At 44.7% G+C, this 71,730-nt stretch overlaps 3 protein-coding genes across 13 annotated transcripts; all 3 read right to left on the minus strand.

The window, feature by feature from the left end:
• Nucleotides 1-14,587: 14,587 nt before the first annotated feature.
• Nucleotides 14,588-22,271, minus strand: LOC103650693 (BTB/POZ domain-containing protein FBL11). Of its 11 annotated transcripts, none has more exons than XR_004857210.1 (20): nucleotides 22,035-22,271; nucleotides 21,904-21,954; nucleotides 21,692-21,818; nucleotides 21,255-21,390; nucleotides 21,095-21,144; nucleotides 20,873-20,961; nucleotides 20,682-20,790; nucleotides 20,502-20,541; nucleotides 20,223-20,368; nucleotides 18,578-19,121; nucleotides 18,218-18,478; nucleotides 17,914-18,059; nucleotides 17,209-17,547; nucleotides 17,069-17,122; nucleotides 16,882-16,935; nucleotides 16,745-16,800; nucleotides 15,510-15,590; nucleotides 15,212-15,256; nucleotides 15,069-15,137; nucleotides 14,588-14,992 (listed from the first exon to the last, which is right to left on the minus strand). XR_004857210.1 is itself a non-coding variant. In XM_008676260.4 (19 exons), the coding sequence occupies exons 1-19, from the start codon at nucleotides 22,208-22,210 to the stop codon at nucleotides 14,813-14,815; spliced, it is 2,883 nt and encodes a 960-aa protein (XP_008674482.1). In that variant the 5' UTR covers nucleotides 22,211-22,271; the 3' UTR covers nucleotides 14,588-14,812. The 11 variants fall into 11 exon arrangements, 3 of the variants coding, with proteins under 3 accessions (XP_008674482.1, XP_008674481.1, XP_008674484.1); XR_002268102.3 differs by having other exon boundaries at nucleotides 15,212-15,279; XR_004857209.1 differs by having other exon boundaries at nucleotides 14,659-14,992; nucleotides 15,212-15,372.
• A 354-nt stretch (nucleotides 22,272-22,625) lies between these two features.
• Nucleotides 22,626-23,932, minus strand: LOC541623 (root cap protein 1). The gene is made up of 2 exons (NM_001111378.2): nucleotides 23,633-23,932; nucleotides 22,626-23,540 (listed from the first exon to the last, which is right to left on the minus strand). The coding sequence occupies exons 1-2, from the start codon at nucleotides 23,892-23,894 to the stop codon at nucleotides 22,774-22,776; spliced, it is 1,029 nt and encodes a 342-aa protein (NP_001104848.2). The 5' UTR covers nucleotides 23,895-23,932; the 3' UTR covers nucleotides 22,626-22,773.
• Nucleotides 23,933-29,865: 5,933 nt separating this feature from the next.
• LOC103650694 (late embryogenesis abundant protein-related / LEA protein-related) lies at nucleotides 29,866-31,337 on the minus strand. The gene is made up of 2 exons (XM_008676265.2): nucleotides 30,951-31,337; nucleotides 29,866-30,853 (listed from the first exon to the last, which is right to left on the minus strand). Exons 1-2 carry the CDS (start codon nucleotides 31,246-31,248, stop codon nucleotides 30,105-30,107), a joined length of 1,047 nt encoding a protein of 348 aa, XP_008674487.1. The 5' UTR covers nucleotides 31,249-31,337; the 3' UTR covers nucleotides 29,866-30,104.
• Between the last annotated feature and the right edge of the window lie 40,393 nt (nucleotides 31,338-71,730).

Here is a 71,730-nt window from a genome sequence, read left to right on the forward strand (position 1 = left end):
TAAAAGAGATTGCATTAGAAACACAAACAATTGTTTCCCATTTAGAAACCTCTAGTATATGAATGACAAGAAGGTTACTAAAATAAGGAAACCTCATGATATGAACTAAATTGCCCTTACAAGCATCATGCATAACACCAAAAATAAACAAGGTGAACAAAGCATGATTATTTAATTAAGTTTACATGGCAAGTTTAATTCATAGCATGATGAGTGATTAATGTAGAAGACTCAAAACCAATTTAAACAAGAATGAATACATCACATAGTATTGGTTCGATCTTCTTTGAATGTTGAATGGCACACTCCATTTGAGAAACACATTCTCATGTTGTGAAACTACATAAATCACTAAGTTAAAAACATTAGTCTCACAATTCTAGTCATATAGAGAATTTCCCTTTTGGTAAGTGCTTTAAGAATTTGAATTTCTTACTTAGCACTCTATTTATTTAAGAACATGGGATAATCCTCTTTATGTCTAGATCATGGCAATAATACGATAATCAATTTGAAATATGCCACAAGACACATACAACCAATTTAAAGCATGTAGATTGTCACAATATAAACATATAAGCTTGCAATCTACCATATAATTGGATCTTTTCCATGCTAAGGTAAAATATTTTAAGTTCATTCTCAAGTGCTTCATTTTTCCTATGTGGCTACAAAAGACACAAAGGAATATACTAATTAAAAATAATGTGCACTTAAGATTTAATTGTTACCATCCTTTGGATATCACTTGGTTGTAGGTCTTTTGCTTGATTCCCATAAAGGTTTATCCTTATTCCCTACAACACAAGTTCTTGCTAGAGATGAATATGAAGTTAGTGATATAACAACTCAATTCATCTTTGGGTCAATCTTAAAGGATAGACAATGTAAGATTGATAGCTTGAGATAAGAATCGAGTTAAACTTCTCAAGCACCCCAAAGCTTCATATCATCTCTGGGTACCTGCAAAACTTATTAAGTACATTTTGGTGCCCATTTTTGGATGGGTCCACCAAGGTTAGCTAATAAGTACTTAGGCACCCAAATGGCCTTTGTGCTAGTTTTAGGTGAACTAATTACCTTTCTAGCACAAGTGTCATTTTTGGGTCTCCTAAGCGAATATGAATGAATTGACATGGTAGACTTAGGAAACTTACTCATGGGACAATCCTTGCATAGGTGTCCCTTTCTTCGGCAAGTGTAGCAAATCTGATTTTTAATTTTGCAAGGCTCCTTCTTACCTTGCTTCTTGTTTGCTACATGGTTAGTGAGCCTCTTTCTTTCTAAAGTTAAGCCACTATCTTTTATGTAGGGACATGACTTAATCTCATGTCCCTTCTCATGACATTGATAACACTTTCTAGTGCATCTTCTCTTATTTGGAAGAGTGGCTTGTTTGTTACCTTGTGTGGAGCATGTGGAGGCGTGGTTGGGGCACTTGTCATGAGCTTTGGCTTTCTTCTTTTGATGTTTGCTCATGTCCTTCTTGGAAAGCTTGGTATTCCTTTGAAGGGGTTTTGTGCATGCTACTATTGTCCCCTTATCAAGCTTTTTCACCATATTATCATGATTATCTTGAGAAGGTTGAGCATGACACTTTCCCTTCAATTGAATCAAGCTCCTTTTTAGCCTCTCATTTTCTTCCTTGAGCTCTTTATTTTCTTGTGTGATAGAAATATCACAAATTCCTGAAATTTCTAGCTCAATGGAAGATTGGCTTTCTTGAGAGCAACATTTGTTAGCACATGATAATATAGTTTCTACTTGAGTACATGTGCATATGTGAGGTTGGTATGATTTTAAATTAGTTAACACAACCTCATGAGCCATTTCTAACATGATATGTGAATCCATAAATTTATTATGAGAGAACACAAGCATATCATGTTTTTCTTGCAAAGCTAGATTTTCAAAATTTAGCCTTTCTATCGTGTTCTTGAACATAGCATTTTTATTTTCTAATTGAGCAAATGATGAATGATTAACAACTTTAATTTGCTCAATTGAAATGTCTTCATACCTTTGGACCAAATCATCATGAGAGCACTTTAGCTTCTCATGCTCTTTGGTCAACTTCTCTAAGTCTTTGATTTTTCTGATAAGGAAGTCTTCTTGCTTATGAAGCATTTCTTTTTGTTCTTCCGCTCTTTTCATGAGTTTGAGCAAGCTCATCCGATGTTTCTTGCTTAGCTGAGCGAAGAATTGTTGAAGATCATCCTCATCTTCACTATCACTTTCTTGCTCCTCCTCATCCTCACTTTCGCTTTCACTGTCACTCCCATTAGCAATAAAGCACATATGAGAAGTGGACTTGAAAGACGAACCTTGTGAAGTGGTGGATTCGTCGTTTGGTCTCCATCGATCATTTTCTTCTTCAATTTTGTTCTTCGCCTCATCTTCCTTCATTTTGAGGAACATCCTTTCGGCGATTCTCATGGCAAGATCTATTGCCCTAGGATCAACATCTGCACCAAAAGATAAAGTCGAGGCAACCTCAACTTTTTCAAGCTTAGAACCACTTTCGTTTCTTAGTCCCCCCCGACATGATCTTTTCCTCACGCGGTTAAGCGTTAGAACGAGGATTAGGCTCTGATACCAATTGAAAGTTGCCTAGAGGGGGGGTGAATAGGCAAGTTAAAACTTTTTCAACAAAAACTAGAAGCAAACTGGGTAAAACTGAATTGATCTCGAAATTCACCCAGTTAACTTTGGAAATGAGATGTTCTAAATGATCCACAGGGTTCAAAGTAGTAGATCAGAGAAGGGCACTTCTCAAAATCCACACACCAAAAAGATATAAACAATCTTCCACGGAATGGTGAGAGAACGAAGAACACTAACAAACACAATGAGCAAGAACACAAGATACACAAGATTTATCCCGAGGTTCGGTCACACCACAAAAGGTGCCCTACTTCCTCGTTGAGGCGCCCACAAAGAGCCGGGTCTCTTTCAACCCTAATCCTCCCTTTGCCGACCACAAAGGTCAAGCCCACACAATAATATTTGCTCAAACGAGCGGGTAATACAAACTTTCTTGTGGTCTTCCACAAGATTTGGAGACTCACAAGAGACACCTAGTCGTCTAGGAGCTAGAAGCTCCAAGAGTAATGAATCCACAAAGAACTCGATGTAGTACCAAAGCTCGAATGAAGAAGAGCAAGAGAGATTTGGAGATGAAGCACAAAACCGCAGCTCTCAAGCTCACTCAAAGATTTCTCTCCAAAGATTTGAAATGAGAGAGGCAAGAGATGTGTGTGAGAGAGAGGGAGGTGTTTCTTGGGTTAGAAATGGAGTTCAAATCGTGCTCACTGCTGTGGGGTGAGAGGTAGGAGTGAGTATATATAGGTGGAGCTCAAAACTAGCCGTTTGGGCAGATTTTTCTGCCTGAGACCGGTTGAACCGCCCCCTAGGGCGATTGAACCGCCCCTGGCAGGCCTGGCAGCCTGTCTGCCAGTCTGACTGGCAGACTGACGCGCAGACTGACCTGCAGACTGGTCAAGTTGACCAAGACCGGTTGAACCGCCCCTGACAGCTCCTGGCGACCTGTTTGCTAGTCTGACTGGCAGACTGCAGATCAGAGATCAGAGGGGTCAGAGACCAGCTGAACTGCCCCTCAGGACCAGTTCGACCGGTCTTGACCAGTGAGTTTAGGAGAGAAAACCCCAGCTCAACTGCCCGGAGGCAAGTTCAGCTGGTGTATGGTCAAAGAGGTTCACAGCTGAAGTTGAGTTCAGCTGAAGTTGAGAAAGCTCAACTCAGCTGAAGTTCAGCTCAGCTGAAAAGCTCAGCTGCAGCTGAAGAAGCTCAACTCAACTGAAGTCAAGTTCAGCTGGAAAGCTCAGCTGCAGTTGAAGAAGTTCAGCTGCTTTTCAGCAAGAACACTCTAGGTTTCTCAACCCTAACCACGGTCTGAGAGCACCTAGAGGGGGGTGAATAGGTGATCCTGTAAAACTTAAACTTATAGCCACAAAGACTTGTTAAGTGTTAGCACAATTATTGCCAAGTGGCTAGAGAGAAGTCTCAACAAAACACAATACCACAAAAGATCAATCACAGAGATGACACAGTGGTTTATCCCGTGGTTCGACCAAGACCAACGCTTGCCTACTCCACGTTGTGGCGTCCCTACGGACGAGGGTTGCAATCAACCCCTCTCAAGCGGTCCAAAGACCCACTTGAATACCACGGTGTTTTGCTTGCTTTTTCTCAATCCCGTTTGCGAGGAATCTCCACAACTTGGAGCCTCTCGCCCTTACAATTGATGTTCACAAAGAAACACAGAGCAAGGGTGGGAATTAGCAACGCACACAAGACTTCAAAAGATCAGAGCAACAACACGCACACAAGCAGCAACAAGAGCTCGCAACACAACTCAAAGAGTTCACAACTCTACAAGAGCTCTATATGCTATCACAATGAAACGAATGTGTGAGATCGATGTCTTGGTGCTTAAGAATGTTGTAGGAATGCTTGGTGTTCTCCTCCATGCGCCTAGGGGTCCCTTTTATAGCCCCAAGGCAGCTAGGAGCCGTTGAGAACAAATCTGGAAGGCCATCCTTGCCTTCTGTCGTCGGGCGCACCGGACAGTCCGGTGCACACCGGACACTGTCCGGTGCACACCGGACACTGTCCGGTGCCCGATTTCTTTCCTTAACAGGCGCAGCCGACCGTTGCCGACCGTTGCAGATTTGGCGCACCGGACAGTCCGGTGCACACCGGACAGTCCGGTGCCTCCTTCCGACCGTTGGCCAGACCACGTGTCGCGCGCAGATTCCGCGGCCGACCGTTGGCTCGGCCGACCGTTGGCTCACCGGACAGTCCGGTGCACACCGGACAGTCCGGTGAATTTTAGCCGTACGCCATCGGCAATTTCCCGAGAGCGGCCTCTTCGCCCGAGGCAGCCTGGCGCACCGGACACTGTCCGGTGCACCACCGGACAGTCCGGTGCCCCAGACCGAAACAGCCTTTTGGCTGTACATAGCCAACATTCTCCTTTTCTTCTTCTCTCTGTTTCTAACACTTAGACAAATATATTAGTATACAAAACCAATGTACTAAGGCTTAGAAACATAACTTTACTTGTGATTTGCACTTTATTCATCTATGGGCATAGATTCACATTTAAGCACTTGTGTTGGCACTTAATCACCAAAATACTTAGAAATGGCCCAAAGGCACATTTCCCTTTCACGGTCAACCATAGAATGTTAAAGAGATTTTTGCTTTTCAAAAATAGCTTTTGAATAGAGAGGTTTGAGCTTTGGCAAACACCAACCTTCTTTTTGGATCCCCCTTTATAGTACGACGATTCCTATACTCAAATTAAATAAAATTAATTAAGTAAACTCCTTGAGTCATTGGTGTCTCATGTGTGATTTCTCCATGGAATTGCTTCATAAGGATCACAAACATCTTTGTCTCAGCTTTTGAAGCAAACTCAAATCAAACCCAGTGACTTGTACCATATCACCTTATATGAGTTCAAATCATGGCTTCAAGTCACCTTACTGATGCATCAACATGTTATAACTCTTCATAGCTGATTAGTTCATCGACTTAGTGCAAGTACTCTCTTCTTCACCTTAGCCATGGTACCTCGGTCTACAAGCCGTCGCTTGACCTTCACCTTCGCTTAGTTCCTCGAAGCCCTTTCCTTGCTATCTTCACCCTATCAAGCCATTCTTGAGTCACATCAAATTGAGCATCCATTGAGAGAATCATTTCTTCAATATTGTGAACCTTGCTTGAATGTCTTCTAGATATAATTGTCAAGATCAATCAAGCTCTAGTTTGATTCTTATAGAAGCATATATGGACTGACAGTAATATGGTCAAGCCAATTCACGATTCCTCATATCTTATTCTCTTTGGCTTGACCAATCCTCTAAATCACTTTGTCCTCTATTCTGGTCATATGTATGTAGTGATTTCCCAGGTCTTGTCCATATATTCAAACTAATATAGAGATCATATTATATCCATTTGCATTGTCTCATTGGTTATTTAACCTCGTGTTGAACCTTTGTTCACTGATCATTATATACTATTCAAGTATGTTCATCATACTGAATTTCCTGTTCAACACTTAGCAAACTCGTTAGACCTTTAAATGTGTTGTTATCCAAATCACCAAAACTCACAAAAGGGATGAATGCACTTTCATGTAGACCGAGGCTTCCCGTATGAATCGGGAAGTCGCGGCATGAGGTTCCGAGGGGTACCCCTGCCTTCGGGAGGCAGAGCTCTCGGCCCGTCGGACCGCAGCGCCTTCCAGGAGATTCTTGAGCTCCCCCGAGATTCGCCGACCCTCGGTGGTTGATGGCTCCGGCATCGCGTGGAGAAGCATCGCTGCTGCAGCCAGGTTCTGGCCGACCCCACTAGATGCGGGTGGTGGCCTGACCCTGACGTCGTCGGCGACGCGGTGCTGGAAACCCTGGGGCAGATGATGTATTTCTCCGGCCGGGGGTTGGCCCGCCCATGCCTGCCCGACGTCCCGGCGGATCGGCTCAAGCGCTCCTGTTCCCTCATCGAGCCTGGCCTGCACCCCGCGGATTTGCTCGAGCTGTGGGTCATGGCCCCCCGCCTGAACGGGGACCACAGCTAGCTCCCGTGGGATGTCAACGCGGGGCACCGGCCTAGGGAGATCACCATCTTCCGGCATGCCGAGATGATTGCCTTCGGAGGGACCCCCTAGATCGACGTGGAAACATTCGCGGCTTGGGCCACAGTCCTCGTCGTCGAGGCTGCGGCTACCGTCGGAACGGTCGGAGAGGCAGTAGTCACATGCGGTCATGAAGTCCCGCATGGCACTGGGGTTGCCAAGTCCAGAGAAATCCCAACAGATGCTGGGCTCATCGTCTTCCTCGGACCCAGAGGGCCCGTAGGTCGAGACGTCCGTCAGCCGGTCCCAAGGCGACCGCATGCGAAACCCCAGAGGGTTTGGACTCGCCTCTACGAGAGTGCCCGCCAAAGCAAGGTCGCTAGGCGGGTTGAGGCTGAATCCAAATGACGTGGGATGGGAATCGGTCGGTACCTCTTGGTCGACGAGCGGCGATAAAGTCACGTCGGGGACTGACTGCACCGTCGTCTCAGGTACGAGGGTGACGTCCAGCAAGTTCTCCGCGAGCGCGCTGGCGTCGTCCGCTTGCTCGGGATTGGCATGTCACGGGGAGACGGCGCTCGTCTTCGTCTCAGGCGCGAAGTCGATACCCGGTGCGCCCCTCATTGGGGTGCCGGCGCTGTCGACTCGCTCGACAGCCAACGAGGCGCTGCCTCCTGCTTGGCCTTGGTTGCCCTGCCTTCCCCTCCGTCGGCGGGGAAGAAGGCGGGACGAGCTCGAAGGTTGTTCTTCCACCACGCGGGGAAGACGTCGTCAATTCCGCCGCCGGTGGGCGGGCTGTCGGCCGCCATTGTCGTTGTCGCGCGGCGGTGGAAGGAGTATCATGTCGTAGCTGCCATCGAGGGACATGAACTCAAGACTCCCGAAACGGAGCACCATCCCGGGTTGGAGAGGTTGCTAGAGACTGCCCATCTGGAGCTTGACGGGAAGCCGTTCGTCAACACGCAGCAGGCCCCTACCTGGCGCGCCAACTGTCGGCGTTTCGAGACCGGGGGGTCCCTTGGGCCGACGAGTGAGTGTCGCCGCGTGCCCCAGCCCAGATGGGTCGAGCGCGAGGGCGAGCGCGAAGGGGGGAGAAGCGAGGCGGCCGGAGACCGGCGCGAGAGAGGTGGGAATCCCGCGGCCTTCGTGTTCGTCCCGCGCCCAGGTCGGGTGCGCTTGCAGTAGGGGGTTACAAGCGTCCACGCGGGTGAGGGAGCGAGCGGCTTCCAAGCGAGCGCCTGTCTCGTCCTCGTCCCCGCGCGGCCAACCCTCTCTAAGAGGGCCCTGGTCCTTCCTTTTATAGGCGTAAGGAGAGGATCCAGGTGTACAATGGGGGGGTGTAGTAGAGTGCTACGTGTCTAGCGGAGGAGAGCTAGCGCCCTAAGTACATGCCGTTGTGGCAGCCGAAGAGATTTTGGCACCCAGCTGGTGTGATGTCGTGGCCGTCGGAGGAGCGATGGAGCCTGGCGGAGGGACAGCTGTCGGAGCAGTTGGGTCCTTGCTGACATCCTCTTGCTTCCGTAAGGGGGCTGAGAGCCGTCGTCGTCATAGAGTATGCGGGGCGCCATCATTGCCTATCTGGCGGAGCTAGCCTGATGGGACGCCGGTCTTGTTCCCTGCAGCCCGAGTCAGCTCGGGGTAGGGTGATGATGGCGCCTCCTGTTGACGTGGCTGGCCTGCGCCCTAGGTTGGGCGATGTGGAGGCTCCTTCGAAGCCGAGGTCGAGTCTGTCTTCCGTGGCCGAGGCCGAGTCCGAGCCCCTGGGTCGGGTGAGGCGGAGGTCGTCGGCTGAGGCCAGGGCGGAGTCCGAGCCCTGGGGTTGGGCGAAGCGGAGTTCGTCGTCTTCTGGGGCTGAGCCCAAGTCCGAGCCCTGGGTCGGGCGGAGCGGAGTTCGTCGTCTTCTGGGGCTGAGCCCGAGTCCGAGCCCTGGGTCGGGCGGAGCGGAGTTCGCCGTCTTCCGGGACTTAGCCCGAGTCCGAGCCCTGGGTCGGGTGGAGCGGAGTTCGCCGTCTTCCGGGACTTAGCCCGAGTCCGAGCCCTGGGTCGGGCGGAGCGGAGTTTCCTATGGTGCCTTCGGCAGGGCCTGACTGCCTGTCAGTCCCACTCTGTCAAGTGGCACTTCAGTCGGTGTGGCGCAGGCGGCGCTGTCCTTCTGTCAGGCCGGTCAGTGGAGCGGCGAAGTGACGGCGGTCACTTCGGCTCTGCCGGGGGGCGCGCGTCAGGATAAAGGTGTCAGGCCACCTTTGCATTAAATGCTCCTGCGATTTGGTCGGTCGGTACGGCGATTTAGTTAGGGTTGCTTCTTAGCGAAGGCAGGGCCTCGGGCGAGCCGAAAATATGTTCGCCGTCGGAGGGGGGCCTCGGGCGAGACGGAAATCCTCCGGGTCGGCTGCCCTTATCCGAGGCTAGGCTCGGGCGAGGCGTGATCGAGTCGCTCGAATGGACCGATCCCTGACTTAATCGCACCCATCAGGCCTTAGCAGTTTATGCTGATGGGGGTTACCAGCTGAGAATTAGGAGTCTTGAGGGTACCCCTAATTATGGTCCTCGACAATATATATGACATGGACTAAGTTTGATTAAATTATTAATTAAGCCTATATACCAGTTGTGAACAAATTGAAATATAAATCTTATTAACTAGATTATGAGAAAGACTAATTAATTAATTATCTTTTATTGTCATTGAGAACCGTATGTTCTACATTTTCACATAAATTTCTATTTAAGAAAGCTAAACTTAAACATCTATAATGAAGATTATTAAATTATAACAAAATCATGATATCTATTTAAAAAGTCATTTTAATATTTCTTTTGTAACAACCATAATTTTAATGAAAATACGTGAACTATCGGAAACAATAATTAAAAATACTTATCACATAAGTGTGAAACTAACAAAACCATTTCTATTTTATTTGGATCTCAAATATACATTTTAAAATAGGAAAATTATCGCAGAGACATACGCTATTATTCGTAGAAGCTAGGGAGTAGCAAAATTTGGCATCATCTTCTACCTTGTTCGCAACAGTAGAGAAGGCAGAGGGCGGCTTCGACGAACGACAACGGTTCAGCGCACCATAGCTAGCGATCGTCGCCGAGCTAGGCGAGCTCCAATGGGATTGTCGAGGGCGAACTTGCTACACGAGTCCAGACATGGCGAGACGAACATCGACAGTTTGATGCTTCGGCACCGGCGAGCTGTAGGACTTTGACGGCGCGGGGCGAACTCCGGCGAGCATAGGCAACGGCGCAAGATGTGGCAGCAGGAGGAGTTGTGCGACGGCGGGGGAACAACAGCAGGGGCCGGCGTCGTTGTGCGAGCAGCAGAAGCTCGACGACGATAGTGTGCAGCAGCGGCGCGACAGCAGAGCATGTGCGCAGAGAAGTTCGGGCGGGAGAGCGCAGAGTCGAGCACGGAAGGAGAGAAGAGCTCGGCTATGGGAGAGAATGGTGGGAGTCCGAGCGGCTTTATAGAGAGAGGAGGGAAGAGGGAGGGACGCCGAGGGGAGAGGGATAGGCGCCGGCGGCTCCATTACTCGGATTAATGACGACCGTTTCTTCTCATGGCATCAATGGAGAGGAATGGGGGAAGGGAGAGAAATCCGGCGGGTTCCGTCGCGGGCGGGGTCGCGGATGGCCCAGCGCGGGCGGCCGAGTCGGCCGGGCTTAGGGCGACGCGTCCTAGGCGCGGAGCAGCTAGCACGGCTGGCGGCAGGGTAGGACGGTTGCGCGGGATCGCGCAGGGTCGGGGCAGTCCTGGCGGCGCGGGCTGGAGGGCGGCTGGGCATGGCGCGGGTCGCTCGGCTCCGCAGCACGTCGCGGCTTGAGGCGGGGTCTTCGGGCGTGGTGACAGCTCCCTGGCGGCGTCGGCGTCGAGGCTGCGTGGTGCTCTTGCACGGGTCGCAGGGTGCGGCGGCTGCAACTGGCAAGCGAGCGATGTTTCAGTGTTCTTCCATGAGGAAAACGAACAGGATAGAACTAGAAGAACCAAAGAAAAATGACAGGTGGACCCTAACTTGTAGTGGCTGTGAGAGAAGGGTCGTTGGCGTGAGGGAGAATGGGCTGCTGGCCTGGTTGGCCGAATGGCCTGTTGGCCGAGTGTGTGTGCGTGCGTTTTTTTGTTTTTGTTTTTTTCTATTTGATTTCAAAATTCTTTTATTTTTTTCGAATAGGTTATTCATTAATAAATATATTTTAAGTATTACAAAAATTATAATAAATCTAATAATATCAAATAAAATTTATAATAAAGAATATTTAGACAAATTCTATTATTTAGTAAATTGGCCGTTATAAAAGAGAATAAATTTAAATAAATTTGTTACAATTCATTAACAAACAAAGAAATCATGCACCAATAATAAATGCATCAATCACTTGGTAGATTTTAATCATTCACAAAATTTGTTAAACTCAATTATTCCACTACTTTAATTATTTGTAAACATAAATATTTCTTTTTTTCTATTGAAAATTAATACATCAAACTGGGTTGTTTTCATTTGATGGATTTAGGGCGTTACACAATCTCCTTCAATACACCTCAATCCACTTCAATCCCTCTTTACCCAAACAAAGCCTAAGGGTCCGTTTGTTTCGTTGGAGTTGAATTCCATTTTAATAATTATAATTTAGACAAAACTAATTAAGTTTATATATTTAAATATGTAATATATTTGTATATTATCCTAAATCATATGAGAGAGATAGTTATATACTATATTTATGTTATAGAGAAGCAAGTAGAAGAGTGTGTTATAAGTTGTGCATTGGAAAAATAGCATGTAAATCTATAGAATCAATTTCCATCTCTCACCCCATGAATTTGAGATAGGCTTATATGATAACTTTGGAAAGTGGTGGAATGCCACATTCTAAAAAAATAGCTTATTTCATTAGTAAGATTCCAATTCCTCAAAATGAAAGAAAACAAACGGGACCTAAGGGATTTCTATTTTCCTAACGGGATGTTTGGATCCCTTCATTTTAAAGGAATTGGAATTCACTCACTAAAGTAACTTATTTAGTTTGGAATTTGACATTCCACCACTTTCCAAAGTTCAGATATAAGCCTATCTCAAATTCATGGGGTGGGGGATGGGAAATGATTTTATACAGTAGTAGAATTTGTTTCTACTCTGTAACTTACATAACACTTTTCGTCTCACTCATCTATAGTAAAAATATAGTACATAAATATCTCTGACATCTTGCTAATAATAGTATACAAATATATTTTGTATAAAACCGAATTAGCTTAATTGAGAAAATAAAATAATTTTCTTGGGAAAATGAAAATCCTCAGAAAAAATGGGGTTTCTAAACTAGTCCTAAGAGATCCTAAAAATAAATCTTCCAATACAAAAGAATTGAGATCTCTCTAAATCACTTAATTTCAATCCCTGGGTACCGTCTCCAACAACTCCCAAGATTTTCTCAAAATCTAAATATATAGACCGCACATTATGAGTTAAAATCCTTCAGATCTGGTGTTGAAAAAATTGAACGGTTCATTTTGTCGCTTTCACAATCTAGAACACAGATACATTGCTTGTCTCCCCTCTTATGTACGGGACATTTCAGTTTTGTTTAATCACAAGGTGCATGTGGCAGGGTGCTGGCGAAGACGTGAGAGTTAGGTGCTCAACGTGTGAAATGAAACGAACACTACAAACAGGCTGCGCAAATCGGTGAAAAGAAGACACGAACGGAGGCGCGAATAGGTGAAAAGAAGGCAAGAACGGAGTATGAGCCTCGATTGGGAGCTCGGGAGGCTGCGAAGGTTTATGCTGCGGAGGACATTTTTTCCGTCTGTGGTAGTTTACGGATGGTGCATAGGCAACTGTTGGAGATGATTTCTCCTTTTTTCCCCTAGTATAAGGATTAGGATCAGGGCTTTAAGGATCTCTTGGAGCTGTTCTTAGCTAGCTAATAAATAACTAGCTAACTATTAGCTAGTTTGCTAAAAGTAGATAATAGCTAAATTATTAGTTAGACTGTTTGGATGTCTTCAACTAATTTTAGCAGCTAATTATTGGTTCTAGTGTATTCAAACATCCCCTAATGTTACACTATAACAATGTCTTAAATATATGCCCTATCTTGAAATGTAGGGCTTAATATAGAAAAAACAGCTCAATGGCATCCTATTTCAAAAAAAAAAACAAAAATATAGAATACACTATAAAATGACTCAAATATACTACACATCATACTTCCTATTTTTGTTTTCTACATATTCTCATCATTTTCTTTTCTAACAACGTAATTCTCTGCTACTATAAAACACCAGTTTCAACAGTTGTCTTGTATCAGTAGCGAAATAGGTAGATCCATATATAGATAGTGAAAACCACCTGGACCTCTATTAGTGGGTACTTCTATACTATACTTAAAGCACCAGTTTTAACGGTCGTCGTGCGTCATCTTTTTACAAATAACCCCTCACAGCTATTTCAAATTAATCCGTTGCACGCCTATAGATGGCCAAACGGCGGCCCGACATGGGCCAGACGCCCGCGGGCCACAACTCTGGCCTAGGCACGTCATGCCGACCTGACTGTGTCGGGCTAGCCCGTTAGACCGTCGGCCCATTTGATTAAATCAGCGTAAAATATTAAAAAAACAGTGCAGGAGGTGCGGTTCAAACCCATGCCCTGATGGAAGAAGGGCGGGAGACACTGTGTGAAGCTGTCTAACCAATAGAACATCTTGCTCATATATTTTTAATATTAAATATAAATTGTATATATGTATATACGTTTTTTTGTAAAATAAAAAAATATAATCTTGTCGGGCCGGGCCAGCACTACGGGCCGAGGCTACAACCCAAGCACGACACGATGTTCTTGGTTCTTGCAAGCATTATGTCGTTTCAGAGACCATATTGACACAATGGACTCCATGGTGTTTGAGGTTGCTAAATTGGATGGAGCAACAATGATTATCACACTAACAATAAAATGAAAGGTTATTTGTTGGTTTTAAACGTTAGTAATTGCTACGAAGTAGCATAATTTATATGTAGCGCATCCAGTTTTTATTGATGCCTGACTTTAGCAATCACTCCATATTTTGACCTATCTTTTTTATAAGTTTGACTTCATGTGACTTATTTTACAAACTTGAGCTCACAAACTTTCTCTTATTTGGTCTCTATATGGTGGAATTATGTCATTTTATAATCTCTATTCGTTCAGTCAGTCGTTGTTAACTCTCATCTAATCGCTCACTTCATTGGCCGTGTTGTACCAAGACACATTGCATGGAGTAAACAATAACATCAGTTAGCCAAATCAAAAAAAATTATACAGAGAGCGGAGACAATCAATAAAAAATCTTGAAATTTTTTTATGGATAGTTTACGTGGGTATTGTTGTAAGCCGTCGCAATGCACGGGTAACCGACTAGTATCCCATAAATGAGCGGTGAGAACAGCTAAGCTAATCCCAACAGGAAGCCGAACGTAAGATAATGCTCCCTCATAATACTATCCTATAAAAATGAACGAGCTATAAAAACGAGTGTTGGACTCTCTTTGAACTCATCTTTTTATACCTTTTGACTATAATAAAGTGTAATATTTGTTATTATGTGCCGTCGCAACACAGACATTATACTGGTTACTTTCTAAAATACATGATTTAGGATTTAATGCTCTAAATACTTTAAATAATATAATATTTTAATTTTGGGGCACTACTTTGAGTTACATCGTTGGAGCTCTAAGGAGTTTGAGAGGTTAAAATCTCATTCTCAATTTTAAAGAATAGTAAGATATTTTAACCTTCAACTCTCTCCAATCTCTTTGCTACCAAAGAAGCCATATAAGTTTGTACGGTCAGCAGCAACAGATCTGCCCCACTTGTATACCAATAATTAAGTTTTTTGTCTTTTTTTTTGGCTCCTGCCTTGCCTCCTTTATTTTACCAAGGACTAGTACAACAATAATTTTCAAACATGAACACGGTCACCTAAAAATTCCAAACTTTGTTCGTGGATCAACATAAGAGTGCATGGGTACAGTACGACTGCAAAAGATGATCTTCGTTTGATACCATACAAATACATTCACACACGAGGATATGTCCACATACAAAGCATTCAAAATCAGAAGCGGGGAGACCATTCATACAAGTCATATATATTGTGGCCTGCTCTTGTGTTCTTCATCAGGGACAAAACTACAGAAGAGGCTCATCACACTCTTTCTTTCACTATGGTGGTTGTGAACATTCTGCTGCTCCATTCCAGCACTACAGTGTCCTTGTGCACCGGCCTTGAAGTTGAAGACCCTTGTCTGGGGACCTCCAAACACGACCCCGCCATCTTCTTGCATCGACTCATCCTTACACTTCTAATCATCTTCCCTTCCGCATCCTGCAAAACAATGACAGCAATATATTAGCATCTACCTTATCAAAGCTACAGATAAAAATCCTTTTGACGCGCTCACGTTTGGGCTATCGTAACCGTCTTCACAGGCATCGCAAAGATCCAAAGCCAGCTTCCGCAGTAGTGGTAACTGCAAGAAAGTCCACCAAGTTACGGCCTAGCCGATGGTGCCAGAGGAAACAACTTGAGGAGAAGGAAAGACACCTCTCTGATAGCATCGTCTATGATGCTCCTTCCGATGCCCCTACCCTGCGGTTCCCAACTCTCAGAAACTATATAACCAATCAAGTGAATCAACAATTCAACTTTTTCAACGGAGAAAAGTTACACCGGTAGAAGTCCTGGAAATGACATGCACAGATGGACTGCAATTTTGCAACAGCATGGTGAAATTTTGTTTCAGCTGTAGCCATGTCACGTCATTTAGTATGGTTCTACGTTGTGTTTTAAGATTCACCAGAACTATATACCAAGAACCTGCTACGATATTTTTCATACTCACCGTGTGCCGTAGTAGGACGTCTTCCAAAGCCTTACAGTTGAAAAAAGAAGAAACCCCTTCAACAGTTACTTTACCACATTCCTGTAACGTGGGAAAATAATGATATCCATAAAAGATGTTCACAGGATGAAAATGGTTTCAGACATTGAGTAGAGTCTTAGATGTTTCATGTTTGTAAAGTAAACTTTTTATATGGTATTGGAAATCAAATACATATAAAAATCAAGTTTCAACTAATATAAAACATCTAGACGCTGCCTTTGGCCACAAGAGAGTACTCTTCAAAATCAGCCTATGATCGGATCGCTTTCTATCTGGTTCCATTTGTTTTGAACCAGCTCAGAGGATTTGGAAGACCTGGGCCCCTCAGAAATGCAAATTTTTTATTTGGTTGGCAACTTTGAACAAATGCTGGACAGCAGACCGTTTGGCCCGGAGGGGGCTAGATTATCCTTATAAATGTCCTCTCTGTGACCAGCAGGATGAAACAATCCAACATGTCCTTGTGTCTTGCGTTTTTGCTAGAGAAACTTGGACAAAGGTCCTGATCAGGTTTGGTTTACTGCCTCTGGCTCCAGATAGTACAGATGAAGTGTTTCAGAACTGGTGGAGGGCATCAGAATTACAAGTGCCCAAAACTCAACAAAAGGGCTTCAATTCCTTGGTGATTCTAGTGGCATGGTGGCTATGGAAACACTCGCACAGATTCAAGATAATATCAAGTTTTGGGGAATGGCTGGTGCAAAGGATCTCAGGAGGTTGTGGCCCTAGGATTGGATGTTGTTGGTGCTGCTCGCAGCACCCCTGTACATAGTTGGTACTCCCAGCACCCCCCCCCCCTCTCTTTCTCCCCCCACCCCTGTTTTGTTTTTGTTTTTTCTGTTTTTCTTGTTTTCTGGTCTTCTTTAGACCCTTCTTTATCTTCTTAATATAATGATGTGCAGTTCTCCTGCGCGTTCGAGAAAAAAACATGTAGACGTGAATGAAACAGAGCTGTAGAGTACATGCCGGCGCACAAAATATGGATACACAATTTTGATAGTCTTTATAAGAGACTCTTTTAAAGAGGCTTTTGCTGCCCCACCACTAAAGCAAATCCTACTTATTTAGTCATATAATTATATTAGCAACTGAACCCTGAATTTTGATTTTAGAAGGGGGGAACCAGATATTCAGCACTGGCACAATAATAGGATTTACTCAATTGTCATGATCAAAACTGCAGTTAGACATACCTCAAGGTGTAAAAGTGCCAAGTTTGGCCACCCAGATGAGATAATGTCTTGAGAGCCTGTAGACCGAGAAAAGGTGAAAACTCAAAATGACCAAATTACAGGTGGAGACGCATCCTGAATTTGAAAGTAAAACTTACTGGAGTCAAGAAGTTTGCAACCAGAAAGTGAAAGTTCAGCCAAATTGCAATTCTCTGTAAGGATTGTCAAGTCATCATTTGTAAGCCATGAAGTTACCCAATGAAGCCGCAATACTCTTAATGCAGGTGCCTTTGTTTGGAAACTAAATGAAGTTAAACTTCCAAGACAATAGTGCAGGCAAAGCACCTGAAGATTTGTTGCTGATTCCAATAGACGTCTAACAACTCTGTCAGATATCACCTGGATGTATAAGTATATTGTCAATTTGTTATGGAGTGAAAAGCACAAGTTCATAATTTAACATGCCGTAGAGTGTTGGGGCACACCTGAAACCTTAGAATCAAAGACTCGAGGAATGGGCAAATCATAGGAAGAGCACACAGAACATTCTCCGCTAATGATGTGCCGAGACCAATTTTCATCTTCCTTACTTTACTAAAAGAAGGAACAAGGTCTTCGATTCGAATAGGGCAAAATCCCCAGCCCATTTCAACATCCTCCAGACAGTAGGTAGTTCCTAACTCCTGTAGAAAATCTCCATACTTGTTACCATTGATATGTTCTACATTAGCACATTGCAACAGAAGACTACAGCATCCAGCTGTTTTCAGACAGTTCAATTTACAGTTTCTTTGAATAACTGGTGCTAATGATACCATAGAAATCTGCAAGTCAATGGACAGAAAAAAAGAATTAAGCACTCTAATATGGTATGCAAAAATAAAAACATAATCATAAACTTTTGGGGTTTGCCCTCTGGAGGTAGCGAAGATAAAAAAGTGATAGCTGTCATACTAAAATAAAGTAGCAGAAAAGTTCATGAACACAATATACGTCTATACCCTGCCTACAGTATAGGAGTATAACATATCAACCAGATAATAGAAATAATAGCCCCCAGCACACTATGTATTACTCATCAATAGTCTCCTAGCTCAGTGAATGTTCCAGTATGAATGTTTCATCAATTGGTCAATTGTAGTGCTTGATTATTAGAAGCACAAAACTAAATTACATAATCAGTATCGCACCACAGTCTCTGAAACGTCAAGATACTCCAGACTAGAGCCAACAAACTTGCAGAGTGCACCATCTGTAAGTGATGTTTCCCTTAAGCTCAAAAACTTTGTGATACTTATAATGCTCACTAGCTGCGACAAAGCAACAGAGTCAATACCTACACATTGACATATATGTAATGTTAGCCAGCATGACTAAGTAGTGGAAGACAGACATAAAACATCAGAACACCGTATTTCTGATATCATTAAAATAAGATATCAGTGCTCGGTCATGGAAGGATCTGGGGCATGGGACAAAGGGAATTGTTTTTACCTTTGCAGCCATCCAGATGTAATTCTTGCATATAAGATGCCATAACATGAGCATGTCCACTGTTGTGGCCAGAAGGATTGGCAGCGCATAGCATTTGAATTGATCGATTTCCAAAAGAAGTATAAGAAAGAACCATCGAATGGATCTTTGTACACTTCATCAGAAGGTTAGAAATACCATCATCCGTCAACAGGAAGCAGTTTCTAATGTTTATATAGCACAGAGAATTTTTCAGGACAGATATCTCCAACAAGTCCATATCTGCACACGCGCTAACAATGAAGTCACTAGCTTGGTAAGGTAATAACAATACACACAGCTGCAAAGCAAGACATAATAAGTATAAAACTTTTCAATTACCATCAATATCATTTCTGCCTTCCAATGTCAATCTTGATATATTTAAGAAAACCGAATTTGGTTGCCTGTCATATGCTGAACAATGTATGCCATATCTTTTCTGATTTGGTTTTGCCTTGCTTAGGACTTCAGAACTAGACGAGATTACTGAATGTCTGGGTGTTACAGTGCTTGTATCAATAGTCATATCAATTTCATCAATCCATGGACATCTCATTAACAGATATAGTAAATCATCAAATTGAAATGATAAACAATGTGAAACCCTGAATACCCTTAATTCTGGAAAACCCAACTTCAACCAGTCAATTGCTGCGCCAAAATGAACGTTTGGACATTTTGAAATATCCACCATGTGTACATTCTTAAATGATAAGGTTTTAGTAGCCTTCTCTAATTCCTCATAAAGAACGAAGGTTTGATGATCAACCTGGGTGTATGAACTCACTATCCTTCTCTTCAATGAAACACTCAGATCATTAGGGAGAACAGATATGTACAAGAATGCTGTAGTTACTTGGGGACATCCTGAAAGCACTATGTTCTGCAAAATAAAATTATTATCCTTAATACACAAAGTGCATGGTCTGCTATGGATAGTGAAAGTCAAAAGCTAATGCATTTGTACAACAATAACAACAAAGTCTTTTAGTCCCAAGCAAGTTGGAGTAGGCTAGAATTGAAATTCAACAAAAAAAACACAAGTCAAGGTTCAGATACATGGATAGATATTTTCCATGCACTCCTATTGAAGACTAAATCTTTGGGGATATTCCATTCTTTCAAGTCTCATTTTATTGTCCCTTCCCATGTCAACTTCAACCTTTCTCTGCATCTCCTCCCATTGCTATCACACCTTAGGATCCCACTACGCATTGGTATCTCTAGAGGTCCCTGTCGATCATGTCCAAACCATCTCAACCGGTGTTAGACAAACTTTTCTTGTAGTTCATCACGTATATCATCATTCTGAACTCGATCCCTTCTTGTAGGGCCACATATCCAACGCAACATACGCATTTATGCAACACTTAATCTCTTGAACATGTCATATTTTTGTAGGCCAACGTTCTGCACCATACAACATAGCAGATATTCACCGTCCCATAAACTTGCCTTTTAGCTTCAGTGGTACCCCATTGTCACATAGAACGACAAATGCTTGATGCCACTTCATCCACCCTGTTTTGGTTCTATAACTAACATCTTCATCAATATCTACATCTCTATGTAGCATCGATCCTAAATACCGAAATGTATCCTTCCTAGACACCGCTTGACCTTCCAAATTAACATCTCATGCCTCATGTGTAGTAGTGGTGCTGAAGTCACATCTCATATATTAGGTTTTAGTTCTATTACTTCCTATTACACCATGCTGAAATTTAGCTAAAGTAAATGCTATGAACCTAGACACTAGCATGCACCTAGACACAAGATTATTTCCAACAAACTTCACCTATTTCCCAGCATTTGATCTCAGATTAAAGTACATGAAGTAGTTGCATTAGGTTTCGCTGACTAAAGGTAGCAGTATAATATTTTGCAAAGCAACAAGAAAACAAAACATAACATAAAGGTCAATAATTCATTCTAGACTGCTTAAATGTATCATGGCAATATTAGTAAAACACGAGTGAATAACCTTTGAATATTCTGTTATTCGAATGCAATATCGATCCAAGTTACCATCATCAACAGCATCCAATAAAGTTTTCAAACTGTCTTTGAGAAGATCAAGAATAGTGCATATGATCTTGTTTCCAAAGTCAAACCAATGCCTCATTGTCCCTAATAAAAATAGAATCTTCCACTGTATTACTAATACATGACAAGAAATTGTGGAAGATATGTAGTGTAAAAGAAGGAACAAACAAGGGAAATGTCTGTTATAACTTTAAATTTATAGATCAAGGAGCTGTACCTGCCGCAAATCCTAATGGTAAAAGGCATATCTTCACCTGCTGAAACAGTTCAAATGAAAAGATATGCATAAGTCAAGACATCCAGAGGCTTGATGAACTAATATAGTACAACAGATAGTAAAGATGGCAAAATAGACTTGACACTAAATACTACCCACACATTTTGAGGAATGCCGTACCTTGCTAAGAATGAAGAGGTGGCCATCTACTGAGTTGGGGTTTGATTGTTCACAGGCTTTCATATTTTCTGAAACCCAATACAAAATTGCTTCACACAATTGTTTTTCACTGGACAAAAGGCAGCAAATTATTTTAGCTTCAGAGAAGGGAATCATATTATAGAATAACACTGAGAGAAGATACAACAAACCTATCCACTGTCAGATGTGGACATTTGATCGCTGAACATAGCAAATCATAAGGTATTTTATTAAATGACCTTCCTGAGATAGCATGTGCCTGCATGGTCCACAGAACGGCAGTGGTACAGAAAGCATGTTGCATAATACATGAGCATATCAGAAAGGAACCAAACATCGCCAGGAAATATATTTCTCAAAGAATATGCACATAATGCAGTAATTGTACCTACAAAATTCTGAGCTAGAAATTTTTGGCAAATGTCTTGAACAAAAGTAACACCTGCAAACATATCCAAAGCCAGAAAAAAAACCTTAAAGAATTGATTAGATTTTGTTCAAAATGGAAAATATTACCTGGAAATGTCAGAACACTATAGCAAAAGAACTCACCATGCTCTTCAGCAAAGTACCAGACTTCAATTATGAAATCTAATGGAACTGACATGGCAGAAGTTTGAGAGGCTATGGTGCCGAACCATCTTTGACACTCCACTAGAAGGCTCTCAACAGCAAGAAACAAAGCTCCCTGGATGATAAGTGAAGTTGGAGACTTAGGGTAGCACCTGACATGAACCGAAGGCAGTAGCACTAGCCTCAAATTTAGCAATGAGTATGGCTATGGCATAAATGACCATCTTCCTCCAGCAGCTTTCTATCAGGCACAGGTTTACTAGTAACTGCTAACGATGGTACACAGTACTAATGGAATTCCTATTCCCATGGCATAGAATTTATGAAACATAATAAAAAAAGATAATCTAGAAGGGTGTTGTCTTGTGTTATCAACCAAGAGAAGCACAACTTTAGACTTTCAGGACTGTGGGTACCTCCAACAGGGGGAGGAAATTGTTGTGCGTGATGTTAAAGCTCTCGGAAGGCTCAAAAAGGTAGCGCAGCACTTGCACAGCAGCCTCCAAATTGCAGCCCACACGCACATGCTCTCTGCCGGATTCACTGCATCCACACACAGCGCCGATGAGATACCTGCCCAGTCGCCACTAACTTGTAGTAGTAACTCGAGGCTTAGGTTTTCGCTGACCTGAAGCTGCCGCCGAGGAGCGCGCGGAAGTAGGAGGAGCTCTCGATTAGCCTGCCCACGAGGTAGGATTCGATTACCAGAGCGCAGGAATCAGCTAGGGGGTAGGTTGAGATGGGAGAGTGGTCGCTTGCCTGTGCCGGTCGACGCGAACGGCAACGGTTGGGGATGGGAGCGGGTCGAAGCGCGCGAGGTCGGAGATGGACAGCGGCGGGGGAGAAGGTGAGGATGGAGCACGGGCGGCGGCGGCGGTGGCGGAGGATGATGTGTCGGTGATCTCTAGAACCAGCGCGTCGGCGGGGAAGGCCATGGCCGCGCGTGGTGCTTGGTTTGGTTACTCTGTCAAGGACGAGAGATGGACTGTTTCCGGAAGCTAAAAAAAACTGTTTTCTCTTGTTGTGACTTCGTGAGATGGGCCTCCGGATCGAGTTAGACGAGCCACAGGCCCAACTCCACACTGCCAAGGCCCACCAAGAAACTAAAATTGTTTGTTTCCATTTTTGTTTTGCTTGTGAGTTGTGATGATGAGAGTCCCAAAATTGTTAAGCACTCGATTACATTTTATCTTGTGCTCAGTTTCTTAATTCCACGAACTATCAAGTGAAGCTCGATCGATTACTTAAACATCCATGCATTGTAAAATAAAATCAGGAGTATTTAATTAATTAATTAGGAGTATACATGCATGCATATGTATTTATAAGCCTTATTTGTTGAATATATAATATATAATTTCAATGGGTTTATTGCTGCTTCTTCATTCACTAGCTAGTGTAGAAGACACACAACGATGGATGGATCGATATCCTCCGAGATGGTAATGGAATGGTACGGTGAAGTCGTCGATCGCGCGTACGACGTGTCCTTTGTTATTCATTCCATGTCGTCGTCGTCGGTGAGCATGGCAATATTAGCGGCGGTGCCTTGCTGGTGTCGGCGTCCGCCAAAGCGTGCGACGGCGCAGTCGGTGGAGAAGAGGTCGGAGGAGAGGTAGTCCGGCGCGCCTCCCATGACGGGCATGTTGGATGTGACGTTGAGGCTGTTGACGTAGTCCGGGCGGTAGGTCTGGCCCAGCACGCCGTGCACGTCGTCGGTGAGGTCGTAGAACTTGAAGCCGAGGTCGAGGTGCGCGAGGGTGTCGCCGTCGTCCTCCCTGACGCCGTAGTTGTGGATCCGCGAGTCCTCGGCGGTGATGGGCACTACGCTGGCGACGATGCGGAAGGCGCCCCTGAGCTCGACGACGACGGTGTTGACGCGCGCGGTGCGGGTGACGGACAGCGCCGGCGCCGTGGGCGGGGACCAGCGCGCGCCGACGAAGCGCGGCAGCAGGGACGCGACGTCGACGTCCTCGTCGTCGAGGGCCAGCGCCAGGTGGTCGGCGGCGGCGTCCCACCTGGGCGTCCTCTGGGCGGCGACGTAGAGGTGGTGGTGCGCGAAGCGGATGCCCAGCGCCTGGATCCAGGTGAAGTCGCGGCTCATGGCCGGGTTGCGCTTGCCGATGAAGTGCGCGTTGATGTGGAGGGCGGCGTCGGAGACGATGCAGAAGTCCCGGTCCTTCTTGCCGTGGAAGTAGAAGTTGTTGCCGTCGGCGCCCGTGAAGCGTGGGTCGCCGCAGGACACGCCGGGATAGAAGTCGCACACTGCATGTGCATATATATCAAATTATTAAGATGGAAAGGAACCAAATTAATTGTTAAGATGGACGAAATGAAATACTCCGATCCGTACGTACAGCAGAATGTCTTGCAGCTTGGGCACTGGATGAGGCACTTGTGAGGGCAGCGTGCGTTGCAGGTGGCGCTGCAGGTGGTCTTGTTGCTCTTGATGTTGGTGCACTTGAGAGTCGTGCTGCGATCGTTGGAGCCCACCTTCAGGTTCGGGATGTCCGGCACCGCCTGCTGAGAAGATGCGGGTTGCAACAACGCCGCCGCCGCCGCCATGACGACGATGCACACCAAGCAGAAGCTCATACTGCTTCTGTGACTGTGAGCCATTGTAGACTGCTCTGGCTTAATTGGTGTCTTGATCGCAGCCAAAGCTGGAGGTAGCTTATATATATAATGCATGCATGTCCCTAGCCTGCATCTTCAGTTGACATTTACACATCGCGGCCGGCTGGGGATGGATGGATTGGCCCTTGAGTCCCGGATCAGCAAATGCATGCTCTTCCATTCAGATCTCTTGTTTGTAAGCAACCTGCACGTAGTACGTCGTACGTACTAGCTGTTGCATGCATGCATGTCCATCCATCGCCGGACCAACCATATCATGCAAGAAGGTCAACGCCACGGCCAAGATTAATATTAGATCGATGATGTGCGATTGCATTAAAAGCAATGCCTACTTTCTATAGCAAGCTGCTAGCTAGCTGCTCCTTGAGCAGCAAGGAAAGCGTCCAACCCCAACTTGCTCTCCCATCCCCATCCCATGCATGCATGTTAGTTAGCCGGATAGCATGCATCATACTATCGAGTATCGACCACGTACAATTGATATAATTCGAAGCAAGCAAAGAATATAAAAAAAAGTGAGTTTTTTTTATGTTGAAAATTAATAACAACAAACAAGTTTCACTTACCAAAAAAAGTGAGTTGTTTCGCTATGGAGATCGAGGCAAATTGATAAAGGATCATACATGACAATTAATATTCACTTTATCTTTGGATGTGGAATGTGACCACCTTTAAATTTTTTTCCCTTCTAGTATTGGGTATTCCAATATAATGAATCACAAAAGGGGGTTCAGTAATGACCATTTCTTGTGGGAAAAAAGTTTACTAGCTCGAAAGGAAAGAAGGCGTGTTTTTTTTTTGTCTTGTCTTGTGCTAGAGAGCTAGCTAGTCTTGGGCTTTTTTATCAGAATTGAAGATGGCTCGGCTCTACAGCTTTAGCATGGAGTAGCTCTACAGTTTTCTAGATTTCGGAGCAGCAAAGATGCACTACAAAAAAATTATATTGCAATTCCTGAAATTCCTTGGAGAGTTAGGTTGTTTGGCTAGCTTTGATCATCTCTTCTTTGGAGTTTTATTTTGGAGCCATATCAAACACCTGCTAGACCTTATCATCACTAGAAAAAATTGCTAAGTGACGCCGAAAGTGATGTCGTGTTGCCAGCAGACGACAAGAAAATCTAATTGCCAGTTTGTGGCAAATTTGTTAGAGGACACCATACCTAATAAAATATACATTTTTGGTTCAGTTAAAACACCATTTTTGTCTCTAATCCTTTGCCTCCCTCCCTTTCTGGCCACTCTATTTGCTCGTCCTCTTTCTCTCTCTCTCCCTGCAACCATATATCCACTAGGTACCATGTTGATAGAATCAGGGGCGAATCTAGGATCTGATCACATCCCGGACAAATCTATTTAATCTATCGAGTGGCCCGAGGCTTGTATCCGCCCCTAGATGGAATCCATGAGAATGGCACTACGAATGGTGTGCCCACCTCATGTGACGCACAAGAAGTGATGTATGAACTATACAAGTACAATGCTTGTGTGTTGCAACGACACACAACTTATTCGATAAGTTGTTAATGTACAACGATTAGATGACAATGAAACATGTATATCATCATTGCTTAATAACATTTATGCATGGCCATTGAGGTCAAATATGTACTTGTGTATACGTCCATTCGGTTGATGGTTCATGGTAAGGAACTACCACAACTACGAGGTCAGCATATATTTTTTTGCAGACCGTCCTCCAAATACCTGGAACCGACTTCCATTTATGCAGAGTCGAATCACTTCCATCATGCAACATAGCACTCTCTAGAAGGGGTGTGCATTTTCTATGTGCTTGATGTTATAGCTGCAAAGTGGATTAGTGCAAGTTTGAGACCAAAGATCTTAGATTTTTAGCGAGAATAAGTGATAAGTCCATTGGGCAACACAATAACTCATAATAAACTATCCAACCTTCAAAAGGGTCAAAATAATACTCCCGCGAGGCTAAACCAAGATCTGGATGGTAGGACTTTGTAGCTATATCACATCATCAACTCCCTTAATTGACATAGGTGAAAATTTCTAGCTCTATCACACATCATAGCAGATTAGCCATTCTGGATAATGACCTCCATACATTGTGAAGAAAAGCAATAACCGATTAATGGTGGACCAAAATTTGATGGCTCCTTGAATGGCAAATCGGTTGCTGTTTTCCAGAGGCAGAAAGAGGTATCCATGCAACTGAACCTTGGACGCCCACTGTAAATTGATAGCATAAATTTGAATCCTGTGGCTCACCAAAATCTGTTCTATTGCTAGTAGGAAATAAACCTGATGAAATGGAGCACCAAGCGCACGTGTTTCGACTGGCCACACTCGCAGACCTGAAAGTCCCTTGTGGCTTTTGGTGTTTGGATGACTATATTTTTAAAAGACTAACAAGGCTATGAGTGTTGAACAAGAACTTAATGAAAAGTCAGCAAAGTCAGCAAGATTCAACACAAGTGTTTAAGTGTGATATTCCATATATGTTGAGTTAGATATGGGTTATGGATACCACAAGTGATATTAAAGGATGGATTTTGTCTAAGTGGGATTCAATGTACATGGCTTGAAGTTAGTTGGTTGAACTAAGGCTAGTTCCAACGTGGATGTAGGTACGCATTTCAGGTTGGTCGAACCACGATAAAAGTCATTGTGTCCATGTCTCTTGCTTTACTTTTCTATTTGTACTTCTATTCTTATATTTGGTATAAGTTTTTTGTGACTTGTAGGTTCTCTCACTACCGGAACCGAGCGCTTTGCCGAGTGCTTGAAGCACTCGGTAAAGTCTTTGCCGAGTGTGACACTCTGCAAAGAGAGCTCGGCGAACAGTACATCAGCAACAACTTCTTTGCTGAGTACTTTTTATCGGGCACTCGGGTACCCCGCAAAGAAAAATCACCGTCACGGCGACTGGTAACGGAGACGGTGCCTTTGCCGAGTGTTCTAGGTGATACTCGGCAAAGAGATTAACTTGGTCGAGTGTCACCTAATACTCCCGACAAAGAGATTACCTCTTTGTCGAGTGTCTACCGGCCTACACTCGGCAAAGGGCCACCAGCGAGGTCCTTTGTCAGTTTTTTTGCCGAGTGCGCTAGGAGACACTCGGCAAAGCTGGCTTCTTTGCCGAGTGCCAGGGTCACAGCACTCGACAAAGAAGCTTTATCGGTGCCCAGGTGTTCCCTCTCTGTCGAGTGCTATGACACTGACACTCGACAAAGAACCTCTTTGTCGAGTGTTACACTCGGCAAAGTGGCCAGTACACACCTTTTTAATTTGTTTTTTCTATTCCATTCAAACAAACAAAAGATATCACATATATCACATAATCATCACAGATATCACATATACATCACATATCTCACAAACACCATAAATCAAATAAGTTCTCACATCATTACCAACATAAGTATCCAACATTGAAGAACATAAGTCTCAAGTATCTCACAAAGCATTAACAACATCTAACAAGTTCAGATTAGGTTATCTCACAAAAGTATGAACAACACTAAGAAAGAGATTGCACAGAGAAGAGATTGCCCCTAACAAGTTAATCGAGGTGGGCGGCTGGACTGGTGCGACAATGGGTTGGGCGATCCATGAGGGTTATTGGATGTCGCCCTAGATTGTCCCTGCACAGAGAAGAGATTGCATGTGTTATAACAGATGCATTACCAACATCTAACTAGAATTTTGATACTCACAGGAGTATGAAACTGAGCAGGGTCAACTGTAGGGAACAATGGAGGTGGTGGAGCGAAACCCTGTGCGGCGCCAAGGCTTTGCATGTACTGGAACATCTCTGCCATCCTCGCCTCTATCTCCTGATGTTCCCTCCTCTCTGTTTTTAGCTGGGTCTGTAATATTCCAAGCCAATGTTACAGTAACTCAAAGAGAAGGTATATAACTCAAGGAATGACGAGTTACAAAAGCACTAACCTCGAGTTGTTGTATGCGATGATATGAGCTGTCCTGTCGAGGTCATATGGCTGGGCTCGAGCTCGTGCTCCTTGCTCGCACCTGAGAAAGAGTAGGAGTGGATGACGACTCAATTGCCCCGTCGGCAATCCAGTACCGCCCATATCACTATGTGTAGAAATCATAGAGTTTCAATGTAGTTCACTTAGGTTTCTACACATACTACCTCACAACTTTCTCAAAACATTCTCAAATTTTTATCACAACCTCTACATATGATATCATGACATGTGGACAAGTTTCATGAATTTCTGACTTTGTTTGTGTTTTATACAATTTTTAAACAACTGGATGGCGAGTTCACGACCATGTTTAGTGAGCATGGTGCTCGAAGATTCCAGTCTGCTCCTCAAATCGGTCGTAACTTGTGCTAAATAACATGCATATCATTTTTGCATGCACGTTTTCCATGTTTCGAGTGACTTGCAGTTCAAATGTGAATTTTCCGAAGAAATTCAAATAAACGAACTAAATCTAATAGTTATAGAAAACACTTTTATAATTGTGCCAAAATGGTACATGTAGGTCTATATAGTTTAGGAACATACCACAAAAAATTTGGTTGGCAAAATAAAAAAATAAAAATATACTTTGCCGAGTGTCCAAGGATGGTACTCGGCAAAGCTTACTCTATCGAGTGTCAGACAGGGGGCACTCGACATTGCCTAGTGCAAAAACTCGGCTCTTGGCAAAGATAATGGTCGTCAGCTTTAGACGGCGGTTGACGACCCTTTGCCGAGCGCTGCCGTTCTCGAGTGTTTGGCACTCGACAAAGATTTCTTTGCCGAGAGTCCTGCTCTCGGTAAACGCGGTCGTTACCGAGAGCAGGACTTTACCAAGAGCGGCACTCGATAAAGACTTTTTTGTCGAGTGCCCGGCAAAAAACATTCTACAAAGCGCCTCGCACTCGGCAAAGAGCCGGATTCCGGTAGTGTCTTTTGGATAATGACATCATTCTGTTATGATCTACTCTACTTGTCTCGATTTCGCTGCATACAACTCTTAGAATAAAGTAAGAAAAGTTCTATAGAGTTTAAGTTTTTAGTTTCGCCTAGTCACCCTCCCCTCTAGGCGATATTCAGGTCCTTTCTACCTCTAAAGGGTATTTTCAGGACCATGGGTCAAAACAAAAATTGTTGGGAAACAAACAACTTGAAGGTCTAACCGTGGAACCGGCGAATGAGATTTAGGTAGCAGGATGAAGACCAGAGAACCCCGAACCTTCTCGACGAGGAACATGAAGAACACGATGTTGATGACGCGAGCAGGACTACGATAATGGTGAGGCGGATGCCCAAGGGCCACGAGAGCACCATGGGCGCGAGCAGCTTCCTGTGCTAGGACATGAGCCTGTCGTAGTCTTCCCCTCCCTCCCCGTCATCCGCGTCGTTCTCCCAGCCCCCAAACTTTCTGGCACGACGACCCTGTCATCGAATCCAAGATTTCTCTGTGATTTGTGTATTATATATGTGCATTGTGGTCTATGGCCACTGCTGTTTTTTGGTGCGAGCCTGTGTCCGTTTGGACCCGCCGTGCCATCGGGCCGACCCATCACGTTCTAGCCTGGTTGTGCCAGGCCTGAGCAAGTACTTGAGGACGTGGGCCAGCACGGCCCGACCCAGAGCTATAGCGGGTCATGCCTGGCCTGGCACTATTCGGACTGGGCTTGAACATGCTTGGGGTTGGATCCGTGTCGGGTGGCCTGTTTGGACATCTATATCTCTCACCATTTATGGTCTCGGGAGCGTGGAAAAAAACGAGAGAATAAACTTTATGTTGTCTGACCTCACATCGCATACCATTTATACTCACTCAACTTATATGACATATAGACACTGTAACTAATTAGTTTGGAGTTAAGTACATAACTTTTGTCTCATATATCCATGTGCGAAAGCAATTGTATATTTAGAAAAAAGCTAAAATAGCTTATAATTTAGAATCGAGCGAGTATCAGTTAGTTATCACGGTGTGACTAGTGAAGTAATAATTAAAGACTAAGACATGGAAACTTCATTTTATAGAGGATAGCTGAAGCATACATACGAGTATCACATATCAATTAATTGGTTGAGCTCCTTATAATTAATATAAATAATGTTTGGTCAATGGAATGACCACTTAATTATTTCTTGCTTGCAGGGTAGGAGTACATGTAATTGTTGGGCTGCCTCCATTTGTTGATTATTTCTCATGTTCCTCATGCATGCATGCATGGCGGCATGCAACTTAAGAGGCATATGTGGTGACGACGGCAGCGCCGGCGGCATCGCGGCGGTGGTGGAACCGGGAGACAGCGCAGTCAGTGGAGAAGAGACCCTCGGACAGGTACTTGGGCGCGCCGCCCATGATGGGCATCTTGGCGCTGATGTCCAGCTTGGTGACGTAGCCGGGGCGGTATGTCTGTCCCAGCACGCCGTCGACGTCGGCGGTGAGGTTATGGAACTGGAAGCCGAGGTCGAGGTGCACGAGGCTGTCGCGGCCCGTCTTGCCGTAGCGGTGGACCCGGTCGTCCTCGTCGGTGACGGGCACGGCTGCCGCGGAGATGGCGAAGGCGCCGTCCAGCTCCACGGTGACGGCGTTCACGTCCTTGGTGCGCCTGACGGAGAGCCCCGGGAGCGCCTTGGACGCCCACCGCGCGTTCCGGGCGGCGTCCACGTCGACGGGCTCGCCGTCGAAGGTGACCTGGACGTGGTCCTCGTCCTCGTCCCACTCCGCGGCCCTGCGGGCGCCGACGTAGAGGCGGTGGTGGTGGTCGCCGCCTGCTGCGACGAAGGTGACCCCCAGCGCCTGCACCCAGGTGAAGTCGCGGTTGAGGGCCGGGTTGTGGTTGCCGATGAAGTGGGCGTTGATGTGGAGGCCCGCGTCGGAGACGATGCAGAAGTCCTGGTCCTTGCTTCCGTGGAAGTAGAAGGTGTTGCCGTCGCCGCCGGTGAAGCGCGGGTCGCCGCAGGAGGTGCCGGGGAAGATGTCACATTCTGCATGCGCGCCCGGGCCCGGCCCGCCGAGTTTAGAGAGATGTAGCTAGACGTCGAATTAATTAAATTATATATATGGACGTGGACGACGACGCACGGCAGAAGCTGAGGCAGTATTCGCAGAAGACGAGGCAGGAGTTGGGGCATTCAGCGGGGCATCCGACGTAGCAGGCCGGCCCGCCCTCGTCGGCGCAGGAGGCCTCGTAGTTTCGCTTGTGCCCAAACTTGGTGCGGCTGAGCGGGAAGAACTTGGATTTGGGCGAGGGCTTCTCCCCTGGCTTCAGCGTCTTCTTGGTGGGTCGTCCCCTCCCCGCCGCCGACGCCACGCCGAACGACGACAGCAGCAGGAGCGCCACCGCCACCGCCACCGCCATGCCGGCGCGCCTCTCCGTCATGCTTAACTACTACTCGTTTCACACGTCGTACAGGTACAGAGCTAGCGGTCACCTGCTGGATGATGACGATGATCCGATGATGATCGAGAGAGCACGAACAGTAGTATATATAGTCGTTTAATTGTTTGCAATGCATGTTAGCTAGAGGATGCATTAATTTGCACGGCGGCCCTTGATCATTTTTCCTTTGCCCCCGCCCAGAGATCAAGCGAGGTAGATAGATTCCATACTACGTAGGTACTGCAGTTCATTGACCTGGCTAGCTGCCGTTGCAAACAAACTGTTTAATAAAGACAAATGGATGATATGATGACGTGCCATCCGAGTTACGCTGCTGCTGCTGCTGCTTGGCTGGTCGTCTCGTCGCCTCTCTCCCTGCTAGCTGGAGCCGAAATCGTACGTGATTATCGATAAAAGGTTCGTTAAGTGTTTTTGAGGTTTTTGCCGAATGCAGCAGCCATTCGGTAAAGCTTGCTTTGCTCAACTAATAACTTGCATCCATGGGAATATATGGGATCGAGAAAGCCAAGCCACTAGCACCGCCCGGCCAATGGCACACGGTTCGGTAATCGATAATCGCCATGCATGCCGGCCGTGCATGACACATGCCCTACCGTGCTGGCCGGCCGACGACACGGACACGTCGGGTGTAGGCGTGTAGCCGTGTAGCGGTGTAGGTGCAACCAGTGGCGGTGTTGACTAGCAAAAAAAATATAAATATCCTAAGCAAAGAAAAAATAGCGTTAACGTTAACAAAGTCTGCCAACAAATCTAATCAGGTCTACTCGATATTTTGATTTTATTAAAGCTCCTGATGCATGGTTGGTTATTGGAGGATACCGGCCGGAACGTAAGTTTCTTTCTGCGAAGCCATTGTTATAGAATTATGAATGTGTGCTGTTTTTCTTTGTCTCTTAGGAGCCGTTCGGTTATCATGGAATCAAGCCTGAACAATTTCCATCCAAATTATTTATCTAATTTATATAAATTTTAATTAGCTAGAATAATTCCTGGTGTATTTCTGTGCAAACGAACATGACCTCAGGGAATGTTTGGTTCCCCTCACTAAATTTAATCCGTGTCATGTACTAGATGTTTAAATATCAATTATAAGTATTAAATAAGATTTCATTATAAAACTAATTAAACAAATAATGACTACATGACGAGACAAAGTTATTAAACCTGATTAATCCATGATTAGCAATTATTTGATGTTGCATTGATCGAATCATGAACTTATTAGACTTAATAACCTTTATCTTTGTAATTAGACTCTATTTAATACCTCTAGCTGGGATTCAAACAACCCCCTTATTAGTACAAAATTTACACGCTTTACATTACATCCTATCAGTTCATGGACTGAATTGGAAGAACGAGAAAAACAGTCTGTTGGTGCCTTTTTGTCACCAAACACTATAATGAACCGTATAGCGGTACTTGACACCTTTAGATGATGTAGGGTCAAATAAAGTAGTTATCCTAAATGTGGGGCAACACCTCTATGATGGTCACCACCTATTTGGGACCAAACAACAACGAACCCTAGAGCCTTCTCGTGATGAGCAATACCTTGGGTTCGGCTCCGCGAGGTGAACAGTGGTGGCGGTCTGCGACGAGTCGCCGGGTCGCCTCGCAGTGCTTGCTGCGGGGGCGCGGACGATCCGCAACCTGGCGGCAGAAGCGGCGCCTTCACTGCTCGCAGTCCGGACGGTCCGAGCTTTGGGCCGGACGGTCCGCGATGGCGCATGGTCTTCTTCTTCTCCCCGTATGACCTAGATCTCGTCCCCTGGGGGAGAGACTTTAGGATGCTCCGGGTCAGCAGGTCACCCGGGGCGTCTCCAGATGACGTAGAGTCGCCTAGAAATTAAGAGATCAATTCGAGGAAGAGATCTTGATTGAAGTAGACGAAGTGGATCTTGCCCCTCAAGAGGGGTAAAGATCATAGGGTTGTCCTGGGATCGGTAGGCCACCACAGGATGGATCTAGACGACATAGAGTCGAATATGGGTGGAGGTGGATATGCGGAAGGCTACAACTAAAACTACGCTACATCTACTCCTAAGACAGGAAAAGTAAATAAAGTAATTGGTTCGATTGGAATGTGTTCGGGGGTTCTCAATCGGTGGTACCCCTTTATATTTATAGGGGAGGAGGTCTAGACCTTTTCCTAAGAGATTGCCAACAACTCCCACGTGATTAGATGGATAACCACGCACGAGATAAGGATAAACACTCGAGTTAATCTAATCTCGGGGCACGCGGACTGTCCGGACCCAAGGGTTGGACCGTCCGCTCAATTTGGATCTCAACATATGCCCCCCTGCCTTTTAGTGGAGCTTGGCGAGCCAAAAGCACTAGCGAAAACCTTGGAAACAATTTACTTCATGAACTACTTTGTTCCCGAAGTAAGGACTCAGCTCGATGCAAGTCATCGGCTCGTGCGATTAGATAATATAAATACTTGATGAAACTTTAATGCACAGAGGCTGTTTAGGATTGCATCCTCTTCGGCCATGTCTACCTGATCAACCTATCAATAGGCAAAAACTTGTGGTGCCCCCAGCCCAAATAAGCAACCGGATTTGGCCAGTGATACGAATTCATCGCCGTACCACGCCACACATGAGTAGGACAACACATCGACGATGGATAGAACGGGACGCACCATGCTATCCCCGGAGGAGGATGACTAGGCGATCTTAGCTGTGCTACCTTTTGGGCTGTTTTAGTCGACTTTTGCTTTCGTACAAATCACCCTTTTGACTTCGTTGGTTTTATTGGCCGGTTGTGTGGAACGACCTTCTTCATATATTTGGCAAGCAACTGATCAAAAGTAGGACCGACTCTACTGAGTCGTCCAGACGTCTTACAGTGTTTTGCTTCCTAACACTTGTTTTGGAACGTTGTGGTCCGATGGTCTGAGGTTGCTGCTTCTGACCTTCTGCAGACCGTCCAACCATCATAGCCAGACTGTCCGCGCCTGTCTCGGACTGTCCGACCTTAGTACCCGGACCGTCTGGCGTACGTAGGACAAGCAACTGTGATCGGGTGTCCGATCGTGCTTGCCCCCCGAGCGTCCATCCTACCCTTTGGATGGGGACATAAACTTAGCGTGATGATTAGAAAGGATTCATCGACCGTACCAGACACTGAGAGCAAAAATGTCTATTGAACTATAAAGCTTGCTCCCATGGACGAACATAATAATAACCAACTCAATTATGCATAAGTTCGAGTATTGGTTGTACTAAAAATGAATCTTTTTACTTGAAATTATTCGGCAATATTGATTATGCAGTTTGTAATTAAACAATAACCGAATAGTGATAAGCAAATATTATAAGCATGTTCATCTCATGAATAAACATGACCGAAGCAAATTGTAGCAAGAATCATTACTACCAACAAATGAAATACTTCGGCTTTATGTAAGCAACATCATATCACAACTATCCATATGCATAATAATTCGGTTGCACTCCTCCATAATATAAAGACGTATATGGAGCAAAATGATGTCATAAAGGATAACCGAACATAGCTTGGGACAACGTATATGGCATAGATGAAGAATATGGACGATGCAATGACCAATAGCTTTGTTGAGCTGAGGCAAACCTTTCACCCAAACGTCTTGTACTTGCTTTTTTTCTTGTGTTTGCCTTTGCTCCACTTCTTCCAAAAGCATCATCCTTACCTGGACCTTGAGAACTCTCATTAGATGCCCACATCATGCCTCCCATCTCCAGCTCTTGTGCACTGAGTTTTTCTAGCCTCTTGTGCTAGATTGATAATCCGAGTGGGCTTCTCGGTTGTTTGGGCATATTGGGCTTCTTAAGTTCAAATTTAGTACCTGTACTATCGTTAGCTGATTTCTCTATTGTTTGGGTACTGCTAGCCGAAGTATCTAATACTTCCTCCGGCTCTGTAATGCATGAATTTAGATCTGAACTTTTGGCTTTTCTATTATACTTCTTTGCTACATAAATTTGCTTGACCATTCGATCCTTATTTTGAGCTCTAGATCGATTCTTATAAATAAAACGGTCTTTGTCGTATGGTCGCTCCTCAAAATCAAAATTGAAATGAGATGAATATTCTATGTTATGTGGTCTAAAATATGAAGAAGAATAAGCATTTGAATCATTCCAGCCCCAAGATGGATAAGGATGAAAGTACGAAGGAGCTGAACCATATTGCATTGGTATTGGCAGCCCAAAAGGAGGATATGTTGCTGATGCATGAAACTCTTCTCCCCAATCTTGATTTCTAGATTTACGCTTCGGAAGTGATTTTGATGGCTTCAAAGGTGCTCTAGATGGCTTAGCAATGCCAGTTTGATCAACATCTTTTGCCTTAATTTGCTCATGATATTTAGCCAGAAGTTGCTCAAAAGTAACCTTCGGCCTCTTACCCTTTTGTTTATCATGACCTTCACCTCCAAAACATTTACATTTAGGCATACCTGGTGCACCATGCCCCATGGCGCATCCGGTCTTATTAGCCTTTCTTTTGTCCGGAGCCTTTCGAGTAACCACCCCATGTGTTAGATGTGGTGCACAAGGGTCACCAATGATAATATTTTTTCCTTTGCCTTTATCGACCGAATATGGCTGAACCAAGACTTTCTTGTCTACTGGTCCTAACGTGTCGACAGGGACAAATCGTCTGTCAATCTTCATTTTTTTGAAATCTCAATCGGCCTTCATCTACAGCCGATTGTATTTGTCGACAGAATATATTACAATCATTGGTGTTATGAAGAAAGGAACCATGCCATTTACAATATACACACTTTTTCAATTCCTCTAGCGGAGGAATTTTGTGCGACAATTTAATGTTGCCATTCTTAAAAAGTTCATCAAATATTTTATCACACTTAGCAACATTAAATGTGAACTTCGCTTTCCCTTTTTATGCCGAATGCAGGGGAGAGCGAGCAGCAGATTTGGCCTTAGCAGGCCAAACAAGCTCAGCAACCTGTATTTTTTCTGGCTTTGTAGGGGCCAAAAGGCATTCGACCTCATTCGCGGGTGATGCCATGCTGCGACTATGGTGCGCTACATGTGTGGTGGGGCATGAAGATTGTGCCTGACGCGAAGTGTCATGTCCCATGTATGTACACCCGGACAGTCCGATCTTGGTGACCGGACGGTCCGCAGATGGACCAGACGGTCTGGTATTGTATCCGGACCGTCCAGTCGTGCAGGGCTTTGCCTGTGAGGCTTGTGGTAGGCTCAGTGCGGCTCTGGACTGACCGACGTAAGGTGTCGGACGGTCTGTTGGAGGGCCGGATGGTCCGTGATCGTGTGTGGACTATCCGGCCGTGCCTAGAGCCGATCTACCATGCAGTAAGGCTGGGGACAACATTTTCCCTGGATATGAGTTCATCGACATACCATAATATGGTTGAGACTGAGAAGCCCCATTTGTCACCGATGTTTTCGACGCAGTTATTTTAGTGTCCAATTTATGTGACAAAAAAGCAGGTGTATGAGTATTTTCTAATGCATGCGTCATATTCTCTATATCTTCCATTATAATTTTAATCTGATTATCAAAAAGAAATTTTAACATATTGAATATCGGCTAATGGCGTGGTGTTACTTACCATGTGGAGTTGATGCAGCAAGGCTAACAGTGAATCGTACTTTACTTCCCTCTTCTTGACGACCTTCTGGTGGTGATCTACCTTAAAGTGCGAGAGGAACCACTTTTTCACCACCTTGCTTATCTGAGCCTGTTGTCGTTGGAATTCCTCGTCTAGCCTTTTCATGTGGTCTTCTAATTTCTCATCCTCATCGGCCGACGAGTTAGTCAGTCTTGTGTTAATGTCTAGGACGACATTGTTGTGATCTTTGGTATTGGCCATTGCGACCGATCTGATAGGTCTGATTTAATAGATCTGATCTAATGGATCAGATATGATAGATCCGATTTTCCGTTCCCCAGCGGAGTCGCCAAAAGTATGTTGGTGCCTTTTTGGTCACCAAACACTATAATGAACCGCATGGCGGTACTTGGCACCTTTAGATGATATAGGGTCAAATAAAGTAGTTATCCTAAATGTGGGGCAACACCTCTATGATGGCCACCACCTAATTGGGACCAAACAACAACGAACCCTAGGGCCTTCTCGTGATGAGCAATACCTTGGGTTCGGCTCCGCGAGGTGAACAGTGGTGGCGATCTGCGACGGGTCGCCGGGCAGTGCTTGCTGCGAGGGCGCGGACGGTCCGCGGCTCTGGACTGGACGGTCCGCAACCTGGCGGTAGAAGTGGCGCCTTCACTGCTCGCAGTCCGGACGGTCCGAGCTTTGGGCCGAACGGTCCGTGATGGTGCAGGGTCTTCTTCTTCTCCTCGTATGACCTAGATCTCGTCCCCTGGGGGAGAGACCTTAGGATGCTCTAGGTCAGCAGGTCACCCGGGGCGTCTCTAGATGACGTAGAGTCGCCTAGAAATTAAGAGATCAATTCGAGGAAGAGATCTTGATTGAAGTAGACGAAGTGGATCTTGCCCCTCAAGAGGGGTAAAGATCATAGGGTTGTCCTGGGATCGGTAGGCCACCACAGGATGGATCTAGACGACATAGAGTCGAATAGGGGTGGAGGTGGATATGCGGAAGGCTACAACTAAAACTACGCTACATCTACTCCTAAGACAGGAAAAGTAAATAAAGTAATTGGTTCGATTGGAATGTGTTCGGTGGTTCTCAATCGGCCGTACCCCTTTATATTTATAGGGGAGGAGGTCTAGACTTTTTCCTAAGAGATTGCCAACAACTCCCACGTGATTAGATGTATAACCACACACGAGATAAGGATAAAAATCGGAGTTAATCTAATCTCGGGGCACGCAGACTGTCCGGGCCCAAGGGCCGGACCGTCCGCTCAATTTGGATCTCAACACAGTCCAATGAAACAAGGTTGTTCCATCTTACATCGGTTTGTTGAGGGTTGTGACAAGTTCATATTTGGTTTTGTTAAACGATTTACAGACATATTAAGGACCGATGTTTTCATTTAATGATCTCTAGGAGGGGATTTAACCAATTTAGCTTTTAATGATTTGCGCTCTAGTATTAGCAAAAGCCTTAAGCATTATGATTCTTCTTAGTATTAATAAATTGTTATAAAATGCCACTACGATCAAATCTGGCTTAAAAGAATATCGTGAGGTGCATAAGTCACGTAGTCTAAGTATGCATTCCATATTTTGATAGGTCAATCAATAAAAGTAAGGAGTGCAATATTGATGAATTTGTTTGTCCAAAACATTATTTTTCCTTATCTCAAGACGACTCATAAGAACAAGAGGATGTTAAGTTTACTTTTGACCTTGCTAACTGTGACGAGATCTTTTGATAAATTACTTTGTTATATTAAGATGTCACATATATTACATTCATTTCAAAAAAATAGCTCACTATATATTGAATCGATAAATTTTCGACGACCACAATAATTTTCGACGTCTGATACGTGGCCATTGAAAATAAATCAACATTTTTTACAGTCACGTATCAGCCACAAAAAAAACTAGAGTATTTTCGACAGGTAGAGAAAAGCCACTGAAAATTAGCGTATATGAAAGGGAAATGTGCCCATGAGCTATTTCTATATTATTTTGGTGATTAGATGCATAACACACTATATGAGAACTAACATAATGTTTAGCAAAGGTATATGAAGAAAATCTAGATGGATCAAGTATTAAGGTAAGTTCTAGACACTTAGTCTTTTGTTTTATGTGCTAAACAAGCTTGTCTAAGTGCCAGGAACTCAGTTACGTCAAATCCAAATGGGGAAAAGAAATCTAGCTGAAACAACCAAACTTGTACCAGATGCGGGTGCACCGGACACTGTCCGGTGTGCACCAAACAATGTCTGGTGCCCAGGCTGGCGACTCGTCAAACTCGCTGCCCTTGGGAATTGCTGGGGACGCTGCTGCTAAAATTCACTGCACTGCTCGGTGAGCCAACAACGACCGCGCCAACGGTCGACAGTGAAATCAGGGCGCAATCAACGGGCGACGCGTGGCCCCAACTTTTTTGCAATTTGGCCTTTTTAGTGTTTTTTTTGCACAATTATGCCCTTAACAGTTTCATTTCAAAAAATGGACCCTTAGCTCGGCGCCGTCATCATTGGCGCCGAGGCTGTGTGTGTCGGCGCCAACAATATTGGCGTGCATACGTCAGACAGTGGGATACCGTGGAACCTACGTGGCACATGCCTCAGCGCCAAGATCTATGGCGCCGAGGTAGGCGCTGTAGGTCGATGGCGCCTACCTCGGCGCCATAGATCTTGGCGCTGAGGTACATGCCTATAAATAAACCCTACGCCCGACTGGTTTTTGTGCTCATTCCTATTCTTCGAAACTAGAGATATCGGCCTGATTTGTAGGATGTCTAGACGTGGTAAATCTGCTAAACAAAGGTAAGCGTTGTATTAAATCTTATTTTATGAGTCTATTATATTTGTGATTGTTATAGATCTTATCAAAATTTAGGAAGGGTCCTTTGACTGGAACTGCCTTCGACCCACTGCCTTTGCCAACTAGTGTTCCAGTGTCTATGTGTTTTTGTGGTGATCCTTGTAAGGTTGATAAGTCTGAGGATCATGACACCTATCGACAGAGGTATTGGATGTGTCCTAACTTTGCATTTGGGCCAACTATTGTTCAACGTCGGTTGAATTTAATGGTGAGAATAGTCTTGTAATATGTTAACAATTTGAAGACTCAGAGTGGTGAATGTTTTCTTTGCCTACTAATAATTGCATGTTTTGTAGACTCCTCCACCGTTATGTGATTTTGAGCAGTGGATTGACATAGAAATATCAGAGAAAGACAAGAAGTGGTTGGAGAATCTTAAAAAGTGGGATGCAGAGGACAAAGAGAGGATGGAGAAAAGACGAGAGGAGCTTGCTGCCGAGCAACAACGTGAAGACGAGCAGGAAATGAGGCATGTTGCTGAATGCAGGGAAGAGAAGGAGAAGAAGTTTGAGCGTGCACGTCGTGCAAAGGAAGCAATGGAGGAGAACCCTGATGCATTTCGCAAGGGCAAATGGCCCCGTTGCACTCAGTAGTCTAGGTGTTTTATTTGAAGTTATGTAGTAATGAACTTATTATTCGGTATTATGTATTGTCGAACAATGATATTTGGTAATGAACTACCTTCAAATTGATGAAAACGACATAAATACGCAATTGATGAAAACTACATTAAAAGCAATTGTTGAAGACGACTTCAAGCAATTGATAAAGATAATCAACACGCTGACAGCAATTGATACAGAAAAGTTCTCCAGTAGTGCTCCCACATTACAAATTGTATGGTCTCTTCTACATAGTATCCTCCCATTGTTGTTGTCTGCTGTGGGTGCGGTGGAGACGTTGGAGGACCAACATTCTTGCTGTGACAAGGGCAGCAACAATATGGATCTGAGCATACTTAGAAGAACCACCATTGATGTTGTCTCTTTCTTCCTTGTCATTTCTGTTGCTTACTTCCCTCTCTAGATCAAATATCCTATTCTGTAGGTAGGATATGTATTCCGCATGCGGAAATATCCTATTCCGTAATTAGTGTACCTCTCGTCGAACACCATGTCTAGGAACCCATTGTGTGTCCTAGAACGAAGCGTTGCTAGGTCCTACACGGAAAAATATTATATTAGCAACAATATGTGTACAACAACAATTCTACAAAAAATAGTTAAAATTGAATACCTGGCCTTCTGACAGAAGGCGCCCCCGGTGGCTCTCATCGTAGAACGGGTCGAGGAGGTGGAACTGTGCCATCCTACAAAATGAAATTAATGTTAGTAAGTAATATAGCCTTATTAAATAAAATTGAGGTAATATAAAAAACTAAACAATACAAACCTCGTTAATCTGCCAACGACAAGTGCGTGAATTATGACCAAGTCTACCGCATTTCCATACGGATCTTGTTCCACATTGCCTCCATGATATAAGCTCAAAAAATCGTCCATCTATTTGAAACACGAATTAAACATTCAATATCCACTATAGATGATTATTGCCTAAACACAACCCACTAATTACTAGCTACATAACTAAAACTATAACCACAACCCACTAAAATACTAACCACCTTATAAATAACTACTATATAATAATTATAAATTTTGACAGCACCTCCCCTGCACGGTGAGGATAAAAAACGTGCACATTTAACTCACATTCATCATATTCAATCAAATTAGCATTTATTACAATAACTCACATTCATCACATTCAAAAAACAACTAATTATAGAAAAAATCTAACATATTTAACAAAAAAAAGCTAACACAATAACTAAAATCATCAAAAATTTACCTAGACGGTCGGGGTCGGGGTTGGACGACGACGACGACACGGGCGGGGCGGCGTGGCGCCGGGAGGGGGAGGGGCGGGCCGGCGGGGGGCCGGGCAGGGCCCAGGCGGGGCGCCGGCCGGGGGAGGGGCGCGGGCGCCGGGGGCGGGGCGCGGCCGGGCGGCGCGCGGGCGTCGGGCGGCGTGTCGCCGGGGGCCAGGACGGGGGTGGTGAACGGGGCGACGCGGCGAGACAGCGTTACGGCGGCGGCGCGGGGTGAAAAAATAGGGATAGAGTATGACTGGCGCGGGCTATAGGGGGTCGGCGCCAAGATCTATGGCGCCGACCCCCCTGACACGTGTTCTGCCGCCGCCAGGGGTCGACGCCAAGATCTATGGCGCCGACCCCCCTGACACGTCACGACCAACTGGTCTTCCACGTCAGACAGGCAGGCGCCAATATTGTTGGCGTCGACAGACACAACATCGACGCCAATGATGATGGCGCCGAGCTAAGGGTCCATTTTTTGAAATGAAACTGCGAAGGACATAATTATGCAAAAAAAACCCTAAAAGGGCCAAATTGCAAAAAAGTTGGCGCATGGCCAGAGCCAACTGTCACCAGGCCGCACCGAACTGTTCGGTGTGCCACCGGACTGTCCGATGTGCCAAGGGGACCGGAGCTGCAACGGTTGGCTTCGCCAAACAAGGAAAGTAATCGCACACTGTTTATGTCCGGTGGTGCACCGGTCTGTCCGGTGCGCCCACGGACAGAAGACAAGAATTATCTACCAAATGGAGTTCGAACAGCTCCTAGTTGCCTTGGGGCTATAAAAGGGACGCCTAGGCGCATGGAGCAGTATACCAAGCCTCCATTGAACATCCTAAGACGCCTAGACTCCGCAAGCACGCATCCGATTCGTTATGTTTGAGATTTGAGCACTTGTTGAGCTGTGAACTCGCTGCGCTGTGTTTGTATGCTCGTTTCTTGACTTGTTCTTGATTTTTCACAGGATCACTTATTCACCCCCTCTAGGTGCTCTTAGTATATAAGGGCATGCTTGACCTTCTTTCTCGTTTTTAATAAAACATTCTACTGTAGGGGTCCCTACAGTATTCCTTTTATTATTTTTCTATATATATGTTTACAAATTATATTTTTCGTATTACAATGTTTGTATCCTTTCTGACATTTTCAGCTACCATATCCCGCATCTTGTAGGTGTTAAGGTTCATCTCTTAAACGAACATGATTTTACACCGTTGGGTGGTCGGAGGAGTGTTTTCGAAGATCCACTCATTTCTGCATTTCCAAATGCACTACATCATTGTGATAATTATCTCTGAAAGGGAAATAGGGTCAAACATTTTTCCTAAATGATTTTGGTGGTTGAATTGCCCAATACAAATAATTAGACTAACTAGTTTGCTCTAGATTAAATGTTCTACAGGTGCTAAAGTTCAACACAAACCAATAAAAAGATCCGAGTTAGGGTTCAAAAGAAAGGAGCAAAAGAAACCGATGAGAACCCTGGTCTGGCGCACCGGACAATGTCCGGTGAACCAGGGTCGATCGACTCCAACTCTTCACCTTCGGTTTTCTGGACTGCCGCTCCGCTATAATTCACCGGACTGTTCGGTGCACCAAGCGGAGCAACGGCTATCAGCGCAACGGTTGACTGCACAGTGCTCTAACAGAGCTACAGTTCGCGGCAGAAGTCAGAGCAGGCGCCAGAGGCGCACCAGACAATGAACAGTGCCTGACCGGTGCGACACCGGACTGTCCGGTGCACCAAGATGTCAGAGCTCCAACGGTCAAAACCGTCAGAACCCTAACGATTGGGTGACGTGGCTAGCGTACCGGCAGTGTCCGGTGGCGCACCGGACTGTTCGGTGCGCCCATCGACAGGAGCCCTCCCCAACGACTGTTTTGGTGGTTGGGGCTATAAATACCCCCAACCACCTCCATTCAAGGCATCCAAGTTTTCAGCATAGTGCATTCAATACAAGAGCTCTAGACTTCACTCTAAGACACAAACAAGAGATCAAATCCTCTCCCAAGTCCAAAATCACTCCAAACACTTTGTGACTAGTGAGAGAGAGATATTTTTGTGTTCATTTGAGCTCTTGTCGCTTGGATCGCTTTTCTTCTTCCCCATTCTTGTTCTCAAGACACTTGTAATCAAAGCAAGAGACACCAAGTTGTGGTGGTCCTTGTAGGGGTCTAAGTGACCCGGTTTAATTAAGGAGAAAAGCTCGCTCGGTCTAGGTGACCGTTTGGGAGAGGTAAAGGGTTGAAAGAGACCCGGTCTTTGTGACTGAGAGCACCTAGAGGGGGGGGGGGGGGTGAATAGGTGATCCTGTAAAACTTAAGCTTATAGCCACAAAAACTTGTTAAGTGTTAGCACAATAAATGCCAAGTGGCTAGAAAGGAGTCTCAACAAAACACAATACCACAAGAGATCAATCACAGAGATGACACAGTGGTTTATCCCGTGGTTCGGCCAAGACCAACGCTTGCCTACTCCACGTTGTGGCGTCCCAACGGACGAGGGTTGCAATCAACCCCTCTCAAGCGGTCCAAAGACCCACTTGAATACCACGGTGTTTTGCTTGCTTTTTCTCAATTCCGTTTGCAAGGAATCTCCACAACTTGGAGCCTCTCGCCCTTACAATTGAGGTTCACAAAGAACACAGAGCAAAGGGGGAATGAGCAACGCACACAAGACTTCAAAAGATCAGAGCAACAACACGCACACAAATCGCAACAAGAGCTTGCAACACAACTCAAAGAGTTCGCAACTCAACAAGAGCTCTAGATGCTATCACAATGAAACGAATGCGTGAGATCGATGTCTTGGTGCTTAGGAATGTTGTAGGAATGCTTGGTATCTTCCTCCATGCGCCTAGGGGTCCCTTTTATAGCCCCAAGGCAGCTAGGAGCCGTTGAGAACAAATCTGGAAGGCCATCCTTGCCTTCTGTCATCGGGCGCACCGGACAGTCCGGTGCACACCGGACAGTGTCCGGTGCCCGATTCCTTTCCTTAAATGCTGAAGCCGACCGTTGCAGATCCGGGGGCCGTTGGCGCACCGGATAGTCCGGTGCCCCCTTCCGACCGTTGGCTTGGCCACGTGTCGCGCGCAGAATCCGCGGCCGACCGTTGGCCCGGCCGACCGTTGGCTCACCGGACAGTCCAGTGCACACCGGACAGTCCGGTGAATTTTAGCCGTACGCCGTCAGCGAATTCCCGAGAGCGGCTACTTCGGCCGAGGCAGCCTGGCGCACCGGACACTGTCCGGTGCACCACCGGACAGTCCGGTGCCCCAGACCGAAACAACCTCTTGCCTGTACACAACCAACTCTTTTCTTTTCTTTTTCTTCCTGTTTCCAATACTTAGACAAGTATATTAGTACACAAAACCAATGTACTAAGACTTAGAAACATACCTTTGCTCTTGATTTGCACTTTATTCATCCATGGCATAAATTCACATTTAAGCACTTGAGTTGGCACTTAATCACCAAAATACTTAGAAATGGCCCAAGGGCACATTTCCCTTTCAATCTCCCCCTTTTTGGTGATTTATGCCAACACAACATAAGGCAACTAGAACAAGTGCAAAAGCACTTCAAATAAAACTCAAATTGATTTTGATTCAATTTTGGCATATATGGATCATCCTTTGCCACCACTTGGTTTGTTTTTGCAAATCAAACTCAAATCTCTATCTCTAAGTCAAACACACATGTTGAAGCATATAGAGAGTTATTCCAAAAGAGATTGATCAAAGATTTCAAAAACTCCCCCTATTTCCCATAATCACCACTTCTTCCCACAAGAAGCCAACTTTTGACAAGAGACATAATGAAAGAGTTTTGATAAAAACAAAAGGCTCTATGCTACTATTTTCAAAATTTCTCAAGTGGTAGCTGATCCATTTATTGCTTTGGCCTTTATTTTCTCCCCCTTTGGCATCAAGCACCAAAACGGGATCAATCTTGGCCCTTTTAACCCCATTGCCTCACCAAAATCTTCAATTAAGAGCAAATGGCAATGAGAGTACATGAGATGAACTTGGAATAAGTTACCCTCTCATCGGAGTGCAGTGGAAGTCTTTCATGGTCCAAGTCCACCTTTTCCCTTTCAATTCTCCTTCGAGACTAAATCAAGCAAACTCAAACAAATGGTTAGTCTCAAAGGGTCAAGTTGTAGCACATCTCCCCCTAAATGTGTGCATCACTTGCAGAAGGACTTGTGAGGTCCGGGGAGTGCTTGTACAACTTGAGCACCATCAATAAGCAACAAAATGTATAAGGAACATGATCAAAGGCATAAAAACATGTATGCTACAATTCAATCCAAGTTCCACGAATCTAAGACATTTAGCTCACTTCGCAACCTGCAAAAGGTCTTCTCATCTAGAGGCTTGGTAAAGATATCGGCTAGCTGGTTCTCGGTGCTAACATGAAACACTTCGATATCTCCCTTTTGCTGGTGGTCTCTCAAAAAGTGATGCCGGATGTCTATGTGCTTTGTGCGGCTGTGTTCAACAGGATTTTCCGCCATGCGGATATCACTCTCATTATCACATAGGAGTGGGACTTTGCTCAGATTGTAGCCAAAGTCCCGGAGGGTTTGCCTCATCCAAAGTAGTTGCGCGCAACACTGTCCTGCGGCAACATACTCGGCCTCAGCGGTGGATAGGGCAACGGAAGTTTGTTTCTTAGAGTTCCATGACACCAGGGACCTTCCTAAGAATTGGCACGTCCCCGATGTACTCTTCCTATCGACCTTACATCCAGCATAGTCGGAATCTGAGTATCCAACCAAGTCAAAGGTAGACCCTTTTGGATACCAGAGCCCAAAGCAAGGCGTAGCAACTAAGTATCTTAGAATTCGCTTCACCGCCACTAAGTGACACTCCTTAGGATCGGATTGAAATCTAGCACACATGCATACGCTAAGCATAATATCCGGTCTACTAGCACATAAATAAAGTAAAGACCCTATCATTGACCGGTATGCTTTTTGATCAACGGACTTACCTCCTTTGTTGAGGTCGGTGTGTCCGTCGGTTCCCATCGGAGTCTTTGCGGGCTTGGCGTCCTTCATCCCAAACCGCTTTAGCAGATCTTGCGTGTACTTCGTTTGGGAGATGAAGGTGCCGTCCTTGAGTTGCTTCACTTGGAACCCAAGGAAGTAGTTCAACTCGCCCATCATCGACATCTCGAATTTCTGCGTCATTACCCTGCTAAACTCTTCACAAGACTTTTGGTTAGTAGAACCAAATATTATGTCATTGACATAAATTTGGCACACAAACAAATCACCATCACATGTCTTAGTAAAGAGTGTTGGATCAGCTTTCCCAACCTTGAAAGCATTGACAATTAGAAAGTCTCTAAGGCATTCATACCATGCTCTTGGGGCTTGCTTAAGTCCATAGAGCGCCTTAGAGAGCTTACACACGTGGTCGGGGTACCGTTCATCCTCGAAGCCAGGGGGTTGCTCCACGTACACCTCCTCCTTGATCGGCCCGTTGAGGAAAGTGCTCTTCACATCCATTTGGAACAACCTGAAGGAATGGTGAGCGGCATATGCTAGCAAGATACGAATGGACTCTAGCCTAGCCACAGGAGCAAAAGTCTCCTCAAAGTCCAAACCTGCGACTTGGGCATAACCTTTTGCCACAAGTCTAGCCTTGTTCCTTGTCACCACCCCGTGCTCGTCTTGTTTGTTGCGGAACACCCACTTGGTTCCCACAACATTTTGCTTGGGACGAGGCACCAGTGTCCAAACTTCATTGCGCTTGAAGTTGTTGAGCTCCTCCTGCATGGCCAACACCCAGTCCGGATCTAGCAAGGCCTCCTCTACCCTGAAAGGCTCAATAGAAGAGACAAAGGAGTAATGCTCACAAAAATTAACTAATCGAGATCGAGTAGTTACTCCCTTGCTAATGTCACCCAGAATTTGGTCGACGGGATGATCCCTTTGAATCATCGCTCGAACTTGGGTTGGAGGTGCCGGTTGCGCTTCTTCCTCCATCACATGAACATCTTGTGCTCCTCCTTGATCACACGCCACCTGTTGATGAACCTGTTCATCGTCTTGAGTTGGGGGATGCACCGTTGTTGAGGAAGAAGGTTGATCTCGTTCATCTTGTTCCTGTGGCCGCACTTCTCCAATCGCCATGGTTCGTATAGCGGCCGATGGAACATCTTCTTCATCTACATCATCACAATCAACAACTTGCTCTCTTGGAGAGCTATTAGTCTCATCAAATACAACGTCGCTAGAGACTTCAACCAAACCCGATGATTTGTTGAAGACTCTATACGCCTTTGTATTTGAGTCATAACCTAACAGAAACCCTTCTACAGCTTTGGGAGCAAACTTAGAATTTCTACCCTTCTTCACTAGAATGTAGCACTTGCTCCCAAATACACGAAAGTACGATACATTGGGTTTGTTACCGGTTAGAAGCTCATATGACGTCTTCTTGAGGAGGCGGTGAAGGTAGACCCTGTTGATGGCGTGGCAAGCCGTGTTCACGGCTTCCGACCAAAAACGCTCGGGGGTCTTGAACTCTCCAAGCATAGTCCTCGCCATGTCGATTAGCGTCCTGTTCTTCCTCTCTACCACACCATTTTGCTATGGTGTGTAGGGAGCGAAGAACTCGTGCTTGATCCCTTCCTCCTCAAGGAACTCCTCCACTTGAAGGTTCTTGAACTCGGACCCGTTGTCGCTCCTTATCTTCTTCACCTTGAGCTCAAACTCATTTTGAGCTCTCCTGAGGAAGCGCTTGAGGGTCCCTTGGGTTTCAGACTTATCCTGCAAAAAGAACACCCAAGTGAAGCGGGAAAAGTCATCAACAATAACTAGACCATACTTACTTCCTCCTATGCTCAGATAGGCGACGGGTCCGAAGAGGTCCATATGTAGCAGCTCCAGGGATCTTGATGTTGTCATCACATTTTTGGTGTGATGAAAGCCTCCCACCTGTTTCCCTGCTTGACAAGCTGCACAAGGTCTATCTTTTTCGAAATGCACATTAGTCAAACCTATCACGTGTTCTCCCTTTAGAAGCTTGTGAAGGTTCTTCATCCCCACATGTGCTAAGCGGCGATGCCACAGCCAGCCCATGCCAGTCTTAGCAATTAAGCATGCATCTAGACCGGCCTCCTCTTTTGCAAAATCAACTAAATAAAGTTTGCCGTCTAATACACCCTTAAAAGCTAGTGAACCATCACATCTTCTAAAGACAGACACATCTACATTTGTAAATAGACAGTTATACCCCATGTTGCATAATTGACTAACAGATAGCAAATTATATCCCAAGGACTCAACTAAAAACACATTAGAAATTGAGTGCTCATTTGAGATTGCAATTTTACCTAATCCTTTTACCTTGCCTTGATTCCCATCATCGAATATAATTGAATCTTGGGAATCCTTATTTTTGACGTAGGAGGTGAACATCTTCTTCTCCCCCGTCATATGGTTTGTGCATCCGCTGTCGATAATCCAGCTTGAACCCCCGGATGCATAAACCTGCAAGGCAAATTTAGGCTTGGGTCTTAGGTACCCAACTCATGTTGGGTCCTACAAGGTTAGCACAAATATCCTTAGGGACCCAAATGCAAGTTTTATCACCCTTGCATTTTGCCCCTAATTTCCTAGCAATCACTTTTCTATTCTTTCTACAAATTTCAAAGGAAACATTCAAAGCATGATATATTGTAGAGGGTTCATTAACTTTCCTAGGAACATTAACAACATTTCTCCTAGGCAAATTATGAACAACATTTCTTCTACCAACCTTTCTATCATGCACAACATGAGAACTAGAAGCAGTCATAGCATAAGAATCATAAGCATGTGAATCAAAAGCATCATAACTTCTAAAAGCATTTCTAGAATTTTTCCTATCATGATACAAAAAGGCATGGTTCTTTTTAGCACTGGTAGCCATAGGGGTCTTCCCTTTCTCCTTAGCGGGAATGGGAGCCTTATGGCTTGTTAAGTTCTTGGCTTCCCTTTTGAAGCCAAGTCCATCCTTAATTGAGGGGTGTCTACCAATCGTGTAGGCATCCCTTGCAAATTTTATCTTATCAAATTCGCTTTTGCTAGCCTTAAGTTGAGCATTAAGACTAGCCACTTCATCATTCAATTTAGAAATTGAAACTAGATGTTTACTACAAGCATCAACATTAAGATCTTTACACCTAGTGCAAGTTTCAACAATTTCTACACAAGATGTTGATTTACTAGCTACTTCTAGTTTAGCATTTAAGTCATCATTAACACTCTTTAAAGTAGCAATGTTTTCATGACAAGAAGATAATTCACTAGAAAGCACTTCATTTCTTTTAACTTCTAAAGCATAGGATTTTTGTGCCTCTACAAACTTATCATGTTCATCATACAACAAATCCTCTTGCTTTTCTAAAAGCCTATCCTTTTCATTCAAGGCATCAATCAATTCATTGATTTTATCAATTTTATTTCTATCCAATCCCTTGAACAAACTAGAGTAATCTATTTCATCATCACTAGACTCATCGTCACTAGAAGAATCATAAGTGATATCATTACGAGTGATTACCTTCTTCTCTCTTGCCATGAGGCAAGTGTGACGCTCGTTGGGGAAGAGAGATGACTTGTTGAAGGCAGTGGCGGCGAGTCCCTCATTGTCGGAGTCAGACGAGGAGCAGTCCGAATCCCACTCCTTGCCAAGATGAGCCTCGCCCTTTGCCTTCTTATAATTCTTCTTCTTCTCCCTCTTGTTCCCTTGGTCCTGATCACTATCATTGTCGGGACAGTTAGCAATAAAATGACCAAGCTTACCGCATTTGAAGCACGAACGCTTCCCCTTGGCTTTGGTCTTGCTTGGCTGTCCCTTGCGACCTTTAAGTGCCGTCTTGAATCTTTTGATGATGAGGGCCATCTCTTCATCATTAAGTCCGGCCGCCTCAATTTGTGCCACCCTGCTAGGTAGCGCCTCCTTGCTTCTTGTTGCCTTGAGAGCAAGGGGTTGAGGCTCGTTGATCGGTCCATTTAAGACGTCGTCCACGTATCTTGCCTCCTTGATCATCATCCGCCCGCTTACGAATTTTCCGAGTACCTCCTCGGGCGTCATCTTCGTGTACCTGGGATTCTCACGAATATTGTTCACGAGATGAGGATCAAGAACGGTAAATGACCTTAGCATTAGGCGGACGACGTCGTGATCCGTCCATCGCGTGCTTCCGTAGCTCCTTATTTTGTTGATAAGGATCTTGAGCCGGTTGTATGTTTGCGTCGGCTCCTCGCCCCTTATCATCGCGAATCGTCCGAGCTCGCCCTCCACCAACTCCATCTTGGTGAGTAAGGTGACATCATTCCCCTCATGAGAGATCTTGAGGGTGTCCCAAATCTGCTTGGCATTGTCCAAGCCGCTCACCTTGTGATACTCGTCCCTGCACAAAGAGGCTAGCAACACAGTAGTAGCTTGTGCATTTTTATGGATCTGTTCATTAATAAATGAAGGACTATCCGAGCTATCAAATTTCATTCCACTTTCCACAATCTCCCAAATGCTTGGATGGAGAGAAAATAGGTGTGTACGCATTTTGTGACTCCAAAATCCGTAGTCCTCTCCATCAAAGTGAGGAGGCTTGCCAAGTGGAATGGGGAGCAAATGAGCATTTGAGCTATGCGGAATGCGCGAATAATCAAAAGAAAAGTTTGAGTTAACCGTCTTTTGTTTGTCGTAGTCGTCGTCCTTGTGGGAAGAAGCAGACTCGTCGCTGTCGTAGTAGACGATCTACTTGATACGTCTTGTCTTCTTCTTCTTCCCATCTTTACGTCTGTGGCCCGAGCCAGAGTCGTTGGATTTGTCATCTTTTGGCTCGTTGACGAAGGACTCCTTTTCCTTGTCGTTGATCACGATTCCCTTCCCCTTAGGATCCATCTCTTCGGGCGGTTAGTCCCTTTCTTGAAGAGAACGGCTCTGATACCAATTGAGAGCACCTAGAGGGGGGGGGGGTGAATAGGTGATCCTGTAAAACTTAAGCTTATAGCCACAAAAACTTGTTAAGTGTTAGCACAATAAATGCCAAGTGGCTAGAAAGGAGTCTCAACAAAACACAATACCACAAGAGATCAATCACAGAGATGACACAGTGGTTTATCCCGTGGTTCGGCCAAGACCAACGCTTGCCTACTCCACGTTGTGGCGTCCCAACGGACGAGGGTTGCAATCAACCCCTCTCAAGCGGTCCAAAGACCCACTTGAATACCACGGTGTTTTGCTTGCTTTTTCTCAATTCCGTTTGCGAGGAATCTCCACAACTTGGAGCCTCTCGCCCTTACAATTGAGGTTCACAAAGAACACAGAGCAAAGGGGGAATGAGCAACGCACACAAGACTTCAAAAGATCAGAGCAACAACACGCACACAAATCGCAACAAGAGCTTGCAACACAACTCAAAGAGTTCGCAACTCAACAAGAGCTCTAGATGCTATCACAATGAAACGAATGCGTGAGATCGATGTCTTGGTGCTTAGGAATGTTGTAGGAATGCTTGGTATCTTCCTCCATGCGCCTAGGGGTCCCTTTTATAGCCCCAAGGCAGCTAGGAGCCGTTGAGAACAAATCTGGAAGGCCATCCTTGCCTTCTGTCATCGGGCGCACCGGACAGTCCGGTGCACACCGGACAGTGTCCGGTGCCCGATTCCTTTCCTTAAATGCCGAAGCCGACCGTTGCAGATCTGGGGGCCGTTGGCGCACCGGACAGTCCGGTGCCCCCTTCCGACCGTTGGCTTGGCCACGTGTCGCGCGCAGAATCCGCGGCCGACCGTTGGCCCGGCCGACCGTTGGCTCACCGGACAGTCCGGTGCACACCGGACAGTCCGGTGAATTTTAGCCGTACGTCGTCAGCGAATTCCCGAGAGCGGCTACTTCGGCCGAGGCAGCCTGGCGCACCGGACACTGTCCGGTGCACCACCGGACAGTCCGGTGCCCCAGACCGAAACAGCCTCTTGCCTGTACACAGCCAACTCTTTTCTTTTCTTTTTCTTCCTGTTTCCAATACTTAGACAAGTATATTAGTACACAAAACCAATGTACTAAGACTTAGAAACATACCTTTGCTCTTGATTTGCACTTTATTCATCCATGGCATAAATTCACATTTAAGCACTTGAGTTGGCACTTAATCACCAAAATACTTAGAAATGGCCCAAGGGCACATTTCCCTTTCAGTGACCACCTCAACGGGGACTAGGTTTGCAAGAACTGAACCTCGGTAAAACAAATCACCGTGTCATCCGCTTTCATTTGCTTGTGATTTGTTTTCGCCCTCTCTTTCGGACTCGGTTTTATTTCTAATGCTAACCCCGGCTTGTAGTTGTGCTTAAAGTTTATAAATTTTAGATTTGCCTATTCACCCCCTCTAGGCGACTTTCAATTGGTATCAGAGCCTGGTACTTCATTAGATTTTAACCACTCGAAGTGATGTCGGGAGAACACACCAAGAATGAGATCCTGATAGGCGGTGACAAGTCTACAAGCCATGAGAAGGCTCCATCGGGGGAGTCCGGTAACAAGATGAAGGGAACCCCTTCACATACGAAGACGCATCAGAGTGGTGACAAGAAAAAGAAGATGAAGAAAGTGGTCTACTACGAGACCGATTCTTCGTCACCATCCACTTCGCGCCGTCCGTCACTTCTAAGCGGCATGAGCACAAGAAGTTTAGTAAGATCCCCTTACGCTATCCTCGCATTTCCAAACACACTCCTTTACTTTCCGTCCCACTAGGCAAACCACCGGTTTTTGACGGTGAAGATTATTGTATGTGGAGTGATAAAATGAGGCATCATCTAACCTCATTCCACTCTAGCATTTGGGACATTATTGAGTTTGGAGCGCAGGTACCATCCATGGGGGATGAAGGATATGATTCGGACAAAGTTGTCCAAATCCGGCACTTCAACTCCCAAGCCACTACTATACTCCTCGCCTCTCTAAGTCGAGAGGAGTATAATAAGGTGCAAGGGTTGAAGAGTGCCAAAGAGATTTGGGACGTGCTCAAGACCGCGCACGAAGGGGATGAGGTGACAAAGATCACCAAGTGGGAGACGATCGAGGGGGAGCTCGGTCGGTTCGTCCTCAACCAAGGAGAGGACTAGAGGAGCCACAAGCCATGTACAACCGGCTCAAGACCTTGGTGAATCAAGTGCGCAACCTCGAGGGCACAAAATGGGATGACCATGAAATGGTCAAGGTTATTCTAAGATCACTCGTTTTTCTTAATCCTACACAAGTTCAATTAATTCATGGTGATCCTAGATACAAGCTAATGTCTCCCGAGGAGGTTACAGGAAAGTTTGTGAGCTTTGAATTGATGATCAAAGGCTCCAAACAAATCATCGAGCGAGGCGCCACCTCCACACCCGAGGTGCAACCCGTCGCATTCAAAGCGACAGAGGAGAAGAAAGAAGAGTCTACGTCAAGTAGGCTCCCCATCGACGCCTCCAAGCTCGACAACGAGGAAATGGCTCTCATCATCAAGAGCTTCCGCTAAATCCTCAAGCAAAGGAGGGGGAAGGATTATAAACCCTGCTCCAAGAATGTGTGCTACAAGTGTGGTAAGCCCGGTCATTTTATTTCTAAATGTCCATTATCAAGTGATAGTGATAGGGGCGACGACAAGAAGGGAAGGAGGAAGGAAAAGAAGAAGTACAACAAGAAGAAGGGCGGCGATGCCCACGTGTGTCGGGAATGGGACTCCGATGAGAGCTCCACCGACTCCTCCTCCGACGAGGATGCCGCCAACATCACCGTCAACAAGGGACTTCTCTTCCCCAACGTCGGCCACAAGTGCCTCATGGCAAAGGACGACAAGAAAAAGAAGGTACAAGCTAGAACCACCCCCAAGTATACTACATCTAGTGATGAGGGTAGTTCTAGTGATGATGAAGATAATTTGCTTGCCCTTTTTGCCAACCTTAACATGCAACAAAAGGAAAAATTAAATGAATTGATAGGAGCTATTCATGAGAAGGATGAACTCTTGGATAGCCAAGAGGAATTCCTTATTAAAGAAAACAAAAAACATGTTAAGGTAAAGAATGCTTATGCTCAGGAAGTAGAAAAGAATGAAAATTTGACTAAGGAGCTTAGCATTTGCCATGACACTGTCTCTAACCTTAGAACTGAGAATGTCAAATTACTTGCTAAGGTTGAAAAGAGAAATGTTTGTGATGATTCTATTGCCAATCTTAAGAATGATAATACTAGTTTAATTGATAAGATTGACAAATTGGATGAATCAATTTCTAGCCTTAAGATTGAATGATAAATTAATTGCTAAGGCTAAGGATTTAAATGTTTGCAATGTTTCTATTTCCTATCTTAGAGATGAAAATGCCATGCTAAAATCTAAGATAGATGAATTAAAATCTTGCAAACCCTCTACATCCACTGTTGATCATGTTTCTATTTGCATAAGATGTAGAGACATTAATGTTGATGCTATTCATGATCACATTGCTATGATTAAACAAAAAAATGATCATATAGCTAAACTAGATGCTAAAATTGCCGAGCATGAATTAGAAAATGAAAAATTTAAATTTGCTCGTAGCATGCTTTATAATGGGAGACGCCCTGCAATTAAGGATGGCATTGGCTTCCAACAGGGAGACAATGTCAAGCTTAATGCCCCCAAGAAATTATCTAATTTTGTTAAGGGTAAGGCTCCCATGGCCCAGGATAACGAGGGCTATATTTTATATCCTACCGGTTATCCTGAGCATAAGATTAGGAGAATTCATGCTAGAAAACCTCATAATATTTCACATCATGTTTTTATGTATAAAAATGAGGCTTCTAGCTCTAGGCAATCAAGCCATGTTAAATTACCAAAAAAGAAAACTCCTATTGCATCAAATGAGCCAAATGTTTCATTTAAGACCTTTGATGCTTCTTATGTTTTAACTAACAAATTAGGCAAAGTAGTTGCCAAATATGTTGGGGGCAAACACAAGGGCTCCAAGACTTGTGTTTGGGTACCCAAGGTGCTTGATTCTAATGTGAAAGGACCCAAGACCGTTTGGGTACCTAAGAACAAGGCCTAAACTTGTTTTGTAGGTTTATGCATCCGGGGGATCAAGTTGGATCATTGATAGCGGATGCACAAACCACATGACAGGGGAGAAAAGAATGTTCTCCTCCTACGAGAAAAACGATGATCCCCAAAGAGCTATCACATTCGGGGATGGAAATCAAGGTTTGGTCAAAGGACTTGGTAAAATTGCTATATCACCTGACCATTCAATTTCCAATGTTTTTCTTGTAGATTCTTTAGATTATAACTTGTTTTCAGTTTCTCAATTATGCAAAATGGGTTACAACTGTCTTTTTACAGATATAGGTGTTACTGTCTTTAGAAGAATTGATGATTCAGTAGCATTTAAGGGAGTATTAGAGGGTCAGCTATACTTAGTTGATTTTAATAGAGCTGAACTCGATACTTGCTTAATTTCTAAGACTAATATGGGTTGGCTCTGGCATCGCCGATTAGCCCATGTTGGGATGAAGAATCTTCACAAGCTTCTAAAGGGAGAACACATTTTGGGACTAACCAATGTTCATTTTGAGAAAGACAGGATTTGTAGCGCATGTCAAGCAGGGAAGCAAGTTGGTACCCATCATCCACACAAGAACATCATGACGATCGACAGGCCGCTTGAGCTACTCCACATGGATCTATTCGGCCCGATCGGTTACATAAGCATTGGCGGGAGTAAGTATTGTCTTGTAATTGTGGATGATTATTCTCGCTTCACATGGGTATTCTTTTTGCAGGAAAAATCACAAACCCAAGAGACCTTAAAGGGATTCTTGAGACGGGCTCAAAATGAGTTCGGATTAAGGATCAAGAAAATAAGAAGCGACAACAGAACGGAGTTCAAGAACTCTGAAATTGAAGGCTTTCTTGAGGAGGAGGGCATCAAGCATGAATTCTCTTCTCCCTACACACCTCAACAAAATGGTGTAGTGGAGAGGAAGAATAGAACTCTATTGGACATGGCGAGGACCATGCTTGATGAGTACAAGACACCGGACTGGTTTTGGGCTGAGGCGATTAACACCGCCTGCTACTCCATCAACCGACTCTACCTTCACCGAATCCTCAAGAAGACATCATATCAACTCCTCACCAGTAAAAAGGCCAATGTTTCATATTTTAGAGTCTTTGGTAGCAAATGTTTTTTCTTGTTAAAAGAGGTAGAAAATCTAAATTTGCTCCTAAGGCTGTAGAAGGCTTTTACTTGGTTATGACTCAAACACAAGGGCATATAGAGTCTTTAACAAGTCCACTGGACTAGTTGAAGTTTCTTGTGACATTGTGTTTGATGAGACTAATGGCTCCCAAGTGGAGCAAGTTGATCTTGATGAGCTAGATGATGAAGAGGCTCCGTGCATCGCGCTAAGGAACATGTCCATTGGGGATGTGTGTCCTAAGGAATCCGAAGAGCCCACTCAAGCTCAAGATCAACCGTCATCTTCTATGCAAGCATCTCCACCAACCCAAGATGAGGATCAAGCTCAAGATGATGAAAATGAAGATCAAGAGGATGAGCCACCTCAAAAGGAGGACAACGATCAAGGGGGAGATAACGATGATCAAGACAAGGAAGATGATCAAGGAGTACAGGGTCCAAGACCGCCACACCCAAGAGTCCACCAAGCGATACAACGAGATCACCCCGTGAACTCAATCCTCGGTGATATTCATAAGGGGGTAACCACTCGATCTCGTGTCGCTCATTTTTGTGAACATTACTCTTTTGTGTTTTCTATTGAGCCATACAGGGTGGAAGATGCATTAAGAGATTCGGATTAGGTGTTGGCAATGCAAGAGGAGCTCAACAACTTCACGAGGAATGAGGTATGGCATATCGTTCCATGTCCTAATCAAAATGTTGTAGGAACCAAGTGGGTATTCCGCAACAAGCAAGATGAGCATGGTGTGGTGACAAGGAACAAAGCCCGACTTGTAGCCAAGGGATATTCACAAGTCGAAGGTTTGGATTTCGGTGAAACCTATGCACCTGCAGCTAGGCTTGAGTCAATTCGCATATTACTTGCCTATGCTACTTACCATGGCTTTAAGCTATATCAAATGGACGTGAAAAGTGCCTTCCTCAATGGACCAATCAAGGAAGAGGTCTATGTTGAGCAACCTCCCGGCTTTGAAGATAGTGAGTACCCTAACCATGTGTATAAACTCTCAAAGGCGCTTTATGGGCTCAAGCAAGCCCCAAGAGCACGGTATGAATGCCTAAGAGATTTCCTTATCACTAATGGTTTCAAAGTCGGAAAAGCCGATCCTACCCTCTTTACTAAAACCATTGCAAATGATTTGTTTGTATGCCAAATTTATGTTGATGATATCATATTTGGGTCTACTAACAAATCTACTTGTGAAGAGTTTAGTAGGATTATGATTCAAAAATTCGAGATGTCTATGATGGGAGAGTTGAAGTATTTTCTATGATTTCAAGTCAAGCAACTCCAAGAGGGCACCTTCATCAGCCAAACTAAGTACATTCAAGATATACTCACCAAGTTTGGAATGAAGGATGCCAAGCCCATCAAGACACCCATGGAACCAATGGGCATCTCGACCTCGACACAGGAGGTAAATCCGTAGATCAAAAGGTATACCGGTCGATGATAGGATCTTTACTCTATTTATGTGCATCTCGACCGGATATTATGCTTTCCGTGTGCATGTGTGCAAGGTTCCAAACCGATCCTAAGGAAGTTCACCTTAGGGCCATGAAAAGAATCTTGAGATATTTAGTTCATACACTTAAGTTTGGTCTTTGGTACCCCAAGGGATCCACCTTTGATTTGATAGGTTATTCAGATGCTGATTGGGCAGGGTGTAAAATTGATAGAAAGAGCACATTAGGGACTTGTCAGTTCTTGGGAAGATCCTTGGTGTCTTGGGCTTCAAAGAAACAAAATTCAGTAGCTCTTTCTACCGCCAAAGCCGAGTATATTGCTGCAGGTCATTGTTGCGCGCAATTGCTTTGGATGAGGCAAACCCTTTGGGACTATGGCTACAAATTGAGCAAAGTCCCTCTCCTATGTGATAATGAGAGTGCAATCCGCATGGCGGATAATCCCGTTGAACACAGCCGCACTAAGCACATAGCCATTCGGTATCACTTTTTGAGGGATCACCAACAAAGGGGGGATATCGAGATTGCTTATGTTAGCACCAAAGAACAATTAGCTGATATCTTTACCAAGCCATTAGATGAGAAAACCTTTACCAAACTTAGGATTGAGCTAAACATTCTTGATTCTCGGAACTTTGATTGATACTTTGCACACATAGCTCATTTCACGTACCTTTGATCATATCTCTTTTATGTCTATGACTAATGTGTTTTCAAGTATATTCCAATGATAAGTCGTAGATTGAAAGGGAAATGGAGTCTTCGGCGAAGACAAGGCTTCCACTCCACTCTATCGGTATTATTTACCCTTCGCCGTCACTCCGCACCATTCTCCACTTTGGTATAATCTTCACTCATATTCATTTGTACCATTGGGAAGAAAGTAAAAGGGCTCTCAAAATACTCCGTTTTTGGCGATTAATGCCAAAGGGGGAGAAATGTTAAGACCAAAGCAAAAGGACCGCACCACCACACCAATTTCAAAATTTTTGAAATCTAGTTTTCAATTGGTATCTTTCAAATTAATATTCCTCTGAGAAATTCTATCTAAATTGGTAGTGAAATGTTTAAAAGAGGAATTTCTCAAAATTGGTATCTAAAATATTTGATCTTATTTCAATTGTTAAAAGCCTCTTGAACACTAAGAGGAGAATTTCATTCAGGGCGAGTTTTGTTTAAATCAAAGGAAAAGCATTTGAAAAAGGGGGAGAAAATTTCAAATCTTGAAAATGCTTCTCGAAATCATATTCATATACCTTTGACTATTTGCAAAAAGATTTTGAAAAGAATTTCCAAAAGTATTTGCAAAAACAAAACAAGTGGTGAAAAAGTGGTCCAAAATATTAAAAGAAAGAAAGCACCCATGCATATCTAATGAAAGTATAAATTGGTTTAAATTCCAAGCAACCTTTGCACTTACATTATGCAAACTAGTTCAATTCTGCACTTATGTATTTGCTTTGGTTTGTGTTGGCATCAATCACCAAAAAGGGGGAGATTGAAAGGGAAATAGGGTCAAATTTTTCCTAAATGATTTTGGTGGTTGAATTGCCCAACACAAATAATTGGACTAACTAGTTTGCTCTAGATTATATGTTCTACAGGTGCTAAAGGTTCAACACAAACCAATAAAAAGATCCGAGTTAGGGTTCAAAAGAAAGGAGCAAAAGAAACCGAAGAGAACCCTAGTCTGGCGCACTGGACTGTCCGGTGTGCCATCGAACAGTGTCTGGTGCACCACCGGATAGTGTCCGGTGCACCAGGGTCGATCGACTCCAACTCTTCACCTTCGGGTTTCTGGACTACCGCTCTGCTATAATTCACCGGACTATCCGGTGTGGCACCGGACTGTCCGATGCACCAAGCGGAGCAACGACTATCAACGCAATGGTCGACTGCACAGTGCCCTGACAGAGCTACAGTTCGTGACAGAAGTCAGAGCAGGCGCCAGAGGCGCACCAGACAGTGAACAGTGCATGTCCGGTGCGGCACCGGACTGTCCGGTGCACCAAGATGTCAGAGCTCCAACAGTCGAAACCGTCAGAACCCTAACGGTTGGGTGACATGGCTGGCGCACTAGACTGTGTCCGGTGGCGCACCGGACTGTCCGGTGCGCCCCATCGACAACAGCCCTCCCCAGCGGCTGTTTTGGTGGTTGGGGCTATAAATACCCCCAACCACCTCCATTCAAGGCATCCAAGTTTTTAGCATAGTGCATTCAATACAAGAGCTCTAGACTTCACTCCAAGACACAAACAAGAGATCAAATCCTCTCCCAAGTCCAAAATCACTCCAAACACTTAGTGACTAGTGAGAGAGAGATTTTCGTGTTCATTTGAGCTCTTGTCGCTTGGATCGCTTTTCTTCTTCCCCATTCTTGTTCTCAAGACACTTGTAATCAAAGCAAGAGACACCAAGTTGTGGTGGTCCTTGTAGGGGTCTAAGTGACCCGGTTTGATTAAGGAGAAAAGCTCACTCGGTCTAGGTGACCGTTTGAGAGAGGGAAAGGGTTGAAAGAGACCCGGTCTTTGTGACCACCTCAACGGGGACTAGGTTTGCAAGAACCGAACCTCGGTAAAACAAATCACTGTGTCATCCGCTTTCATTTGCTTGTGATTTGTTTTTGCCATCTATTTCAGATTCGATTTTATTTCTAACGCTAACCCCGGCTTGTAGTTGTGCTTAAAGTTTATAAATTTTAGATTTGCCTATTCACCCCCCTCTAGGCGACTTTCAGTCTCCATGGCTCAGGGCCGTGCAAACTTCCTTTTTATACAACAGACTACAATGTGTGGACTCAAGGACCAGGTTGGTGTGATCCCGACCATTTCCTAGCATCTCTTGGCGAAGCTACATTTCAGAAATAGATGATCCCATGTTTCCTCTTTCTGTTGTATGTAATTTTCACATGTGTAGGAGTCTAGATCCGTATTTCTTCTGTTGAGCACTAATTTGGTGTTCAATCTGTCATGCTGGAGTAGCCAAAAGAACATTTTTTGTTTAGGCTGGCACTTTGATTTCCATGTGAGAGTAATAGTGTCTGGCGTTGCGAGGACTTTATCTATGAGTTCATATATCTCTTGAGATGAGTACTTATCTGCAACACTAGCACATCTCCATTTGTCTGGTGTCACACCTGGATTGAAGGGATAAAGTCGGGTGCGTCTCATATGTGCGCCAAAAAAGAACATCACATATAATGACAAAGTGTATAGAGATAAATGTCATAATATCATAATGTCATTATTACATAGCGAAAGTCTTACAAAAATAAATGATAAATATAAAGCAACTAAACATCCATCCTTGGCGCCATAAAGTTGACTGGGAAACGCCACATAGATCAACTCGTACTCCTCATTGTATGGCTCCTCCTGGACCACCTGTTCTTCTCCTATGGGGGGTTATATATCGCAAGGGTGAGCTCACAAAAGATCATAGCTCAACAAGTTGTGGGGAATAATGTGTATGAACTCACCAAAGGTGGAAGCTCATGTGAAGTGTAAGGCTGATCAATAAGTAAGGGGTAAAGCTGAGCATTGCTTTTAATAAGTTGGTCAAGTTTTATTAGAAGTTACTAAATGTAAGTAGATACCAAACCAGAGTAATAATAGATCAAAATTTAATAATAAATCCCAATGAGATGCAAATGACAAATTGAATTTAATTCTATAATTTAATCATGCGAGAGTCCTGAGCTGCTCATGACCGCGAGCATGGCTAGTGTACTAGTTTTACACTCTGCAGAGGTTGTACACTGTACCCACAAGTCATGTTACCCATCTGCCACGGGGTTGTATGGCCCCATACACCTCTACCAAGGAAGCGAGGCAGGATAACACTACGAGGCCTTTACAAAGTTCCATTAGCTTCAGAAAACCCGCTACAGTTTCTAGGAAGAGCAATGCAGGAATCCCCCGTCTGACCGCCATCGCAGCAAAATCAACCCGGGAACCTCCCTACACGCCTACTCCCCTACTACCCTTGCCCCTATCGGGTAAGGTAGTCCTCCACTAGCTTTCCTAGTTAGTCAGCCAAGGGCGTCCCATTCCACCCTTGTGGTGGCACGTGTTTCTCAAGTTAAGCTCGATGTTCCAATTAAAATAATGGTCCTATCATGAACAAAAATAGAACAATAATAAATAATTGGAACATAATCATAATGTAATATTAATCCCAAAACCATGTATAGCAATAGCAATGACTACCCAAAATTCAGGGGTAAACAAGGTGAAAAGATAACTAGACTAGGGTGACCTATTGGGTCACATCAAAATTAAGCATATGTATCAATAAATGATTATAAAGAACATTATTGTGTAATAAAAGTGGTCAACGGCATAACTTGCCTTCAATGAGCTTCTGCTCAGCAACTTCTACCTGCTGAACACCCGGATCCTTGGCCACTGGCTCTTCTACTCGCCACAATACAAACAAGCATAATACAAGGGAGAAATTAACATCACACCAAACATGTATACAAAATACATATTAATAATCTACGCATTAAAACAAGATCATAGGAAAAAGAATCACTAAATTCGGAGTTACAGATTTCGAGTTATGAATTTCCGAAGGTTTTATGTGTTTGGTACAAAATAAATTAAGTAAACAGTTTTAGTCTATGTTTCATGTTTAAACAGAGACACTAAGTGATGAACAATATTAATATCAAAATATTGCAACTGGAATGGAGTGAAAAGGGATTAAAATGGATTTTCTGGGAATAAAATGAGTTTCTGGAATTATTTGTATACTAAAAATCAATTTCTATAATTATTTATTCATTTTCACTAACTTCTGGACTGCGTGCATAATAAACAGAGAGCCTAGGGTTTTCCGCGTAAAAATTCCGAGACCCAATACACAGTGGTCGTGGACAGTGGGTTATTTCCTTAAAATCTTAGGGTCTCTTTCGCTAAACTATCCGACCGAAGCGGTATCAGCCAAGATGGGCCCTCCAATCAGATGTGAGCGACCCGGATTAAATCTCGAGCCAACCGAACGGGATACAGTTAGTCCCTCATATTTGTATCTAATGGCGTAGATTTTGTTGTACCCAGATCTAATCGCAACCACTGGATCTAAGGCCTACGGTTCAGATTTAATGCAGCGAATGTGCGATGTTTGCTTTGATCTGCACCGTCAATCCATGGATCAACAAACCAGCATCAAAACATGAAAGGGTATGGTAGCTTCTAATCCTAGCCACCCATCCGCAGATCGACGACTAGGGAAGGGGCATCCTTCCCCAACAGCTCCGACACGGCGGCGCCCATACCCGCGGCGGAGGATCATCGGAGTAAGCCCGATCTGGTGCTACGATGGCCTAGATGCAGCACCAACAATTGCTAGCCGATGCGGATCCCATGGTGTACACGTGAGTGGCGCAACTACCGGTGATAAGGACAAATCTGCGGTTGACCACGGCGGAGACTAACCCCACGACGGCGCTAGGACGCCCGTACCAAATCCCCGCTACAAACTATCACCACTTTGACTAATCTTGGGTGCGCCAAGATGGAAGAGCGAAAGCGAAGGTGTAGGGATACTCACCGAGGGTGGAGGTGAGGGCAGTGCCGGACACGGTGGACGACAGATGTGCAAACCCGCCACACACCGACAAGGAATCGAGTCATCGCCGAGCAGTTGTGCGCATGTCCGCGTCCACCAGTATGATCCTCGGCTCCAAGCAAACTCACACGAACCCCGACTAAAGTTCCCACGGTGAGAATCGGGCGGATTGCAGTGGCGGCGACGAACACCTTCATGGCTCTCCCTCTCTGATGGCGATGTTGGCCTTTGGAGGTTAGAGTGGCGCGGAAACTTAGCATGTGGGGCGAGCAAGAGGGATTGCAGAGAGTGCAGGGGGTCTTATCCCCACGACGCGGTGGACTCGGCCCAGCTGTTCCACAAATCCAGCGTGGTGGCGAGAGGTTCTGACTCGGAGGTCCCAGACGCAGTGAGGGCGCGACACGATGTGTTGAGCCGGTCAACCGGGGCTGGCCCACGGGACAGAAGTCCTGCGCGACCGAGCGATGCAGGGACTGGTAAGGGGGGTCTGCGTGTCAGTCACGGATTCCGGCTGGGCCGCGCAGAGAACACGCTAGTTGGGCCGGCCAAGCCGGATTAGGCCCAGGCGCACAGTCTCACACTTCCTTTTCTTTTCCCTATTTCTTTCATTTTCAGTTTTAAGTTTCAAATTTGAATTCATATTTGTGGAGTTCATACTTAGGTTAAATGTCTACATTAAAATAATAGTATGAACTGAATTTATTTATTTATATATTTATTTTATCTAATTTGTATAGTATTTTTCTTCTCTTTTCTCAAATCCTGGAATTCCAATTAGATCTTTAATTCCAAATTGGGCCACTAATATATTTCTATTGACATTATTTTTATTGTTACCAAATGCACACACAAAGAAACTCCGACATGATGCACGATTTATTTTATTGGTTATTGGTTAATTACTCACTTATAATGGGTTTGTTCACATGTGCTAATGAGTGGAAGCCACACACATAAAGAGATAAATCTCTATTTTCATTGTTTACACTTTTGGGTGTTACAAATCCTACCCCCCTTAAAAAGAATCTCATCCTTGAGATTAGGTAGTACTAGGGAAGAGGAGGGGAAATTCTATCTGAAGTTCTTCTTCTCTCTCCCAAGTAGCTTCATCTTCACCATGGAGACTCCATTGCACTTTGCACATCTTTATCACTTTATTTCTTGTAACACGAGTCAGTGTGTCAATAATATTGATAGGGTACTCCGTGTAAGTTAAATCATCTTGAACACTGAGCTCTTCCATTGGTAACTGTTCCTCAGGGACACATAGACACTTCTTGAGTTGAGACACGTGGAATACATCTTGCACATCACATAGATGATCAAGTAGCTCGAGTTGGTAGGCCATCTCCCCAACTAGCCTAAAGATTCTGAAGGGTCCAATAAAGCGAGGGGATAATTTGCCTTTGACTTTGAATCTCCTCATTCCACGAAGTGGTGACACCTTGAGGTACACGTGGTCACCCACTTCGAATTCCAGTGGTCTTCACCGATTATCGGCATAGCTCTTCTGTCGAGTTTGTGCTACCCTCAAGTTCTCCCGGATTATACGGACTTGTTATTCTGCCTCTTGAATAACCTCAGACCCAAAGAATTGTCTTTCTCCAGTATGATCCCAATATAGAGGAGTCCTGCACTTTCTGCCATATAAAGCTTCACGTGGTGACATCTTTAGACTGGCCTGGTAACTATTATTATAAGAGAACTCAGCATATGGTATACTCTTGTCACAACTGCCTCCATGCTGAAGGGCACAAGCTCTCAACATATCCTCATGTACTTGACTAGTCCTTTCAGTCTGGCCATCAGTTTGAGGGTGATAGGCCGAACTGAAGCTCAACTTCGTATCCATATTCTCATGAAAGTTTTTCCAAAATCTTGAGGTAAACTATGATCCTCTATCAGAAAGGATCTTCTTTGGTACACCGTGTAAACACACAATCCGAGCCATATATAATTCTGCCAAATGAGATCCTTTATAAGTAATCTTGACTGGAATGAAGTGAGCCGCATTGGTCAGTCTGTCCACAATCACCCATATCGAATCATAACCCTTTGAGGGGCGAGGCAACCCGGTAATGAAATCCATACCAATTTCTTCCCATTTCCATTCTAGTACCTTTAATGGGTGCAATAGTCCAGCTGGTCTTTGGTGTTCAGCCTTGACTCTTTGACACACATCACACACAGCCACGTGTGCAGCAACATCTCTTTTCAGCCCATACCACCAGTACTTCTGCTTCAGATCCTGATACATCTTAGTGCTACCAGGATGGACAGAGTAATCAAAGTCATGGGCTTCCTTCAATATAGTCTCATGGAGGCTGTCAATCTTAGGAACATATATCCGTTTCTTGAACCATATTGTGCCTTGCTCATCCTCCATAAATTCTAGACCTCTACCTTCAGTAATCATATCTTTGATCTCTTGAATTTAGCATCACCAATCTTACCCTTGTGGATTTCTTGCTCCAAGGTAGGTTCCACTTCAATAGTGACTCCTTCAGTGTGTGCAACTATTCCTAGGTTGAGTTTTCGAAAATCTTCTACTAACTCATCTGGTAGCTGAGCGACAATAGCTGCATGGACGTGCTCCTTTAGACTCAAGGCATCTGCAACGAGATTCACCTTGCCCGGATGATAATGAATCTCTAAATCATAATCCTTGATGAGCTCCAACCAACGGTGTTGCCTAAGATTGAGATCCTTCTGAGTGAAAATGTACTTTAAGCTCTTATGATTAGTGTAGACTTGGCACTTAGTTCCCATTATATAATGTCTCCATATCTTGAGCGCATGCACTACGGCTGCCAGTTCTAAGTCATGAGTGGGGTAGTTCAACTCATGTTTTCGCAACTGATGAGACGCGTAGGCAATCGTGTGTCCTTCTTGCATAAGAACACATCCCAAGCCTTGGCCGCACACATCACAATAGATATCAATGTTAGAAATATTCCCTAGAGATAATCATAGAGATGAGCATATTTCTTTGTATCCATGATATATATTGCTTAATTGAATATCCATGAAAGGCACCTTGTATTGATTAGCAATTATGTGAATTGTTTGTGAGATTCTTTACTTGTATGGTTATTATTAATGATGTCCTTGGTCAGAGTCGATGACTAGCACATATATTAGTTGATGACTACATTTCACAAGTCATGGACATGGAGATGTCAAACTAATAATGTGGGCGCATGCATGACATGAGGCTGGACTGACCCAATGTGAGATATTATAATATAGTTCTCTTTTTGCAACATGTATACTGTGTCCTTAGACCTGAGATTGTCGCATGTTCTCAAGATGTGGACTGACCTACTTAGGGACTATCAAACACTACTCCGTAACTGGTTAGTTATAAAGGTAGTTTTGGGTTTGTCAGGAAGCATGATGTGAGGCATGGTCAGTCAAGATGGAATTTGTCCCTCTCTTCTTGAGAGAGATATCTATGGGCCCCTAGAGTGATCGGATCAAGAAATGCATGGTCGTGCTAGGGTTAAGAGTTAACCATTGAAAGGATTCCAATTCACAGTATCGAGAAGGAGAGGTTAGCTTAGAGCCAGACCAAATATCGTGAGACAAAGGGAACAACATATACGTAATGTTGCAATGGTTCGTCTGATATGATCTTTACGTGCGCATAGGAGTTGACATGTTTTGCTAGAGGCCACTGTCAGTTATTGGGCCAAGTAAGAGTACTCGAGCCATGTCTATTTGTACATGAACCTATAGGGTCACACACTTAAGGGGAAGGAAGCCTAACTCGAATTAGATCCGAAATTAGACTGGGCTTTAGGGTTACTGATGGGCCTCGGAGTCAGAAGCCCACCATAACGCCTATATAATGAGGACAGGGGGCGCGGTTAGACTAACCCTAATTCGCCACCAGCAAACGAGCAGCCGCTTGCCTCTCGCCCTCGCGAAGCCGCCGTCGCGAACCTAGCAGTTCGGTACGCGACGCTTCCTCCCTGTACGTGTGGATAACTCGGAGGTGCTGCATCTGGAGCACTAGGACGAACCACGCGAGGACGTGAAGGACACCGGTGTTGGTCCTTGTTCTCGGATGCTATAAATCAAGAACAAAGCAACACAATTGTTAACGATTAGAGACCTTCGTCCTTAGATACATTATCTCCCCTGGGATATAATGATCTTCAGACAAAGGTCATGAAGGACAACCTTCATCATTTCAGTGAACAAAACGTCAATAGAGGCATATGAAACATAAAAGAATATAAACAATCATCACAAATCTTTAGATTATTTATATTCTTATTTTATAAACATGGATAAACATCAAAGATATTTATATTATATTTGTACCTTCGGCTGGACAGAAGGTGGAAAAACGGGAGTGACGCGAGAGTGGTTACAATTCAGCGTGAATAGTACGGTGTTACTGTTCATCTATTTATAGGCACAGGACGTAGCCTGTGCAAAATTACATTCATGTCCCTGACATTTACTGTTGACCATAAGGCAAGCTGTCGAGGACTAAGCAGTGTTTTCTCCTTTAGGTCGGTTTCACCTTTCACCATTGTCCTTGTGCTAAACTGAAGCTTCTTCAGCCACAGCTTCGGAGCTAGTTTATCCTTCCTCCAAGCCGCGCCTTCATACCATGCACACCTTCATCTTAAAGCTGAAGCCTCCTGTGACAGTGTTATACTGGAAAACATGTTAATTAAGTTTTTAGGACCTTCGGAAGAGGAAGGCCCCCAACAGTAGCCCCTCGCAGTATTAATTTGTTTTTGCATTTAACAAATTCAGACTGAGACGTGAATGAAGGCATTTAGCCGAAGGTCCAAAAAAACACCTTCCCTTCGCGAAAGTCAATGACATGTAGGGCCCGCCAAGTTGCAATGCAGTGGGTATATAAATAGGAACCCGCAACGATAGCATTTGCTGCACCATCTCAATTGCTTGTGCTATTTTTTCAAGCTTGAATTTTCTTGCTGTCAGATTTTGCTTAATTCGTGAGCTTCGACATTTGTACAAGTGCCCGTTAGATGGCTGAAGAGAAGAAAGTTGTGGACCCTGCTCTAGCTGGGTTTTACGAGGCTATAGAAAAGACAAACACAGAGAAGATTACGAATGAAATGTTAGCTGGGTTGTTTGAAGATTCTGATGATAGCGAGAACTTTGATGTGGAAAGTGGGAACAAAGATGTCGAAGATCGGCCCTGGCGGCCGAGTCGTACTATCTTCAGAAAGTCATCCATCAAACATAGTCAGATTGATGCTATGAAGGGAAGATATTTTCGTGATATGTCCATTGTGAGAGCTGGGGGGGGGACAACGCCGCCCCTGCACCCGAGGTGGATGAAGTTGTTTTTACAGGAGCTTCATGAAGGCAGGGCTTTGGTTTCCATTGAGCAAATTTCTGGTTGAAGTGTTAAAGACCTTTGAAATTTTTCTTCATCAGATTACTCCCGAAGCTATAATCAGGATGGGTATTTTTGTTTGGGCTGTGAGGAGCCAAGGACTAGAGCCAAGTGCAAAATGTTTCTGCAACATGCACGAGTTGCTGTATGAGGCGAAAGCTACTGGCAAGGAGCAGTATCACAATAACTTTGGTTGTTATGGCTTCGTGCCCCGCGCCGATGTAAGCTATCCAGTTCCAACATTTCAGAAAAGGTGGCCAGGAACCTGGATGGAAGAGTGGTTTTATGTGAAGAATAATCTAGTTGAAAGGGAAGACATAAAGGGGATTATCCAATGCCCTATTCGGTCTCGCTTCGGCATCAGAAGGCCGGCTATTGCGCTTGGAAACGATATCGAAGCATGCCAGAAGGCTTTCAACAATGTATGCGTCTTTATTGGCACAAGAGACCTAGTCCAGGAGCCCATAGCCTATAGAGTGTGGCCTCTTGTGAATGACTGGGAGATGCCGAAGGAGACTGCTGCCGGGTCCAGTCAAGGCGGTTTGGTCTATCTGAAATATACCTTCAGATACAGGGGTGAGTTTGATGAGCCGAACGATGAGTGGATGAACTGTATTGAGGCAACCAGCGACGAGTTGCTTGGGGCCTACACTAGGGCCAAAGATGATGCCATGACCATAGCCTTTGGAGGACGAGACAAGAAAAGGTTAAACAAAGTTTTTGGCGTTATTGGCTTCGTATACCCAGACTATACTTATCCCTCGCGAAAGCAGGGAAAGAAGAGGAAAGCTGCTACTTCGGCCATCTCTGTCATGCCGAAGGGTAAGAAAATTAAGTTTTTGATGCATCGGCCTAGATACATTGAGACGACCAGGGTGCCGAAGCTTGGTGAGGGGACATCTTCCACCATTGAGCCAGGACAGCCTGCTCCTGTCGGCTCCAAGGAAGAATCGACTGAAATACCGAAAACAATAGGGCAAGAGAAAATCGAATCAGCCGGAGCGCCGAAGCATTCTGCCGAAGCCAAAGAAAAAGCGGATGAAGTGCCGGAGCTAGGAGAATCGGCATGATTGCAAAAAATTCCGAGCCCGCAACCAGAGCCAAAGTTGTCGATGGTGCCCAGAGCTCCTGTAATAACTCCAAAGAGGAGAAGGATGGCTAGTGTGCTGGACGCTATTTTGGAGTCAACAAGGGTGTCAATTCTTGCTCCTGCAAAGGAGACTGCTGAAGCTGCTGCAGTTCACGTTGAGACCGAAGCTGGGCCCTCATTGCCCACTGGAATAGAGCTTGCTAAAACTGAGCAGAGTATAGAACAAGGGCCTGCAGACGTCGGTCTGGTCCTGGAGAAAGAAAACGCGCCCGAGAAAGTTGAATCTCCTACTCCCGATGCACCTGCTGAAGAGCTTGGCTTTATTATTCGACATGCTTCGGGTAAAAAATTGCCAGAAGAGGAAATTGTGGAAGCCAAACACTATGCCCAGGAACTGAAGTTTCCGAAAGGGGCCTTGGTGTATAATGGCACCAACGAAGATGACTTTTTATACTGCCTCCCGGACAACAAGGAAATATCCGTATGCCAGGAGATAGCAAAAAACATAGGATTTCCGAAGCTTGAAGTTGGCCTTTCTGCTATGTCGAAGGATGACCTCTCAGACAGCCTTGCGTATAATAGTCTGAAGGTACAGAAGTTATGGACTTATAAGTAGATTATTTTTATCTTATTCTTTCGTTGATCCTTCTTCTCCCCCTTTTTTGTAGGGCTTAATTCTGAGCAACACTTTGAGAGCACAAAAGAATGCTAAGGATGAAAGCTGCCAGATAGCCCTTGGTAACCTTCGGTCAGAGGTTATTAGACTGAGGAATGAAGCTGCAGAGAAAGATAAAATTCTGCTTTCCTTAGTAGACAGAGTCAAGGCTAGCGAAGCCAATCTTGTCGCGCAGTCCGAAGCCCATAAAGCCGAAATTGAAAACTTGAAGAAAAAACTTGCCGAGAAGAATGAAGATTTTGAAGTGGCTAAAGAAAAACAGAAAATAAGCGAGTGGACTAGCGTGAGATTGCAAAAGAATGTAGATGAGCTTCGGGAATCGAAGGAGAGATATTACGAAAAAACCTTGGATTGTGCCAAGAAGCTAAAAGACAGTTTTGCAAAGGTGGGTGCTTACTCATCCGAGCAGAAATTTATTAGAGGCGATCCCGAAGGAATCATCGAATGGATCGGTGAAGAAGCAGAAGCTTTTGAAGAGATCCTTAGTGATCGTGGTGAATTCTGCGCCTTTGCCGGTGCCAGAGGGGTTGCAGCAATTTTGGAAAAATCTGGGTGCGAACACATTAAAGCTGCAGCCCAGACGGAGGCTGCCTTCACTGTGGAGAACACGAAGGATCCTTCGGCTGAGGCGACTCTGATGGGCAGAAAATTTTACTCCAACATTTGGATGAAAGGCGACCGA

This window comes from Zea mays, chromosome 3, assembly GCF_902167145.1.
Source record: "Zea mays cultivar B73 chromosome 3, Zm-B73-REFERENCE-NAM-5.0, whole genome shotgun sequence".
NCBI lineage: Eukaryota > Viridiplantae > Streptophyta > Magnoliopsida > Poales > Poaceae > Zea > Zea mays.

What these genes read in the sequence shown, in the direction of transcription:
- LOC103650693 (XM_008676259.4), bottom strand. Translation starts at nt 22,210, where the DNA reads ATGGCCTTCCCCGCCGACGCGCTGGTTCTAGAGATCACCGACACATCA. An exon ending in AGGCAGAAATGATATTGATG is followed by an intron (nt 18,479 to 18,577) that starts GTAATTGAAAAG and finishes GCGCGTGTGCAG; the next exon opens with ATATGGACTTGTTGGAGATA. An exon ending in ACATCTGGATGGCTGCAAAG is followed by an intron (nt 18,060 to 18,217) that starts GTAAAAACAATT and finishes GTCAATGTGTAG; the next exon opens with GTATTGACTCTGTTGCTTTG.
- LOC541623 (NM_001111378.2), bottom strand. Translation starts at nt 23,894, where the DNA reads ATGGCTCACAGTCACAGAAGCAGTATGAGCTTCTGCTTGGTGTGCATC. An exon ending in AAGCTGCAAGACATTCTGCT is followed by an intron (nt 23,541 to 23,632) that starts GTACGTACGGAT and finishes ATGCACATGCAG; the next exon opens with TGTGCGACTTCTATCCCGGC.
- LOC103650694 (XM_008676265.2), bottom strand. Translation starts at nt 31,248, where the DNA reads ATGACGGAGAGGCGCGCCGGCATGGCGGTGGCGGTGGCGGTGGCGCTC. An exon ending in ATACTGCCTCAGCTTCTGCC is followed by an intron (nt 30,854 to 30,950) that starts GTGCGTCGTCGT and finishes GCGCGCATGCAG; the next exon opens with AATGTGACATCTTCCCCGGC.